The sequence below is a fragment of the Glycine soja genome, chromosome 7 (assembly GCF_004193775.1).
Source record: "Glycine soja cultivar W05 chromosome 7, ASM419377v2, whole genome shotgun sequence".
Classification (NCBI taxonomy): Eukaryota; Viridiplantae; Streptophyta; class Magnoliopsida; order Fabales; family Fabaceae; genus Glycine; species Glycine soja.
In genome coordinates, this window is record NC_041008.1 from 6,955,593 (window position 1) to 7,025,967 (window position 70,375).

Genomic DNA, 70,375 nt, shown 5'->3' on the forward strand with positions numbered 1-70,375 from the left:
TTAAAAAAAAGTAACATTTGTGAAGCTTTGTGCATTATTTTTACTCGTTGATCCTGACCCTGTCCTTCCCTTCATACGTTAGAACATATAAGTCAATGTTTTACTGTACATATTAATGTCTTGAATGGAATCAATAGTGAATTTTTTCCAAAAGACCAGAGAGTGATAACTTTTTTTGTTGACATTCAAAAAGGAGGTTCGTGTTTTCTTGTTTTGGGAGGCACAGCATATTTTGTTGGTACGGAAGAAAATGTAGATGTCTTAATCTTGTTTCAAAGTTGAAGTTACATACTTGCTGAGTATTGCATGCCTTAGATTTCTATTAAGAGATGATCATTGAATCCAATTTTGTAATATTTGTATGAATTTGAGCTTCCGTTTCACAGCAATCATTTAAACTTATTTATTTTCACTGGAATTAGCCCTTAATTATGCTTCAAATCTTGAAAACTGTAAAAGAGAATGTTCCAAACAAGCTATCATTCTTAAATCAGCAATGATGAGATATATATGCTTCAGAACTAGCCAAAATTCAGTGTTAAGTGCTACTATCTCTTGGTGAGTTGTAAATGCAACTTGAGCAATGTATTGAATTGTGTTGATATTAAAACTAGCTCAATGTATTGCTCTTTTCCACCATCTCTAGCTAATGAATTATACAGTTCTAAATAGAACCTAAATTGCAAAAGGCCCCTTAGTTCAGAAAGGAACAAAGTGAAATGTTTGGGGACAAAAGGTTGTGTGCACAATCTTAAGCATCAGCCACAAGAAGAAGCACCTAGTCAAGGTTCCATTCCTGTGGGACATCAACCCCATGGCACATATTGAGTGTCTCCTTTTTCTATTTTTTATGAAATCTTCTAGATATTTATAGCAAAGAAATAAAATATCTTTGTGAAGTTGCACATCTCAGATAATTGTCAGAATAGTGGCTCTTTTTATCTTCAAATGTTATCTTGAATTATTACCCTTGTCATGTAAGGCAATTATTAGTTTCTACATAGCAAAAAAGAAGTCAACCACGTAAGTGATAAGTAAGAGCTTATGAATAACTATGTTCCTTGTAAGTTGTAACCTCAGAAAAAGACTAGGTTCTGAGAACAGTGTCACCAACCTGTTTGGAAAACGCTGGCAAAAATCAGTCATGCACAGGAAAAGAAAAATGAAAGAGACACTACAATACAACTTGCACAATGTACAAATTTTCTTATTATTTTACCTTAATAGTGGAATTCAGAATCTTTCTAGCCCATTCTAGTTCTACTTATATAGTGAATTAACTAGTTTGACACTTAGTTTTATTAGGAAAATTTATGCTCGTTTTAAGCATCTTTTACATTTTCTACATTGAGATTTTTATCAGAAATTAAAAAATAATAATATTTTTTTAATTTATTTTAAACAAAAAATTACATCTTTGTCCTTACTCTTTACTTTTAAAATTCTGCAAAGTCTATAAAATCATTATCAGTTCAATAACTTAGTACATTCCCCCCTCCCTTTTTATCTAGGACTAGTTTATGCTTCGTGGTTCTGTTCTAATTTAAGTTCTTTCTAGGCAGCATGGGCACTAGGAGTGGGGCCCAAGTCATTGGCCAGAAGCAGATGGGTTCAGAGAAACAATGGGCTCTGTGCTTGGATGCCTAACCAGTGATGACTGAGAACAGTTTCAGTTATGTCTGTCTGTTTTGTTTTATGCATGTAAGTTAAAACTACCACCCTTATTTTTATTAACTAAAAAGATGACTTGTTTGTGTCACTAAAAATGGTTTGGTTTGGTTCCAAATTGAACCCACACTTCTAGCACCCCAATACAATGACTTTGCACCTACCTCTCTCCCTATTTAAAACTTCAATACACTTCATTGTGAGTGTATTTTAATCTTCTTTATCTTCATTCATTGGTTCTCTCTAACCAACCCTCTCTTTTCCTAAATCCTAATTAAACACCCCTCAACCAAAAAAAGCATGAAGAAGCTCAATCTAATACTCAGTAAGTGCAAGAACTTGTCAAAGCATCTAGGAAGATCTTCATCATTTAATAGCCTAAGGTCCAAGTTTGCTAAGGAAGACTTATGGGAAGGAAATGGCATGCAAGAAGGTGAACATTGTGAAACTGTATTTGTTGGCAGCACAAGGAAACGGTATGTGATAAGCTCCAAGTATTTGAACCATCCTCTCCTCAAAGCTCTCATCAACAATTCCAAGCAAAAGGGCAGTGATGAAAGTGTTTTGGTGGTCAACTGTGAGGTGGTTCTCTTTGATCATCTACTGTGGATGCTAGAAAATGCAGATCCTAAGTTTGGTTCTGACTCTTTGGAGGAATTGGCTGAACTCTATGTGTTTTAAGAGCTTTCAAAGTGCTAATTGCATGCAGATGCCTAATGTATGAAAATATGTATGTTGGGTTGTGCTTGCATTTTTCAGAATGTTATTGTTAAGAGTCATTTTTGTTTCCTTTATTATACCTTGATCTCTATGGTGCGTTAAACGATTATGTAATTGCATAGCTGGTTTCTGTTCTAACTCATGGTTTTCAAGAGCCATATGCTAAATTAATGCCATGAAATCATTGGTTTAGGTAATTGGCCTTGGTGCATGGCTTTAAGGGTGAGTAACATCATAACACTGAGAATAAGCATAGGACTAGTTTTGTATGATCTATTATAGTTTGGGGGCAGCTAAGAACATTTTGTTCAAGGGCAAAATACAAAGATAAAAAATATTTTTAGAATTAATGTATCAAACTTCATTTAGACTCTTTCGTTAATTATGATTCTATTAAAAAAAATTACATCTTTCTTGAATCTTGGTGGAAACAAATATAGACTCTCAGAATTCAATTCAGCTACTTTTTGTTTGGTGATTCTTTATCATAGAGAGAACATTGGGTTAATAAAATGAAAAGTATCAATACATGACTCAGTTTCAGCATTTGTAGTATTAATAAAAATAAATCTTTTAACAACTCTGATAGTATCTGTCAATGATATTATGACTTTCTACAAATTTTAATATCAATAACAACTAATTTTGAATATCTTGTAATTAAGTATATTATTCTATGAAGTAAAATAAAGTTTTAAATATCTTTAATATTAACTTTAACAAGTAAATTAAAATAAGGATTTGAAATTATTGATGAAAGAAAGAAAACTTCAGAATTAAAAAATAGTTACAAAAAGGCCAAATGACCTTGCAAGTCTCTGTGTGGCAACCCACAAGCTACGTCTTTAAAGAGGCTTATTCCCAAATTGAAAAAAAAAAATGCTTAAGTAATTGCACGAAACATAATATAATGATACAATCGTTTCAAAAATATAACTAGAAAATTGTTTATATAATCATCAATCGGGATATATTTTTTTAATTTAATGCAAAAATTCTCTCAAAATTTGAATACAACGCACAAGTTGCATGACATCTCAGTCTATCAATTTTTCATGGCTTCATTTGATTCATTCATCTGCCGCATTAATTCACTCATTGGCAATGATATGATCTCATCTTCTAAACTTTTTGGATGATTTTCCTTCCTTGAGACCCAAGTACTTGTCTATATCCTCCCCATCGTAATCTTCTTCGCCCCTTCGTTTCTTCTTCCCTCCGGTCTCCTTCATTTTCTACACAAGCAAATGTACAAACACTTACTTTCTAGTGTATAATTATTTAAAGCACATAAACATTGGCTGATGTCAAATCCTTTATCATATTTAATTCCAGGAATATAATCACAGCAATAGTCTTTACATACTCATACAAAACAAGTTGCTTTCTGCCACACAACTGCTTGCTCTTAGAAACTAATACCAGAAAATTCACTATCACATTATTTTATGAGGAATACTAGCAACACTGCCTCTGAAAACTGGAGAGAGAATCATTAAATGATAAGTGCGACTCACAAAAATTGATGATTTTTAACAAATTTCAGTCAATCAAAAAGAGAGTGTTGAAAAGAGAATATCAGAGAGTGTCACTAGCATTCCTCATAAAATAATGTGATAAGTGTCAAAGAGAGTGTCTCTTATTTTATTATAACCAATGAAAACTAAATTCAACTGGGGCAGGCAAATAAAGGGACATCACAACAACTTCCAAGTTCCAACAAAATCCCTCACCTTATTTTTTAAAAAAGAAATAGTAAAAAAATAGTGTAAATTATAACTAGGCTCAATCCGAAATTTTACCATGACAGCTAATCTTTTGGCCTCACTAACACGCTCTTCCAAAAGTAGAACTTCCTCTTCTTGTGCAGGATACTCTGGTAGCTTGTTGCCTGAAATATATTTGTTATTCATTAAGAAACTTTTGTTCCTCAAACTGTCAAAGCAAAGACAGCATATACTACTCACCTATAAGCTTCTCTATTTGAATGTACCACCCCAGCTCATACTGATTTACAAGGGAAATGGCAACCCCAAAGCGCCCTGCACGAGCAGTCCTTCCCACACGATGTATATAATCCTGTAGCTCACAAGATCAGGAATCTAGCGAATATAAAAATGAAAAAAAATCCTAAAATGTTTTTCTATTTCCATGATTCCAGGTCTTGTGCTAATTTAGATGTGTCTTGTGTCCTTAATGTATCACAATGAAAACAAATTCCTACAATATACGAGGCTAACTGTAAACTTTTAGAGTGTGTTTGGATGGAGAAATTTTAAATTCTAAGAATTTCAAATACTTCAATTGAAATTCTTTTATTTTCAAAATTTTGTGTTGGGATAAAAAAAATTAAAATTATGAGGATGAAAAAAAGAAAAAATATGGTTGATGTGCTAGTTATACGTGTTCTTCTATGCTCACATCCGATCGATGTTGTAGAAGTTCAGACGGTGTTTATTGGAGACTGTAAGAAGAAAATTTCAATTTCTCACCTTTTAAAAGAAAATTGAAATTTCAAATTTTTAGTTGTTTAAAATTCTGTTTTAAAATTCTTCATAAAAAACATCCAAACAATGAATTTTAAATTACAGAAATTCAAATTCTCTGTTCTATTAAAATTCTCTATTCAAACACATTCTTAGTTAATTATAAATTAATAACTGTAATAGAGCATGTCAATAGAAGTACAAAAGAAATACATAGGACATCTTACTTTGGAGTTTGTGGGAATGTCATAGTTAATCACCATATCTACAGTTGGAATATCCAGTCCTCTACTAGCTACATCGGTACAAAGGAGAATATTGCATTCCCCAGATTTGAACTTATTCAAGGCTCCAAGTCTCTTTGACTATCAGAAGATTTTTACAATAAAAATTAGTATACTTCATTGGCACACCTGTAAATAATGAAAAGAAGACAAAGACGGTTCCTTCTTCCACCCCACCATCCCCTCCCATAGCAAGGGAAGAAGAAAACATGGGAACAAATTACAATTATAATACAGGATGTGAAGTACAATTACCTGGCTCATATGACCATTAATTGGGATGGCCTTCAGACCAAGATTCCTAAGGATCAAAGCTAGAAGCCGAGTTGCATCACAAGTGCAAGTGAACACCATTGATGTACTTCCAGACATTTCAGTGAGAATGTAAACAAGGTAGCAATCCTATGAGCGAAACGCATAATTAATGAACACAATCATCACAAACATAAAAAATAATGGACATGATTCATGAAAACTAAAATGCATGAATTTATATTAATTTCATTCCAAATAGCCAATATATTCCAAGTGTTCCATACAAATATTGTGCTCTCTAACAATAGTCTTATTTTGTAATTGACTAAATAAAATACTTTTACTTTGCTAAATCAATAGCATGGCAAAGAATTAATTCACAGTTGAAGTTTATCCTACCTAACCATGATTATGTGTCACCAGTCTAGTATGTCGCAAGCAGCTGATACCTTTTAAAGGAAAACGATGGCAATATATGAAACTTGTTCATTAAATTTCTTCTGTAGTATATCTTTGACAACCTCACTAAGACACTTATCAAGTATAACTAATTTTAGGGCAATAAATAAAAATAGACTTTGTTTGAACCAGGCATCAATGCTTGTAAAAAAAAAGGGGGAATATAAGTGGTAAGACATTTCAAGTAACTTTTCCCCTATACAAGTAACTTTTCCATTGGGCCAAGAAGCCATGAGTAGTAAGAAATTCAATGTACAAATGACAGTCATTTCTTTATTTAAAATCCAACATTTTGCGGAACAAGGGAGAAGAAAAACCTTGTGTTTGGCAGGCAAAAAGAGATATTGCTGCTTCAATGTGTCAACAGTGGAATACTTAGATGATGCTTCAATCTAAATTGAATAAAACAGATAGTGATTAACATCAGAACAAAAGAATTAATATATAAATAATAATACTCCCCTCCCTTGAAAGATGCTTAAAGTATATTTCCTTCACTTCTAATTTTAAAATTACACGCCTCTCCCTTAAGAGATGAAATGTACTATGCTTTAGTCCATTACTCCATTTTACAGTAAAAGAACCTCTAAGCAAGGGTGAGCAATTGTAAATGGGCCCCTCAAGGACATTTGTCCTTTTGTGAGACTTCTCGTGTCACCGACAACTAATTTTGAACACCCTAAAACATGAAAAGAAGTTTCCTTACTATCAACTTTGCTTTGGAAGTTGGAACTTAAACAAAATCTTCATTTCATCTTTTACAATTCCAAAATTGATAGTAAGGGTTTAAAACTAGCTATCACTAATACTAAGAATAGACGAGAGAAACTTTGTGCTTAGGAAGCTTGTTTATGTTACAATGAACTGAAGTGAAAGATATTAATTTATCAAGGGAAGGGTGTATAATTTTTCAAAATAGAGGACAGGGCAAGGTAATTTAAGTATCTCTCGTGAATGTGGATTGTAATTTACCCAATAAACATATATGTAACTGTTGAGAATCAAAATAGGATCAATTTCATATTGTCTTCATTATCATATCAGAATTATAGAAACAATATCTCCTATAATTAATTGTAATTAATCTATATAAAGAAGCATCCACTGTGTACGCAGATACACAGTTTTCATTTCAATATCCCTCAGTTCTCTCATTTTACAGTAACTATTACAGTTGTACCTTCACAGGATTCCTTAAACAAACCCTTTGCAGCTTCTGGACCTGCAACAGCGAGAGTGCAACTTGATCTATTAGCAACATAAATTTAAAAATACATGTCAACAATCAAGTATCTGCAGCATATAAGCAGCCCATAGAAATTATTTTGTTCAATTCCATTTGCACCATAACATCCTTATTGAAGCAAATGCATGTTAACAAAATATAATAGATTTGGCTTACAATAAAAAAGGTTAAATGCTTCTCAAAACCTATCAAAACATCATAACCAACAACCAGCATTTATGTTAAATTCCAATAAGCTTCCTCCAATGACCTGCATCAAATAGGGTTTCATAACTCCGAATATGTTAAAAAAAAAAGGTTCACCTGCATATTAAGATATTGGTCAATGCCAAGGGATAAAAAGGCAAGCGTTACAAATAATATACATTTTGAGTGAGCAGTAATTAATAAATTTACACATATACCTTCTTAGTCATTGTAGCAGAAAACAGAAATGTCTTTCGCTCACGAGGAATCATTTGTAAAATCTCATTAAGTGATTCCTCGAAGTCCTCATTCAACAACCTATCTGCCTCATCTAAGACCTGCTCAAAATACAGAGTAATCACATTAGTCCAAGTATATGTGGATGAGAATATAATATGCACAATGTAGACAACGAAATGGATTACTTATTTCTTTTTGTCAAATCCACTAACATGTCCAAGCATCCATAACTGCAAAATAGAATGTATGGCATCCTACATCTAAATGACATGTAAACCAGCAACAGATTTGCTTTAAACACAATTGTGTAATCATACAAGATATACCTAAACTAATGCAGAGACATACATGCTTCAACAATAAATAAACTTGTATCAACATAAAAAACCATATTCAAGTCATCAAAAACAATCCCACAGTTCAGTTACATGCCTGATGGATTCAACATGTAACCCGTGATGGAGCAGTTGAAACAAATGATCACTTCTATTTTGAATGTGGCTACTCCAAGCAAGTTTTACAGCAGGCTACAAACACAGTTTGATTATAATCTGGATTCTACGTCACCAAAAAAAAAAAATCTGGATTCTACATTTCTACTGGTTTTAATATTTGGAAACAGGTATTTGAAAGGACAAAGAGAAGAAAATCTCTGTTATTTTCAAGGTGACCGGCAACAGTTCTTTATTATTGTCTTTATTTCATGAGGAAGGCTAGGTCAGAAGCCTGAAGCTTTCAGGTGATACATATGCAGACATATGAAGGGGATAATTGAAGGATAAATAGGAATAGAGGTACTAAAGTTGAATGCTTTATTTGTTTTGTGGTCTCTTGATTGTTGGTCTAAATAGAGAGTATGCCCTCTTTTTCTTGAACATATTTTGAGATCTGAAATATATAATTTCAAATTTTTTAAAAAGAAGTATTTATAACCATCAAAAAAGCATTCACTATATTTCTTCATCAAATATATGAACATACAAATCTTCTTATGACGCAGAAAGTAACATCAGTAATTCAATATATATGTGTAGAAATCATACCAAGTATTTTAATCTACCAAGAGAAAATCCTTTGGTGTGTTTTAGGTGATCTAAAACTCGTCTGGGAGTCCCAACCTGCAAGAATATGAATTCAACATAAATAGATAAACAAAATACATACAGCAAAATGAGAAGACCTAAAAATAGTGGAAAACTAAAGGCAGCACAATATCAATCTTGTGCAAGCAGATTGTGCATAAGTTCAGCTTTCTCTTGTCAATTGAATAATCGTTGTTTGCATCATTCGAGTGCAATGTTTCAACCCATAAACAGTCTCACTCAGTCACTGAAATGCTTGTTAACACCAAAAGCAATTATTAAATCTATTCTTCCACGTTATAAGAAGCTAGTTAAATTCCAAGACATTCACAAAAAAGAACAAAAACAGTCCATGTAAAGACATAAGGACTCCTACAAGATACAGGTGTTAAGAGGTACACAAACTTCAAACTATATTTTTGAGGGATGAAAATGACCAAAGTTGTAACCAGATTTCATTCAAGCAATTAAATTTGGGGAGGGGGGATTAATATCAAGTTACTGGTCTATTTATCAAGACCAAGCAAATATTGGATCATAAAATATTAACTTAATATGAGGCCAAAAATCAATGGAAGTCATATTATTCAATGAAGTATAAAGCATGACCCGAGAAAGATTTAAAACTATTATGGGTTCCTGTAATTACATTTCTAACTATCCCTAGTGTTGTTTGAGATTTGCCAATGGCAAGGGTGAAATCATATTTATATTTAGACTTTTGGAGCAGATATGGCAGGAAGCAAAACAAAAACAGAAGAACAAAAAGCAAAAAGAAAGACAGATCATTGCCAAGACACGTTGAACCAGAATTTGGAATTCCAAACAAGTTTAATCAATGCTCATCGTAGAATATTGTAGTCCAAGGAAACTCTTCTATATATAGATAGTAAACCTCTACAGGTGAAATATAACAAAATTTTCCTATTCGCCATGATGAGGCTTGTGCTTTAAAGAAGTGAACCAACTATTACATCATAGACTGAAAACCTTGACCACACCTTCGCCATTAAAGACTAAGGAAAACAATTAATGGATGAAGTAAAAAGCTAAAAGATTGGCTTGAACATACTTGGACCCTATAACAGGACGATTCAATTAAAACTTTCCCAAGTAGCAGTATTTTAAGTTTTCAGAACATACAAAACATGGTTTTTTATCAATCATTCCCTTTGCATATACAAGAGTTAAATTGTGGCAAGGACCATAACTATACTCAATAGACAGCAAGTGAATGTTAAAGAAACCAATAATAGGAATTTGTTCCAGCAATATAATCATTAAATCTTTTTATGATAATACTCTAACATCATTGGAATTGGATAGCTTATCAACTACAAAACATTATATATATATCTGTCCAAGTATATTTGTATCCAAGATAGTAATTTAAGAAAATAAGAACAAAATCAATCCTATCTCTATGCAAGAGAAATCATATAATTAACACAATGCTCATAAAAAAATTCTGATCAATAATGAGTTAGATAAGCCACTAATTGATTTAGAAACCAACAACAAATAACAAAAAAAAAAGTGTACATTTCTTTAGTAAAACATTAGTGATATATTTTACAGACACTCAAGATTAAATTTTGGATCTCACTCAACTATTAAGTATTACCTAACACTATTGAAGTACAAGAAACAAATGAAATCAAAGCATGATTACAGCAATGGTAACACTTACAATAATATGAGGTTGCTTTGCTATCTTGATGGATTGTTGTACCATGTCAATTCCTCCAACAAGCTAGTAAAAAAGGAAACGATGTCAATCAAATAGATTGTTTAATATACATGTATTAAATAGAACATTAAAACAGTGCCTAGCCACCATATAAAGCTAAGTATCATGTTGGAAAGAGTCTCAAGGGGAGAAAACAAAACAAAATCAGCTATGCAGGAAGCAATAAAATTAACAGATAATTAATCATTTCAGAAAAATAGATTGAAACTCACCACGGCACATTTCACACCAATTCAGAGCCTAGAGCTTCAAACTGCTCCGCAATTTGAATGGCAAGTTCTCTAAATCAATACAAAGGTCAAAAACAGAAGAAATAAACTTGTTACATAGCAATCAGAACAATTACAATCAATAAAATTCAAATTATATGAAAATCAAACCCATGATTAGGTATCAAAATTATCAAACCTTGTGGGAGACAACACACAATCAAAGAAATGTTTTGGGCGTGGTGCTTCTAAGAGGGCATGCAATATGGGAAGAGCAAAAGCTCCAGTCTTACCATAACCAGTTTGGGCAAGTCCTGTCACATCTTTTCCTGAAAAACGCAACCACAAATAATGGTCAGCAATTTGATAGGGTTTCATCATCATTGATAATAAGCCACCATCTAGAACTAAAATAGGGGAAAATATAGAAGTTCGAATGGGATGCTATGGGAAAATAATTACAATCAACAAAAGCAAATATAAAAGCACTAATATTAATACATATAGTTTCATGTTCAAAATCCAAAAAATCATCAAGGTCATGCAAATCATCATTTTTTCTGCCTGTTCCTATTTTATAATCAGAAAAGTAAACCAAAAAAAATCAGAATTAAAACAGCAAATATCATATTGACTTACAAAACTCAATAAAGAGCTAACCTTCCAATACAATAGGAATTGCTTCTGTCTATATCTTTAATGGACTTTTCCAACCCAATTTTTCGCAAGCTTCCACCAATGACTCGGATAAGCCCAAATCCCTAAATGTTTTTATTCCTTCATTCTCTTCCCCCATTCTTAGTTTCTAACCTCTGAATAAATTTCAACTTAAAAATCTAAATAGCTTATATAAGGTCAAAAATCGTAACCGCAATTGAACAAAATCATAACTGAATAATCATATTATCGAAATGAGTCCTTCCACTTACTACAATGACAACATTAAGATTTTTTATTTATTTTGAAGACAGAAGCAAGCATACCAGGATGACATTTTTATATTGTTTGAAGGTAATATAAGTGAAGAAAAAAAATGTGTTTACTAACACACATTGCGGAATAAAATGATATATTTTGTATTTTAAGAAACCAAACTAAATTGATAAATAGGATGCAGTACGTAAAATCTTTCTATACTTTATCTATTTTTTGTCATTTTAATTAAACTGGTTTATGTGAATTGGTAAAAACAAACACAAAAGTATATATTGAAGGCCATTGTTTGTGTTCTGCTAACTTGATCTTTGGTATCAAATATTTAACTATTCTTCCTTTGAGTGACCCTAACCTGGATATGTTAATTAGCAAAGTCTTATCTTCCTTTGATTGACCCAAACTTATAGGAGATACTAAACCAGTAAGGTCGTTAAACAAACTATACTAGACCAAATTTAAGCTTGTAATGTATAATAGGCAAAAATACCATCCAACTCAACCCAAATTGTACTATAGGTGAAAAAAAGGTACATGAAGCAGGGGATAGCTCTGGTTCCACGGTTTAACTTAAATTCGAGGAAATTCAAAGCACAATTGCTCACTTAAGATTTCAAAGTGTGCCGAACACCCATTAGTGGTTCCAGTGAAACACTTACCAGATCAGTTTTCATTTAAGGGTATATAACCAAAGCAGAAGCAAGATTGAAAAGGTTAGCTTTAGAAAATCATCAAATTTAGAGGTTACCTTCATGAAAAATAACATAGTAGCATTAATTCAAAACCAAAAACTTCGCAGAACGTGATGATTGTAACTGGGGCAAATTAGACATTCATATTTTCTTCTGGTTTGTTCAATTGATTTGAAGAAAAACACATAATATTTTGAAATAACAAGAGAAAGTGATGCAGATAGATAGAAACTCGCCTAGTGTCACCTTCAGCAGGCAATGAACTTCGAATCTGGATGGATTCAACGAGCACCAACATAGAGAAGCCAAAAATTTTGGAATTATGGTTTTACGAGATTTATTTATGATACAAAATCGAAAAGAAAAATAAATAAGAATATTTTGATTTTTTTTACCAACGACGAGTTTTTACTACCGAAGCAAAAAAAAAAGCTTCATTTCATGAATAGTTGATCAATACACCAAGGCGCTTGAAGGCTTGAAATTGAAGAGAAGTTTTTATTATACATCTGACCTTTGCAAGTTTTTAGAATTTGACGATCCTATTGTCATGCATGCACATATACACCATCTCTAATCATAAGGGTTTCATCCAATGTTTAAGCACATTGAGATTCAACCTTCTTCTCCAAAGTTTTCATCATGCTTGCAAATATTGTTGGACTTTCATGGCCTACTGATGTAGAGGTTTTAGTTAAAGACCATTCCATTAGGAGCATGCCTTATGAGGGAATCAAGAAATTCTTCTGACCTGGTGGACTTCCATTTAGGGACTTACTATAGTCTCCAATTCCATCAAACTTTAAAAAAAATGTGAAAATAGGACAACTATCATCTGATATGGGTGAAGCTTCTCTTTCTAAACCTATGGAAACTGGAAAGAATCCCTGGCATCAAGTTATACATGTGAAGGCATCAGCTCAAGTCAATTTCTGCATCTAGGACCCAAGTCTTGTCTCCAACAAGAAGTACAAAACTTTTTGGTTCAAATGCATAGGCCAACCCTCTTCAGCTTCAAGAAACTAGGCAATTTCTTATTCATCAATATCCCTCCTTCATTGTCTAATCCCATTTGCTTTTAATTTTAATTGTTACCTAAGAAAAAAAATTTATACTTATTTTAGCTGTCATTTGTCAAATAGAGTTTAATTGGCCTATATTATCAATGTAAAGTTTCTAGAATATCAACTAATCAAAAATCATTTATAATATAACTTTTAAGATGATTATTATAAAAATCATTACACTAATATTACTTTTTATCAGCAAAAAAAGAATTTCATCGACGAAGAGGATACAGGTACGAGGGGTACCCACCCTTACAAAGACGGATCAAGACACAGACTAAGTCACTGATAACAGATAACTATGCCTACAAGATGTAAAATAAAAGACCAAAACTAAACTATGATCTAATAATATCCTCTAATTCAAAAGCAGACTCCCCTTCTCTATTTTCTATAGTTTTGTAAAGTTTATAAACTATATGCTAACATTACTAATTCCAAAAAATTGCAGCTGCTATAATACGTGTCTGCATAAGCATAATAACCACCATTCCCAATAGGCTCCAACACGGTATTGTCAATTGTGCTTCCTATACTACGAGTTTCAGCACCATTTGGTTTCTGCAGTAACTTTCTTCCGCACATCACAATACAGGAGCAACAAGCTCCAGTATTAGCAGACCCATCACAATACACTTATCATATAAGATGGTAGGTGATAGTAAAAGACCTTTATACTCTATATTATTTATTATAGTCAATAACGTGTAAGCACATGATTGAAATAGCTAGAAAATCGTGATTAATCTTTTTTCCAATGATAACAGTTCTGCAATTGATTCTGGAAAAGAACAATGCTCAATCTCATGACCATTGAACAGCAGCTACACACATACACACAAGACACTAAAACTCTCACTAAATTATACACCATCATTTTTTGTAACATAACTTTACACAAATTTACATGTTTACCATAAAGATGTACTTCTCTTGTTACCAATTCAACCTTTGATCCCTTCTGTTTACCCCTCAAATTCAATATTTACTCACCCAAAAAGAACATCAAAGCACAGTAGTAGCAATCCTCAGCTATGCTTTCTTTGTCGGAAAGCTCAATAGATAGATAGATAGATAGATACATTATACATATATGATACAAAAGTGAACATGTTTTGCAAATTGAAACTAAGCTTAACTATGACTTCTTTTCAAGAAACGGTTCGAGCACAGCTGACTTGGGGTTCTTCATGGGGGGGCCTTTTTCTCTGCGCTCAAGTTCTTCCAACCTGAACGTGATCAACCTGTCCCAGTTCCCTCCTTCAAAGAGAACCCCTGCCTTTCCATCAGTGATTCTTTGCACAATCCCACAGTACATGTAAAACGGGTTATTCGGGTTCTTCACAATGGCAATCATCCCTGGCAGCAACAAAGGCAATTCTGGTGGTTTAGGCTTCTTAGACAGTGCTAGTTTCAGGCTTTTGCTCCCTTGACTTGGTTTTAGAGGAGGAGGGTTTTCCTGAATGAACTTTTTCAAACCCTTCTCACCCCCCGGAAACCCCCCAGTTAACCCCATCAGTTCCTTCTCAAAACCATCTTCTGCAGCAACACTTGCCAAGGACTGTGTTGTTGATGATTCCTCCTCTAACTCTTGCTCTTTGTCACTTGTTGCTGATGCTGGTGCCTTCTCATCAACACCAAGTTCCCTCTTCAGCTCTTGTTTAAGACCTGCTTCTCCATTGCATAGTCCTCTTCCTCCCAAGACTTGCAGCATGTCAAATTTGGCACGTGGTTGTGCTGTTGTTGGCTTGTTATGAATGGTGGAAGCCTTGTTACGAGGGTAGAGATGAGTGAGGGTGTCTTGGCCTAGGAACTGGGAGCGGAGAAGAGAGCCATGCAGGCCATGAAGAACAACAAAAGATGACATCATTAACTAACTGTTCTGTAAAGTGGCCACAGATGGCATTGTGAGAGAAGAGGGAGTGAGTGAGGTTTGGAAAGAATAGATTCATGGTCTAATGCTGACCACAAAGGTGCTTCTTGGATAGCCCTATCTTTTATGTTTTTTTAAAGAATAGTAAGTTAATAACTATCAGAAAGAAAAGCTTCCTCCCATTTAATCCTGACCACAAAGTACATTCATTTGGCCAAACTCCCATAACATTAGTGCCAACTAGGGCTATTCTATAGTTTGAGTGTTTCCCCTTCAATTATATTTTTTTTTTGTGGCATGTATGGTAACCTCTAATTTAGATTTTTTTAAGTCCAAGCACCTGGTTTACCACTTCTTAAGTTAAAAATAAATTAAACCAAACATGTAATCCATCTTAAGAAAATCAAACAGTAATAAAATTTGAGGGTTAATACTGTACTTTTTTGTGTAGTTAGAGTGTGAATTTGCGTTTCGTAGCTGGTTAAACGTCAGACAAAAAATTTCTTTCTTTCACGTTCAGTTGCATTAGAAAGTGGAACAACGAAAATATAAACACATTATTAGCAATTGGAAGGCAATTCCTACAATAATCACTCGAGTATTTTGCCATTCACTGAACATAAAATGTTCAATGTTTCAGTGCGTTAATACACTGACTTGTAGTATAAAATGCATATCTTGGAAATTATTGGGAGAATGACACAAAACCAACTTGTTGGACTTGGAAGAAAGTGATGAATGACAATTGACGTCTGCCTTTGTGACTTCATTAGCTACTTGCCTTTTTCTAATTCCCAGCAGCTCCTACAAATTGGCTTGGTTTGACTTTTTCAAGAATTTATCTATTATACAACAATCTAAATGTAGTAAGAGCTTTTGAGAGCACATTTCAGTCTTAATGGTAGGAAAGAAGACTCAAATGCTAACAAGGAAGCCTTATTTGATATCTTTGTTGTCTCATCATTGCCTAGCCTCGGTTGTGAGTGTCAATCTCACTCCATCTTTAAATGAAACAGGATGAATTCTTAGGGTTTGAACCAATCTAGTGATATCCATAGATATATCAGCTGGGGACTTCACCCCTCGATCAACCTGAAAAATAAGGCAAAAATACATGTCATAAAGCACAATAAGAGGAGATAAATCTTATCAGGCAGCTCAAATGGCCATCAAAAAGTGAACGAAAACTTTGATAGCCTTGATTAATGAGGATACAAAATCTTTAATTTTTTTAAGGAGTATTGTTAGAGGTTAATAATTTTGTATACTAGGATAATGCAGATAAACAAAGAAAGCAAGTTTCTGATTCCGTAGCACAAAATTTTGTGATAAAATGAAGCAGATACATACCGATGAGGCAGACACTGATTTGATTAATGAGGCATCATATCCTCTAAATTCTGCAACAGCCTCAGCCATTTGTAAACGTGACACCCTATCAGCTCCACCAACATTAAGTAACAATTGCATTTGCTTGCCCTCTGTGACAAGAATCAGAAAAGCAGAATTCATTAATGCAAATTTGAGATACCTCATTAGCATATGAAATTATAATTAAAGAACAAGAGGGACTTATTATTTAATGCCAAAATTATACACAAGAAAATGTCATACATGATTGTCAATCAGTTATAGTATAGAGAGAATTTCTGCAAATATTTTATTATTAAATTTTGCAAGCTTAAAAAGGGTGTCACTGAAAATCAGCATCATTAAGAAATTTTTCACAGCATAACATACGTCCAACCAATACATTAGCTTAGGTACTAGAAGTCCTGTACCCGATATCCATTGGCTAGTTAAAGTTAGTATGATAGTTACAAGATCCTTGACATAAATTGGACAACGAAACTCATCATGAAAGAACTCCACTTTTTCTCCTTTAGCAAGGGCACCATCAATCCACTGCAACAATTAGATAGTATGTTAGAAACAGGAACAGAACACACTTAGATGTGGATAAATCTACTGTATTATTCTTCTGAAAATACAGATACCAATATGGTATTAGTATCCGTGGGTAGACTTAATAAACTGAAACACAAAAGATAACACAGGGTATTTGAGAGAGACCCTGTACTCTCAATCACTATTCTTTAACCTCTACTTATTTCTTGCCTTGCTGGCTCACTCTTCTCTCCATCTCTTTCCTTAGAGCCATACAAGTCCATTTCCCCCCACCTAATTCCCTTGATTGCATCTCTGGAAATATGGAACACAAGTCACTCAATTCCCCTTGGTTGCCCCTATATTTAAGTGGGTACTAGAAGAATTAGAAGAACCTAACAAGTGATAGAGGAAATTGTAATCTTTGTAACAAAGTAAAGCAAAGAAAAATGTAAATCATAAATACTGTAAGGTTTTCTCTTTCAAAAAGGGGAATTAAAGGCACTAAAGGAACAACAAACAAAAAACCATGAATGATGGGAAATGACTTTTTTTAATACTGCAGATTGAAAAATGGTGAGAGAGCACTACCATCATCTTTTAAAAAAGAAATATATTATTCTTCTTGCAATAAGAAGCGAAATTCACAAAGCATCCAACTCTAGAGTTTCATCAACCCAAATGCTTGAAGCATTAATTTGCCAATAAATTTTATAATAAAAAGTCCACATATTGCACAAGCACCTGAATAGGAAGAGATTTTGGAACTGGTGAGACTGTTTGTGGCCCATAGATGATACTGCTTCTCAAAATTGCAAAGTTCGGATAATTTTCTGAAATGAACTGCTCTGCTGCCACTTTAGTTTTTCCATAAACATTTACTGGAACAGCAATGTCTTCTTCCTTGTAAAAGGACTTCTCCCCTTCATAAACTGATGAGATGAAACATAAATTAGAATTTTGATAAAAGTCAAAGTGTAAATGGACATGGATATGGATAGTAAACACGACATATTAATCAAGAAAGAAAATTTAACCCCAAACATGATTCATCCCTTTGTATTGCTAAAAATGGATAAGGGATAAACAAAAAAATTCAGAAATTTCAATGCTTATAATGTTAGTTTTTAGTTAAGAATGACAAACGTTAGAAACAGAGAAAGATAAAGCAGGAAAGAAGCGAGTAGAGGCTCAAAAAGGTTATAAAAATATCTTCCTTTTTTCATAATGCCCATTCCTTGACCTTCATCTATCATGGTAAGATTGGATTACCTTGATCTGTGGAGAGATGAATGAGAAGAGTACTTCTCTTTTCAAAGCTTTGCAACCATTTTACTAGAGACGATGGCACATTAATAGCATGTGCAGTAGCAGGATCAATTTCACAAGCACGAGGAACTGAGATGGCAGCACAATTGACAACCACATCAGGCTGCCATTACCAAACAAACAAACAGAATTGTCAATAATGAAACAAATCACAATATTATTTTACACACTATGAAATGCTAACATGTGATCCTTTATCCTCATGTTTTCTATTAATGAATTTCTATTTGGGGAAGGCTAGCTATACCTTTAAGATACATTTAATGGATAAAAGGCTCAAAATCTTGTAAGACATTGGCATCTGTTGAACTTATTAATATTTAAAATAACCATTGCATGAAATGCACTTTCTCTGTCTCACCTAGATCCTTGTGTGCGCACATACATGATCATACTCACACTTGTGCATGGCAAGAAGAATGATTAATGAGTGGCTATCAAGTTGAGAGGAAAGGGAGGCAAAAATCTTTTATATAGAAACAAATTCCACAAGTCCAAAAGCATGCAGGATTCCACAAGTACCAAAGGTGTAAGCCACTCAGTGTCAACCCAGAAAAAGACTGGGTTATCTACATTGGCCTAAAACCAGTTGCATATCCATTTATAATCATCTTAAACAATCATTCATATAAGATGCACAAATACAAAGTTTTAGCAGCTAAATTGGCAACATATCTCACTTGGTATGCCAATGACCCTTTAAACTATCTAAATATTGTTATGAATAAGCAGCAAACAAGTAAGTAGTTCAGTGAGTCAATAGAGAGAAGAAGGGTGCCTCGTATGAAACTCAAACCAAACACTTTCCAATTTGAGGCTCCACAAAGTGTACCTAACAGAACCACCAAATCATGATAGATAGTTCAACCAGCAACATATCAAAAAAGGAGCAAACTTTAATCCCAAAAGGAAGTTCACAAAACGACCCACTAATCGAAATCATTTTTTTTTCCTCACCCAATTGAAAAGGAAGACACATAATCAACACAACCAAATTCAAGTGAGGAAGGTGAGAACAGAACCTGACCAAAAGTGTTGGAAATGGCTTCAAATCCAAAGCCAGTTTTCAAATCCACTTGAAAAGGAAGAGAGAAAGGAATGGCATCCAACAGAGGTTGGGGAGGAGGAGAGGAGTGATGGGTGAAAGCGAGATCGAAAGCAAAAGGAGTTCCATTATTGGCATTGGCATGAACATAGGCTTGTAGCAGATGCTGACCCAAGTAACCTGTGCCTCCCACAACCAAAATCTTCACCTTACTCATCCTTCTTTGTTTCTGTCTCTGGTGTCTTTCCTTGCTTGGAGTTGAGTTGTGATCCCTTCGTGTTAATTTGTATTGCATGGGTGAGCATTTCCGATTTTTATTTTTTTTTCGTTCTCATGAATGACACAATTCAACTCTATAAAAATAAAAATTGAGTATTTATTCGATTCTCACAAAATTGAAACTTTGAGTATTTTTTTCTCAGAAAATTGAAAATTTTTATTTTGGGTTGGATGTAAGTTACAATAAATCTGAATCTATCCCATAATTATTTTTATTAGTCATACGTATAATTCATATAAATATAATATCTTACATCAATTATACATTTAACTAAAAAATTTAATTACTTACATCTAATTACAACAATTTCAATTAAATATTAATTTTTTTTCCAACTTATAATACTTGAATTAAATAAAAAAAATATTTTAAAGACAATATCATTATATAAATTATAATTAGTTGAAATTTCTTTAAATTTGAGATAACAAAAATATTTTTTTATTATATTTAAAATTGAAGGAAATAATTGGTATAAATATAATATTTTTTATATTAGTTATTAATATAATTGATATAAAAAAGTAAGATGTTTCGATTTTGTAAAAAAAAATACTAAAAATTTATCATCGACGAATTTGAAATATCTTTATATTTATAAAAATGGAAAAAAAAAATATTTTAACCTTTTTTTTAGTTAATTTCGACATACCGTATAAATCAGTTAAAATTAAAAATGAGCTTGAGTGGGGCCTAGTTGGAAAACGCAATAACGCATTGTTTAGATAGATCGGTAGATTTGGGGAGCAGCACTTACAGGCAAATTTATGGGAGGAGGGTTGGTTTTAGAAACTATTTACTCAATGGGGTCTCATTTATAAGAAATTATGGGGGGGGGGGGGGGGTTGTTTTCTACGTGGGTGCCGCCATTGACACTGGCGGGAAGCTTGAACCGCTAGTGGCAATGGCGGGATAGGGGCTGACTAGGAGAGAAGGGGAGGGGTGCCGCCAGCAGCAATGGCGGGATGGGAGGGGATAGGAGAGAGAGAGGTGTCCCGCCCTTGGAAATGGCGGGATAGGAGAGAGGGGGTGGTCCCGCCCTTGGAGCTGGCGGGACAGGTGAGAGAGGGTGTTGCAGGCGGTACCGCCACTGGCGGTTGCGGGACAGGGGGAGAGAGGATCCCGCCTTTCGAGCTGGCGGGATAGGCTTGTGTGGGTTACGTGAATGAATGAAGGCTTGGTCTGCACCTTTTTCTGAAAATCCTGCACTTATGTTCACGTGAATGAAGGCTTGGTCTGCACCTTGCAAGCAATAGCTTTCAGGTTTTGAAAAGGCTAGCATATATAGCATCTTAACGTTAAAAAAATTTGAACGTTGGGGGTGGGGTTTAAGTTTTGGGCTATAAAAAAAATGTTGAACTCATTCTTTACGTTTACACAGCTTCCTTAGTTTGCTTTCTCTTTCTTTCTTCTTCTGGAGTTTGAGAGATTATTGTGTTTGTGTTCTTCTGTGCATTCATCTTTCAAGTGTGCTTCAAGTGCCCTTAAATTCCTGGTATGTATTTTCAAAGTAAATATGCTAATATATATTATAAGTTTAAGTTAGTTAGTATTATAAGTTAGTTAGTATGTAAATAGTAGGTTAGTTATTATTAACAAAAGTTCTAAGTTTAAATTAGTTTGTATGAGTAGCTATTGTGTTATTATTTTTTACTTATTAATAACTATTCCAATATTAGGTTAGTTAGTATGAAAATATTATTTGGTTAGTTAGAATTAAAATTTTATTTAGTTATTCTTATTGTATATATTGTTAGATGTTATTTGGTTATTGTGTATAATATTTTAGTATTAGTAGTAATTGTTATTTGGTTAGTTAGAATTAAAATTTTATTTAGTTATTGTTATTGTATATATTGTTAGATGTTATTTGATTATAATTTTATGATTTCTCTATCCAATACAGTGTCTTATTCTCCTCCCTAGTCTGCATAAAAAAAAATTCAATGCATGTGAACCGTAACTATATCAGGCTTGAGTCTCATCATTCAGTATCACTCTCCAAGCTTCAGTCCCATCAAATCTATGCAAGTGGAGTGGTTTAAAATTATTATTATTATATAGAGAATTGTATGTTTGATTTATGGGAAAAAAGTATAAGAAGAGAAAAATAAGGAAGGAAAAGGAATACAAAATATATAAATCCTTTTTTTTTTCAAATTGTATGATAAGAAAGAAATAAAAGATAAGAAAATTAGTATTGTTCTCTTCTTGTTTAGTTGTATAGAAACAAGAATAAAAAATGTGTTCAAAATTATAAAAAAAAATTAAAACTAAAAAGATAAATCAAAATGAGAAAAAAATTGTTTAATTTGTGCATGAAAGAGTATATTTTTTTCTGTTTTCCATCTTCTTTGAACAGAATAATTTTTTAGTTTATTCCCACAAAAATGTTTTCAGTCTTCTAAATAAATAAAAAGGTAAACGATGAAAAAGATACCCTCAACCTTTTTCATGATTTGGCTTTTCCTACTACTTGGACATTTTGGAAAAACAAACATTATTATCTCTCTATTTCTCTTTATACGTGTGTCTATATGCATGTTGTATATAATAATATGATGAAGATGTATTAAATGAAAAATGAGAAAAATTAATTTTAATCATTACATTATAATTATAAAAAGTTGATGCTTAAGATTAAAACTTCAATTTTTAATACATGATTATCAAAGTCAGAGAGTAATATAAGTTTACATTAGTTAAAAAACACTACCTTACGTGTTTGTGTATACGCATGCTGCCATGAAAGCCTTCATTCACGTGAACAAGGTGCAGGCTTTTTTCAGAAACAAAGCTAGCCTATCCCGCCAGCTCGAAAGGCGGGATCCTCTCTCCCCCTGTCCCGCAATCGCCAGTGGCGGTATCGCCTGCAACACCCTTCTCTCACCTGTCCCGCCAGCTCCAAGGGCGGGACCACCCCCTCTCTCCTATCCCGCCATCTCCAAGGGCGGGACACCTCTCTCTCTCCTATCCCCTCCCATCCCGCCATTGCTGCTGGCGGCACCCCTCCCCCTCTCTCCTAGTCAGCCCCTATCCCGCCATTGTCACTGGCGGTTCAAGCTTCCCGCCAGTGTCAATAGCGGCACCCACGTAGAAAACAAACCCCCCCCCTCCCGTAATTTCTTATAAATGAGACCCCATTAAGTAAATAATTTCTAAAACCAACCCTCCTCCGTAAATTTGCCGCACACGTACCAAATATGTACACCTCCTCAAGATCGTGTCGAGATCTAAGGCCAAATATATATTTAAATTTTATTTTATTATAATTATTTTCTTAATTTTTCCTGTCAATTAAAAAATTACTCATCAAAATTTAATATTTATAATATTTTATTTTTAATATATAAAATGACAAATTCATTCAACCTATTTTTTTGACATAAGTAATGTTATATTAAAAAAATCAACAATGATAATAGTTACAACAGCTATTAAAAATATTTTAGAAATAATGCAGGTTTAAAAAAAAATCTTTTGATGTAATGTAATAGTTTTACTAGAGTATAATTTTTTTGGTACGCACTTCTTGCAATATTTTTAATTTTAAAAATAAATTAAGAGTAATATAATAGTTTTTTCAATTTATCCTCGTCTAAAATTTTCAATTTTTCGAATTCAAATAAAAAATTAAATATAATTTCACATTTTAAAATGTGCTCAAATTCACTTCCATATAAATATGTAAAATAATCTAATATAAATACAAAGTAATCCGTACAAATAGAATTTAAGAATGATCTTAACATTAATATTTGCGTCAAAATATTTATATATATATATATATATATATATATATATTATCATTAAATTTAAACTCTATATTAATTTCAATAACATATTTAGGAAGGAAAAAGGTAGGTGTAGAATAGATGTTCTTAACTTCTTTAAAATAAAAATACATTTAAATAATTTATAATAATACTTGCATCATAGTCATTGCAGCTTAAGTCCTCATTCCCAACGCTCCCGTGACATATTTCGACAAATTTCCTTCCTCTTTCGTTTTTTCTTTTGCATTTCTAAGTTTCATTCTTTCAATTTTAATCATGAATCATTTATCCGTGTGTTTCCATAGTGTCTAACTCGAGTTTAGGCTCACTGACTTAGCTAGCGTCACTCAAACTCTCAATGATATTATTGAAAAAAAAAATGCAGTTCCATGTCGGCTTACCTTAATTCTTGGAGTGCCCGTAAGACTTGGATTTTTTTCCAAAAGATATTTCCTCACAAAGCTCTATATATAAAAAAATTTGGTTAGTCTTTTAAGCCTCTCGCATTTTCAAATAACTCTGTACATTACCCGATTTTCTTGCCTTTGTTCTTATCAACACCATGAACCATAAAGCTTATACCATTCTTATGGCTCTGGAGTTGACTTCAATTGGAATTAAGTATGAAGGATCAAGCTCCAATCCCTTCCAACATCTAAGCCTATTACGTTGCTTTTTATCACAACTATGTTTTGTCATGTACTAATCAAACTCTCGAATTAACTCGTTAATTCTCGAGTTAACTTTTGAGTAAATTTTTTTTTAGTAGATTCTAGAAAAATTTTATAAACTCTAAGTAAACTCGGTAGACTCTCGAATTTACCATCGAGTCAACGAGTTAACAAATTAAAAAAATTAGACCAAAATGTAAATCATTTTTTATTGTTTTCTCTTTGTATAGCATTCAACATATCTTCATTTAGTGTGTTATTCTCAAATACAAAATTCCTACATTTAATAATATTAAACATTTATTCTATAATAACATCAAATCCTCGATGAGAATGATCTACCACTATTATAAACTGGGTAAGTTATTATCTAGTAATAATATATTATTACTAGACTTGGTTAATTAAATATTCTGAACTTTATGAATTATTATTTTGCTTTATTATATTATTGAAATGTTTAATTAGTATGTTATTTATAGATATTTTGTTATTATTTTTATATGAAGTAAATTTTTACGAGTCTACTAATTGAGTTACGAGTCAAGTCTATGAAACTCTCATGAGTCTACATAAACTCTTGAATTTAATAACTTTTCATGTACTTGTTGCATCTACAGCTGAAATGAGCTTGCAAATCACTATTTTTGTATTCCACGTGTGTGGAATAGTTGGGTGTCAAACATTGCTATGGATTCTTGTTGCTGGGTTTTCTTGGTGGTACATCATCAACGTCATTGTTTTGCTAGTGGCATCATTCTGCTTCAGCTACAAGGGTGTTGCTGAACTTATCCGTGGCACACGTCAAGTGACGAATTTGGAAACACACGAAGCTCAGGTGTAAGACTTAGACACGACTATGTAGCATGTTCTCGTGGATTGGTTTTATTTTGTGTTTCGGCCTAGATTTTCTTATTTTGTTTTAGTGTGTTGTTCTGTTTTTCAGAGAGGGTAAAATATGATATTGGTCTTTGTATTTTTGGTCAAATTTATAGTTTTAAATTGAACATATTAATTTCTACATTAGGACGAATTAGGTTGTTCAAAATCAGAGGAAAGTAGATTTTTGGGTATAAATCAGACAAAACAATTATATTCAATTTTTAAATTGTGACATAAGATGGAAGATGCATAAATTAGCACAGCATAAATGGAAAAGGTTCACCTTGTGTAATGTAAAGAGAATGAGAGGGAGAGTAAAAAAAAAAAAAAAACAGGCAATTTTTTTAAGACGATTTTGTAAAATCATCCTAAAATGACATTCTCCTAAAATCATCTTGTAAAATCTATTTTAGAATGACAACCATTCTAAAGTGATTCCGGAAAAATCATTTTAAATTGATATTTTTTTAATATGATTTTCATAAAATCCTCATAAAATAGTTGTTTTTATTTAAAAAATATTATTATGTTTTTTTCTAAAATGATTTTTAATCGATCGACATTAAATCAATGTCATAAAAAATCATTTTTGTGCATACATTAATCATAAGATTGACATTTTAATAACTTCACAAATTATTTTATATAATCGTGAACATTGAGTTTAAGTTTTAGTTGTGAAAATATAAGTTTTTTATAATATCAAAATAATTGTGAGTATCAGCTACTAATTATTTCGTTATATTATAATTTTTCTTTCATTATCAAAAAAATGTAATTCTGACTAAGTGAATCCATTATTATTATTATTATTATTAACTTCAAACAAAATAAAATAAAATAGCACTGCTCTTAAAATGTTAACTAATGCATTAAAGACAATATATCAAACATAATGTACTTTAATATATATCCAAAGGGAGGAAAGCAACCTAACAGCACAACACCATTGCTTCACACCAGAAAACACAATAATGGAAATTCTCAAAAAGTACCCCAAAACTGCTTATTTTTCATTATAAGGGTAATTCTGGCCATGGAAGTATGTAAATACTTCTTTCACTTTAAAATTCCCCACTGGATTCTTTCCATCCACCATAGCTCTCTTCAGGTTCAGCATAATCCTGCTCCTCATTTTTCTGCAACCAGAAGTTAATGGTATATTATTTGATTAGAGATAAAAACCAGGCATCAAATTAAACATGAAGAAAAATAATGGGAAATATAGATTCCAGCATTACCTCAACAGTAAAAGTGAGAGCCACCTTAATCTCTCCACAATATTCTTCGTCCTTCACAACCTTGTAAGCAGTTTCTGGAATGCTACCCGCTTCAAACACTGGATCCAGATGAATGCTGCAGAATGTTGATAGAAATGAATGAATATTAGTATGCCAAAAGTGCAAATGCAACCTTACCTTTTGTATCAGAAACAATTACTCAGTACTCATGTAATATATATCACTCATATGAAAATGCAAAATGAAATCTTAAATTGAAAAAAAAATCATAGAAGACCAGTCACAGCCATTAGATAGGAAGAAAATTTGCTACATATAGAAATGCGGAATTTAGACCAGATTACATTAGATAAAACTTAGAACAAGTTTCTTATATCTTTACCCTCTAGTTCTTCCACCAAACGATGCCATGAAAATGTTTTTTTTTTTTTTAAATTCTACAGAAGATATATGGTAAAAGTTATTTAATAGTAGAGAGGTTAAAATACACTTAATTCTCCATCTTTTTTTTTTTGTTTCAATGGTCCCGTAAATTTAAAAAAATCCACTTTGATTCCTTAAAAAAATATTCATGTTAAACTAAGTTGGTCCTTCTATTAATTTACCACATTAACATGATCAATTTGGTGACATGTAACAAATTATAAAAGATATCACATCATATGAATGTTTATCATCTCAGCCAAAATTAGCATCGGTAGCGTAAAAAAAACTGTCAAAAGGACTAATTTAATCTAATAAAAATAATTTAAGAGACTGACAAAGAAGCAGGGGACAAACTTAAAGATATAAGAAACTTGATCTAGGTTTTGTCCTATACTCTCCTCTCTAGAATTCAATCCCATCTCCAATGAAATTTCACTGAAAAAGCAAGCAAAATGTGAAAGTTAAAGAAGAATTCAACTCACGTTGCCACGCCAAGACAATCATCTTGACTAAAGTTGTCTTTATCCATTATCTTTAGATTAAGTTCAGATGCACTGTCAGAGACAGTGAAAAGAAAGCTCTCATTCCATTGTGGCTTGGATCCAGCATCTGGTATTCATAACACAATTCAATTCAAGCCCCCAGAGATAAAAGGGTACATACATAAACAAATACATATATAGTTAAGTTGGTCACAAATGCACCTTCTTGCACAGTGCTCTTTTTCTCCTGTGCCCTGTATGTGAGAATCACATAAGGATCAATGCTGGCTGCGCATTGAGAACAGAATTAAGCCATTAGAGGATAATCTATCTTGATCAATGTGAATTGTTAATATCAATAAACCAAATTAAAGAAAAAGGTCAACTGAATAGATTCTCATGTTTAATTTGAAAACAAGATGGCCAGATAGGCTCAATTAGCATAGCTATATGAACAAAATAGATTTGGCTTCTGTAAAGTAAGTAAGCTCAGTCGTTAATGAGAAAATCAACTATTTGATATTCCAATACATTCATGATTTGTTATGCAAGTGTACATAACATTGACCGTTGATTTTCTGATCAATCACTAAAATTACTTGCTTTACCCTCTAAAGTGATTTGCTAATCAAATTAAAAAAGCCGGATCCAAACAGAACATAACAAGATCAAACCAGCATAAGGTGTACTTTATGTTGTTTAATCTGCAAATAAAAGAGTTAATTGACACAGATTTAAAACAACAAAGATCTATTCTAGATCAAACCATCTTGAAGTGAGAGAATTTTGATGCATCTAAAAGTTTAAAAGAGGGGATCATTGACATACACAGCATCTGATTTTCTCATCAGCTATGCATATAGAGTATAGTGCTTACAGAGAAAATCATTGTCATCGATTCCTTTGGCGCTGATCAGAACAACTTCAAGCGTTCCACGAGGCATCTTTGAAACTGAAGTTTGGACTGACTTCACAAATTCTATATTGACTCAGGAATTATATGCTTCTCTCTGTGCAGTCTTAAAGTTAAAATAAAAGTGGAAAAAACTGTGCCAGAAATGCCTCAAGCAATGAGTTACCAATTGGAGCTGGATTTTGGCTGGATCCAACTTTTTCCTTTTAAACGTTTGAGTCCTCTTACAAGTCTTTTCTTATTACAAAAGGTTGATACTATGCAAACGGTTATCCAAAAAATTATTAACTGGTATGGGACCATCATAATTTTTATGAGAATATAACTATTAATTAGTTAAGTGTAATTTTTTTTATATGAGCACTGAAAATTAAGCTCAATTTTATTGCTACCTGTACAGTATTGTCCTGTATACACAACAGTTTACATTTTGCACAAACTTTACCACCATATCATATCGGTTTACATTTTGCATAAACTTTGCCACCATATCATATTTGATTACAATGTTTTTTTACTTATGTACACATTGATTCTTTCACACCTTATAAATATATTGTGATATATTTGATGTTTGTATATACATCAACCACTAACTTTTATAGAGAAACTAACTTTTTCATTAAAAAATAAAAAACTAACATATCAACTTATGTTTGTTTACAATGACAAGCCACCTTCCTACTGATCAGAATTGGATGGAAGTTTAAAGTTTTAAATGTGGAGTGTGGACTTGACAACAAATAGGTCTACATGCAGGGCATGGAGGAGGTAATGTAGGAAAGTGGATTTAATTAAAATAACAAAAATGAATTATGAACTCTGACAGGTTTTTGGAGCAAACGTATAAAACGCCAACTTTAGTCCTGGTATCATTGCATATTTTACTCAACAAATTTTTGTATAAAAATAATAATAATTACCAATGGAACCCACTCTCTTTTTTTTTTTATTATTATTATTATTGGAGCCGTTACTTACACTAGGAACTATTTCTCGATGTGTCCATTGATTATTTCTGAATAATCAACGTAACAAACGCTCTGAGTACAAATTTCATATTGTAGCAACCTTGGTGAGTTTTTATATCCGTTCTCTCTTTCACTCCCTTCATTCTCTTGTTCCGTATCCTTTTAATCTTCTCTTGTTTGATCTCTTACTCTAATGTTTAGGACATTTTCATCATCCAAACTTCAATAAAGTATATTTACGTTTCTAATTACTTTTTTTTTTCTCTTTTTTTGTCCACTCACAAAACAACAACGTATGGTTAGATCTTATTTGTCTAAGTTAGGACAATAGAACTCCTTTTAGAGTCATCCAGGTTAAATGACCTATATCAATTCTTTGTTTTCTCCACTTTAATTGTTTCATCATTGTACAATTTTTTCTTTATATAATGTATTTTTTTTATAGTTCTAGTGTTTTGCTTAAATTTATTTGGTTGTTTTTTTTTAAATCTAAAAAATACTTTTCAGAACACAAAATAGTTTTTTGGAATGTAGTTTCCAGAATTTAAAAACAATATTTAAGAAAATGTTAAAAATAAAATTATATTTCTTTTAAGAATGTAAAAAACAAAATATTGTAAGTACACTCTAAAACAATGGTTATATATCAACGTTATGAGTATAAAAGGTATATATAATAATAAAAAAATAAAAAAATAAAAAGACAAATGAAAGTGCATTTGGCAAAAAAGGGGAGTGAACATAGGAAAAATCCTATAATATACATATATATATATATATATATATATATATATATATATATATATATATATATATATATATATATATATATATATGAGACTTCATTGTTTGTATAAGGCCTAGTAACAAAAAAGAATTTGAATCAAGGCCCAGTAAATTTTAATAATCACATTTACATTTTTAACCGTCAATTACCAATCATCTGGCTCAAATTCATTTAATAAGATCTCACGTTTGAACTTTTATAGAAAAAATGAAGTCATCGAAAAAGAAGATCAAATTAAAGCTTTTTAATTAGGTTTATCGGTATAAAAATCATTAAATTATCAACAAAGTCAATAATATAATTATATCCACACCATAAGTGTAATTTGTTAACTTATTCATTCTAACAAAATAAGTGGGTATAAATTAACAAATTATATATATAAACTAAATCAATAAAATAATATTGTACTTTTTTGAACTCATATAAGAAAAAGATGCCATTGTATGTCGGATTAAATATAAGAAAATTTAATTAATTTTGTCCTATTTAATATTATCATTCTTAAAATACTTTTTATTTAATTTTAATTTTATTTTAACTGACTTCTTTTTATTTATGATAATAAGTTTTAATTAAAGATATTTTAAAAATAATTTTATTTTTTATTTGAGATTAAGAAATTTAAATGAAATCAACTAACTTTTATAATTAATGTAAAATTAATTATTTTTACTTATATATAAGTTTAAAAATAACATAACCGTAAATTAAATTAGATGGACACAATTGTCAAGGTCCAATGCCTTTGACACTCAATATTGACTACTAAAGTCTTTAACCATTAAGTATTTTTTTCAACCCAATATTCAAATCAATAAATCTCAAATGTGATCTTAAAAAAAGATAATAGAATTTAATGGCTTTAAATTGCTCATTTAATTGGCTTAGTAATGGAATTATTACAATATCAGCTTTCCTTCCAAGATATAACTCTATTTGGCAAAACAAACACTAGAAGGAATTAGCTACCATTTTTTTATCATGAGAAGTTCAAGGTGTAAATTGATTTTCCATCCACCGTAGACTTAGTCAGTGCCTTTCTGTCCCTTTGTTTGGTGAGAAGAAAAGAAAGAAAATGAGAAGATTTAAATAAAAAAAAATACATCTCATATTTTTACCTCTTTATTTAAATTTAAATATTTTTTTATTCTTCCATTTTTAATTTTTTTACACAACCAAACTCATCCTGTAAGATATAAGTGACAAAATTAGGCTAAAGAAACAACAGCAAAAACCATCAAAATCCAAAAGTACTAAGTACGGAAATTTTACAACATGAACAATGAAGAAAAATATTGTTTAACTAACTTTTGCATGTGTCTTCTTAAAGGAAGTCATGCAGAGAAAATAATAAATACAAGTGTTAGGAAATTCCTGGTGCCATGTAGCGATCAGAAAAAAAAAATTTATAGTAACCACCTTAAAAATTATACTATTTAGTATAATTTTTCAATATAGGTTAACGGCATAATATTTTTATACTAATATAGGTTAACGGCATAATATTTTTATACTAATATAGGTTAACGGCATAATATTTTTATACTAATATATTGTTACCTGTAAAATTTGATTAAGTTATAAAAATCAAATTCAATATACTTGGCTTGATATGGATAAAAAAATCTCTTCCAAAAATGATTAGAATATAAGTAAAAGTTTGAGAAACTTGAGTGTACAATCAAAGGACCAAAAACCAACTCGACCAATCAAAATATTTCTCAAAGGGAGTTATTTTGATTGATGATCTTAAAGAAAGGTATGACACCGTGACAAATTGATGGATATAAAAATTTAATTTAATTTTTGAATCTACAAGTGACAAATTAATTTCAAAACTAAAATTTAAATTTTTTAATTTTGAGAGAGAGACCAAAGTAAAGATTTATCTTTAAAAAAAAAAAACATCTTATCCTAAAGAAACAACAACACCACTACGTGGCAAATTTACTGTACAGGGATCCTTTTAGAAACAATTTATGGAAGAGGGTCTCTTTTAAAATAAATTGCAGAGGGAATCTTTTTCTTACGTGGGTGCCGCCATTGATACTGGCGGGAAACCTGAACCGCCAATGACAATGGCGGGATAGGGGTGGCAGGGGGTTCCGCCATTAGTGCTAGCGAGATAGGCTGAGAGTGAGAAAAGCGTACCGCCATTCCTCCTGGTGGGACATGCCTACGTGGGCAGTCCCGTCATTGGAACTGACGGGATAAGCTCATATTGTTTTTTTTACCGTACGTCTACTTAATTATTTTGTCAAATAAAGCATTAGGTGAAGTACAATGGATTTGTAGTTAGAAAGAATCCTTGTATTAACCAAAGAATATTAATTGTATAATTTATATACGTATTAAAAATGTATGCAAAGCAATATGAATTTTATTTATCAACGTGGTTTAGTTTAACAATTATTTTTTTTTGTTAGTTATTTTTTATAATGGTATGTGAAAATTTTCAAATAATACTTAGAATATTGAACATAAAATACTATCAAAATAGTTGCTGGCTAGTTATATATTATGTATATTCATCGATTTTTGAATGAACTTCAGTGCAACAAGTATTCAAATCATTTCAGTAGCTTTCAAATCCAAATCCAATGTGTAGACAAACATAATTGATCTCGTAATAATTATTGCGTTTAAATTAAGTCTAGTTAAAAACAAAAAATGAAGATGAACCAATTAAGTTTGTGATAGCAATTATCACCAAAGTGTGTGCAGTTTCTCGGACAGGTGAAACTAGTGGGAAATTTACCCACAACAATGTCTTGGTTTCAAAATGTTTCTATTCTCTACCTTTGATATGACTAGTTTCCCACACATCTCACATGGCTGTGTAATTAAATGAGGTGTCGTTTTCGAAGGTGAATGGTTGTGTAAAAGTGGTCCCAATTTATATATCTGGGTGCACATAATTATTAAGCTGCAAATTAAGAAACTCATTATTCAATTTCTCCATCTCTAGCTTCCAAATCAAATAATATAATAGATAATACTATCCCGTCAGTTCCAATGACGGGACTGCCATGTAGGTATGTCCAAAAGGAATGGTGGTACGCTTTTCTTACTGGTGGTTCAGACTTCCCATCAGTGTCAATGGCGACACCCACTTAAGAAAAAAGACTCCCTTTATAATTTGTTTTAAAAGAAACCCTTTTTCATAAATTGTTTATAAAAGGACCCCTATACAGTAAATTTCCAAATGATCAAAATTGACGGATAAGAATCGAATGATGATAATTATTGATTTCTTAGCACTTTCACTTAATTCAATCCTAAAAATTAACTCATACTCTTATTTTATAAATTTTATTTTGAGCTTATTTTTAGCCTGAAATTTGAAATTTTTTCTAATTGACAGCACAGCACAACGTTGCACCTCAAAATAGCAATGGCAGCGAAAACTTCCTCTGAAACTGAAAAAGAGTGTTCCTCCTCACAGTCACTGAAAATTTCAAAGGATTTAAACTTTCGACGTGTTTCTGAGACCTTAGATCTGTTCAGAGCGATGGGGACCAATATTATCGCACCGGAAAATAGCAACACGCATGGCTTCTTCGACGGCTTCCTTCGGAGTTTCATAAAGCTCGATCACATCCAACGCGGTCGAATCGCCTGCACCCTTCTCGTCAAAGGCCCCATCTGTGTATTCTATTGCTTAATCCTCTCTTTTTTTTTTTTTCACTAGTTATTTTTCATTATTATCAAGGTTGTTAATATTGACATGTTTGTATACGCTCATCTGAAAATACGAGAAGAAAATAAATAAAAAGTTAATGATTTTTTTATAAATAAATATCAACTTATACATGAGTTAATAATGTTTTTTAGAGAAATTATATATAAAAAAATTAATTTTACATATCAACTTATGAAAAAGTTCGTCAATAAACTTTTTTTTATATATATTAATCATGATTATGGCTGGGGGAGTATGAACGTTCATGAATGGATGAGAACTTGAAAGGGTACAATTTTGATATCAATATTCAAGTTTTTCTGTTGGCAAAAGAATAAAATGGCATGGAGGTTTATGGACTTACATTTTTTCTTTTAACTGAAATTACAGAATGGTTTTGGAACACTTCATGGAGGGGCTATTGGGTCCTTTGTTGTGATTTTGTCTACTGCTTGTGCTAGAACCGTAACTGCTGAGAACAAGGAACTTTTTCTCGGGGAAATTAGCATGTCTTACCTCTCTGGAACTCTAATAAATGTGAGTTTTTTTTATTATTATTCTTTAGATTTGATTCTTTCTATTGTTTTCTATCGCAACACTGCTTTATTAGTAGTTTATTAGATGATAGTTGATAGTTTTAGAAAATTATTTTTAGAAAAAATGTTATATCATTGATTTCTTAAATTATCAATTACAACATATCAATTGTCTATTTATAGCCTCAAGTCACCAACCTCTTAAAGGTGATGAATATTTCTACCCTAACCCCTGATAATTATATTGAAGCCCAAAATTGGTTGAAAATCACAGGACGTTTTGAATAAGAACACCTTGTTTATTTATTTTTCTTATATTTTTTTTTTAAAATTATATCTATCTATCTATCTATAATTCTATCTATATAGATAGATATATATCTATAGTTATAAATTTTTGTTTATTGTCCCCATCAATCAAATTAAAAACTCTTTTCTATAAGAACGACCAATCACAGAAATTAATTATATCCCTTTCAAATTCTTAGATTAAGTACACTTTACGTCTTTCTAAAGTTTTCATGATAGATTAATATCATGATAGTTTTAGATTCTTCTATCTTATAAATACACTTATAATTCTGGATTGTTCTATCATATTCATACACACTATAGTTTTAGGATATTCTATTATTTTCATACATATTATATTTAAAAATATTCTAGAAATTTGTAGCAATTTCAATACAGCAGATGTTAAATAAATAACATGAAGTTCAATCCTTTAGCTGTATGGTTAATTATACATTTCGAAACAGCAGAGCAAAGCTGAGGATGTTAAAGCTGTGAGGATATTGAGATGTTTCGAAACAACAGTATAGTGTTGCCTAATAGCTACCTATGGGTATAGTTCAGTTAGTTAGTTGAGTATGTCTGATATATTATAAACTCTCTGATACCTTGGTTTGATTTTTATAGATAAAAAAATAGTATTGCTTAATATCATTCAACTTCATTGCACAGTCTTAGTATTCCCTCAAAGGATTGCATTGAATCGGTTCAATTAACTATGACCTTATTGATTATGCTACAAAGATAAGGACAATTGTATTTTCATTAATAGTTAACAAATCACACTTTACTCTCAAGTGCACTTTTGCATTTTATAATATCCAAATTCATATATAATTTTTCCCCCACTTGGAAGAGACGTTAAATGATGTCGGTGTTGCCAACTGGGTATTCTAACTCTAATATTAGTTTGGATACAAGTCATAAGCTCTTTTGAGAGTTTCTCTACTGGAAATATACCATTTTCTTGTTCTCATGCCTTCTTCATGCTTGAACTTGAACATCCCTTTAACAAATGCAGGAAGAAGTGCTAGTTAATGCCTCCGTGGTGAAAAGTGGAAGAAAATTGACTGTAGTTGCACTTGAGTTTAAACTGAAGAAAACTGGGAATTTACTTTATACTACTCATGCTACCTTCTATAACATGCCAGTTGCCAGTTTATGAATGTTTAGATCTTTGGTGGAAGTTGATCTTCAGTTCTATTTATTATTGTATTAATGTTTGTCAAAGCAAAATCTTTTATTTTTAATTCATTATTATCCACTGTTAATTCAATCTTTCCTGTTTTCTATACTGTTTTGCTCTGAATGCCAGCTCATGAGTTGGGAAGAAAATCCTTAATTATGTTATGAAATGTTTTGTTGATTAGTTGTTTAATATAAAACCATTAACATACTTTTTATATGTGTGTGCGTGAATCCAATTCACAAGTGCTCCCGATTCTTTATATGGAAAGAATGCAAACAACAAAACTAAATTGTTTAATTCTTTTATGTATTTTATTAAATATTAGGCCTATTATTTAATATTATTTTGTTTCAACGGTAGATTATGATAATGGTACATGTTAGTTGGAATAGAACCAACTCAGATAATATAAATAAGGTTTAAGTTTAAATCTTGTTGGTGGTTGAAAAAAAAACACAATCGAGAGAAAAAATTTCAATAAAAGAGATTTTCAATGATATTAGTTATAGACAGTCAATGAAAATCAACAACATATTATCTCAAAAAGATTATGATATCATCTCACTAATTTTATAGATTTGAATCCTAATTGATTCCATGGTCTCTTTATTCCTTAAATTATGTATTTATTGATAATTTAATCTTTATATTTTTTAAATTACTAATTTAGTTAATAAATATATTAATGTTGCAACAAATTAACCCAATCAAATTCTTAAATAGTTTAGATACCTACTTTATTAGACCAAACAAATATTTTCTAGGTGCAACTTAAAAAATAAAATACGGCATTTAGTAAAAGAGTAATGTTATTCAATTTGAGAGAATATTTTCTAAAGGTTAAATAATTTTTTTAATTTTTATCTTATTTTTATTTAATTTGATTTTTTTTATTTTAAAATTAATTTGGAATGATTCTTATATTTATCTAAAATTAACGTCATTAATTAAATAAAAATATTAACAATTAAAAACTGCCACAAAATCTAATCTTCTTCCTCTTTTTCTCCATCCCAATCTATTCTCCCCCTTTTTGGTTTCTCTCTTCTCTTTCTATTTGCACCCCTCACAGAATCTGGAACCACCCCAAGCCACTGTTTGTGACGTCGGGGACCACATCATAGATCTGTGATGCGCATCACACATCTGCAATCCCAGAAGCCTCTCCTTGCGTAGCAACCAAACCCTCTTTCGCCCTTAAAATCAATTTAGGAAAAAATAAGAGATTAAATAAACATTTTAAAATATCAAACATTAAATTAAACCAAAATAATAAAATAAATAATTAAAAATGTCATTTAGCCTTTCCTAAATTGAGTCTTGAATTAATAATCACCATGCATAATGGGTCTATATACAAACATAATTTTATGTAAGGTTTAATTACTTTTATGATTATATAATTTTTAGTTGGATCTTTTAGGCACACTAAATATACAATTGTAGTCCTTAATTCTCAATTATGTCATGGGAATTTCTTATATATTATAAATGGATAAGTCTCTCAAATTTGTTAACTGGGCATTTTCTTTGTCTTTCGTTATAAAAATATTTTAACTAATTTATATTCTTTAAGAAAAATAATTAATTTAGTTCATCTTATTAAATCAGTTAATTATTTATAATATTATTTTAAAATTAAATTTTTTATCCACTTAATTGATTTTCATTATTTGGAGAAAGAATAACTATATAAGGATATGTTGAAAAAAAAAATTAACGCATCTAATTTTTTTAAAAAAATTATATAAAAGAACGAACAGATTTCTAAAAAATTATAATTAAAAATCGAAGGAATCTATAGTTTAACAAAAAAAATAATCAAAATTTATTCAAATCAAAATAATTTAAAATCATTTCGGCTAAACCAAACATGTAAAAAGAAATTACTTAAAATGAGTGAATAAATTCTTCAAACATCAAACCATAGTCACCGCTAATGTTCTTACCAAACATCACCTAATGTTCTTACCAAACAGCATTTTCCTTACATTATTAAAAAGTTGTATTGAGCCTTAAAAGGAACGTGCGCGCGCACTTGTTTGTAGGCACGAGTGACGAGAGAGGGTGTCTCCGGAAAAAACAAGTGAGGTTCTATGGCTGCTGTGAAAGCAGAGAACGTGTGTGCCTCGCCATCGCTGAAAATCTCCAAGGAAGTGGACCCCAGACATGCTTCTGAGACCTTGCACTTCGTTGACGTTATGGGAGCTGCCACGCCCCTTCCCGGTAACTGCAACGCGCGTGGCTTCTACGACGCCTTCTACCGGAGCTTCATCAAAGTCGATAACATCCAACGTGGACGGATTTCATGCACCGTTGTGGCCAAACCACCCATCTGTGTGAGTCTTCTCCGTCTTTTCAAAAAGTTATTTGTGATTGAATAACACTTTATACTGTTGCTGCATAGTCATTAAACTCTTATTTTAGTTCCTGAATTGTCGTTTTGGTAGATGGGTATCGACAAGGACAAAAATTTGAATCCAGTTCCTTAGCCACTTTTGGCGGAATTCACCAATTAGAATTAGAGTTTCACTTCGATAATTCATAGGTGTTTGCATTAATAAAGATTTGTATTAAAGATCGATAGAGAATAGCAACAAAAAGTCTGTCTTGTCGAATTGATGTTTGGACGAAACTTATATGCAGTTCCATAGTTCTTCAATCAGAATTGGAGTTTCACTTTGATAATCTGCTTAATAAAGGTTTGAGTTAAAGGATTACGATGATTTATGCAGATTACCCAGGTGAAACTCCAATTCTTATTGGAACCTATGGAACTATATCTAAGCGTCACACTTGAAGTTTTGTGCTATTTACAAAGAAATCTCCCAATATTTGTTGGGTGTTGTTAGTTATTGGTACTTTCAATACTCTTATTGGAAGCTGAGAAGATTGGGAAGTGGAGGAATTGGGGAAGGGGGCTCGTGCTTATATTTGAAGTGTTTTGTTTACTCAATATGATACATCAGAATTTTTGATAATTTGCTAGATAGTTATTAGAACTCCCCTGTTATTTGATTCGATTCTCTCTCTGGAAAGAAAGGTTTTGTTCCAGTGGATGTTCTTCTGTTTGTTAGCTCAGGGAAAAAGGGAAGAAGATCCATCCATCTATGCTCTGAATTCAAGGTTTTGTTGATTGGTGGTCAATTCAAATTTCTGATTAATTCCTTGCCAATAGTATGGGATTTTAGTGGCTCTTTGATTTGAGAAAATGTTATCTGTTTTTACTTTTAATTGCAAAAAATGGCACATCAGTTTCACTTTGTTTCTAGAATTCACAAGTTTTCATAAGAAACAGCGTTTTCAAATTTTTCAATAAGGATTTTTTAAAATAGGAAATAAAGTAAAAATATGGTGACATTTTTGTAATTAAAAGTGAAAACAAAAAATATAAACAGAAAACCCCTTCTTTTGTTTATATATTGATCAAGCATAATTTGGGAAGTGTGAAAGATTTTTGGTTCGTTGCAAATTACACAGTCAAGGGCGGTGAGTTTGGTTTGTTAAAGTTTTCTCATTTTCTTTGTTAGCAAATGAATTCACTTTTCTGAGTTCAAGCTAACAATTTGTCTAGTGAAAATAAACAAAAAGGTGTTGTCTTTGTACTAGGATTTTTTCATTTTCTTTATTGGAATTGCAGAATGGCTATGGAACTCTGCATGGAGGTTCTGTTGGATCCTTGGTTGAGATTCTATCTAATGCTTGTGCTAGAACTGTAGTTGCTGAGGACAAGGAACTTTTTCTAGGGGAAATCAGCATTTCTTACCTCTCTGCCACTCCAGCAAATGTGAGTTGTTTATATCCAGTCTTATTCTTACCATTCTTGTCTATTGCAATACAATGCTTTTTCTTCAAATAAGTCGATGCTAGATAAATGGCAGAGTCCGGCCTCTAGGATTCTTGTGCTGCATGAGGAAATGTAGTGCTTTATCTTGAATTGTATTCTGAAACAGCAGATCAAAGCTGAGGACGTTAGCAAGCAACCCGCTTCAACTTTAAGCAATTAGATTGAGATGTTTGGACTCTTAGCATTATAAACAATGTTGCTTAGCATAATTCAACTTCAGTTGCACAGTTTCTTAGCATTCCCTTCGGGGATTGCTTTGGATCAGTGTGATTAGGACCTCATTGATTATACTTCAAAAATAAATATGCCTACTATAGGACTCCAGAATTTTAATAGGATGAATACAACCATCAAGTCTGATTGACGAATCTGAAATTTTCTGGTTCTTGTCTTTCTCAATCTACCTTACAAGTAATGTTCCTACAACTTAGATTATGATCCCCAACAAGAAGTGAAAAGGCGTTTTGAAGGCTAGGACTCCTGGCACATAATGAACATAGTTTCATAGTCATTCAATATGTAATGTGGTGAGTTGCATTGAGATTATTGGTGGATGTCTATTAAATCTCATATTGAGGCTTTCCAGAATCGCACTAGAGTTTGAGATATAATTTTTGGATGAAGATCCTATAAAGTGCACGGTTCAGCTTTAGAGAGTAAACTGAACTATCAATAACCATTAAATGAAAAATGAAATTTAAGTTTTGATTGAAAAGAAAAAGTGCATGGATAACAAACTATGCATTTGTTATTCATTAATCCCTTTGCTGTTTTCATTAGTAGTTACCACCTGCACATTACTTTCGACTACACTTTTAACTTCCAAATCCTTCAATTTTGTCACTGTTGCCAACTTTGCCATCTAACTTTAATGTGTCATTTTCATGCTCATAAGCCATCTTCATGCTTAAATCCTTTGATAAATGGATTTTGCACTTTATGTTCATCCAGGAAGAATTGCTAGCTAATGCCTCTGTGGTGAAGACTGGAAGAAATTTGACTGTGGTTGCAGTTGAGTTTAAACTGAAGAAAACTGGGAATTTGCTCTATATTACTCATGCTACCTTCTATAACATGCCAGTTTCCAGTTTATGAATATTTAGCTTTCTGGTGGACATTGTTCAGCAGTTTATGAATATTTTTAAAAAATAAATAAAGATAGAGGCACAAATTGTCCCTTTTTCAACTAGTATCAATAATAGATTTATAGTTTGTAGTAATCATGTATTTATTGGAAAACAGCAGGAATGTAATGTTATTTTTTTTCTTTTCTTTTTGCACTTTGGTTTTGAGCTTGAATCGCAGGAGGTAGAACTACTTTCACTTGTTGCAAAACGAATGACCAACAATTGCATTGTTTTGGTTTTACAAGTTAATAATGCTGAAGTTTGGTCCCTTCACAAGCACCATAATTATTGAACATAGTAAGCTTTGATTCCAAATATTCCTCATACAAGATAGGGAAAATTCCTATGGTATAAAACTTAATATTATGCTGCAAGTTAAACGTTGTTTCATACATCTGACTTTTGATGTGTTGTGCACGAATGCACAATTTTGAACGGGTTCAAATAAAGAGCGTTCATGGCTGTGTATGTACGACACAGTAGGTTAACCTCGTTGAGAGGTCAAAGAAATAAAAATAGTTGTCATTAATCAGATGTTGACAGACAATGGAGCAACGTGTTTACATTTTCCTTAAGTATCATCTACATGCACACCACAATAAAATCCTTCTGTTCATAAACAGGAGTGATTATAAACCCTATGTCTCATTTGCATTTTCAGAAACTTTCAGACATAGCATGCAAAAGGAAGATTGTATACACTCAGCGTGCCTCAAAAGCAACAACAGCTCTGCACCTCAAAATCATGTACACTTATTCGCAATGCTTGGCCCCTTCCCAATAACAGTTTCCATAATAAAGTGCCATCTTTCCTGTTGACCAGGTGTTGCTCTGAATGTTCATGTCAAGCTGTTTTTGCTAACAAATGATTCCGAATAGTTACATAAACAACAATGTCAGAAGAACAGATTCAAAGTTGAAACGACCAATATGCAAGTAACCGAAAATAGTAAAAAACTAATAATCCATTTTTTGTTTGGGTTTTTCATTCAGAAAGTGAAGCAAAGGCCTATAACTCCAAGCTTACCCCATCCTTGCACCCCAAGTGGCTAGTGGAAATATTTTAAATTGACTTAATTTCACTTTTAGTCCTTCAATTTTCTCAATTTTGTGGATTTCTTCCATTTTGCTTTTACAAATTTAATCCCTGATCCCTCTATTATTTTAAGTGTGCAACTTTAGCCCGTCTATTAACTTGACATCCAATATTTAGCAGAAATATTGATGTCTCACTTTAGTGCACTGTCATGTCATCATTTCTGTTAAACATAGAATGTTAAGATAAAATATGGACCAAAATTGTACAATAAAATAGTGGTGGATCAAATTGGTGGGAAAAAATGGAGGGATGAAATTCGTGAGAAAGAAAAAGTAAAGAAGGAGAACATTTTTGTAGGTGACATTTTAACTGCAATTATGTATGATAAGAATTCAAAATCATATTTGAAAGGAATGAAAAGGACAAGTCATGATGTACATACCAAACCCACAATATTGGTTTAAATACAAATGGCATTGACAAAGGTCTCCGCATCAAAGGGTTGAAGGTCTTCAACACCTTCACCAACACCCACAAATTTTACAGGGATTCCAAGCTCATCAACCACACTGACCTGCCAACATATATTAGTCCTGACCATGATCACCCCAGCTACGGAAAGTACTACCAATAATGAAAACTTTTTCATCCAAAAACTATTAAATATTCATTAAGAGAGAAAAAAAAATGAAGAGAATACCACACAGCCACCTCTAGCAGAACCATCCAGTTTGGTCAAAATTAAAACAGTAACACCCACAACCTGTCTCAAGTTCAAAGGATTCAGAGTCAACAAATTCAATAAGTGTTGACAGCAAGTTAATACAGAACCATGAGGCAACCATAATAATAATACTAATTACTAAATAATGGAATATTAAGGGCAAGAATATCTAAATTATGCAAGGCAATGGATAATAAGACTTTGAGAATGAGAAACTCAGCACCACCATACCTGAAAACTAAACATATTTGTGACCGACCATTCATTTGGCTGCAGTATGCTTGATAACGGAATAAACCTCTAAACATTCATTCCGTCACTGATATTTGTTAAAATTAATGTCTCATGTAAGATGCACGTGACTTATGTAAGAACTAATAAATAATTAATAATTAAGGGTTAAATTGTAATTGAGTTATCCTATTTCTCTCTTCTTCCAACGAAATCAAGGTATACCAGAGAGAAGTTTCTTCTTACAAAGAAAGGTACACATTATCTGTTTAATATATTATTTGTGAGAATCATAGTTTTCAAGATCCTATTGGTTTTTTATAATTGTTAATCAAGAAAATTCCTTAAAATTTTTACAATATTGTCTTTTTAAAATATGAATTATGCTTCGTTTTCTATTTTTTCCCTCTATCCCCATCTCAGGGTCTGTTTTTACTTTCTTTTCTTTCCGGGTTGAGTTGTTCACTACAACTATTGTACCAGTTGCAAGATTTGATCTAGAATTGTTTTACCATCTCTATTTTGCCGAGCGATTCTTGAGATAACTCATGATTCAATGAAGATACCTTGCCCCAATCCAAGGCATGTCTAATTGGACCCTTTACTCTTTTAGAAATGAGAAGAATAAATTTGGATCGTAAAATCTTTTATATATACAATAAATAAGTAATTTTTAATATTTTTTCTTGAATTGACAATAAAAATCAAGAACCCAAATCAATTAGTTTTATTTATTCCCTTTCCCATACTTTACATCCCTAGTGGGTGGTGGCTAATTTTTTTTTATCAACTCATATATATGATATTAGTTGTGTTTGAAGTTTGAAATTGAGTGAATATCTTCCTTTAATACTTATTTAATAAAAACTTAACCGTGAACATTTTCTGATTTATTAAATTTATTGAAATCATTTCAATGAAAAGATAACAAGAAAGACACAATTTATTTTTGAAAACTTAACCAAACAAACTTCTCAACATAATAAGAAAACGTCTAAATAAAATCCACAAGTTTGAACTTAAGACATAAACTCCATAATCTCGCTACTGGCATCTGCAGAAAATATTATTCTAATTTTCAGTTTACTGGACTGGACACCACCACCTCTTGATCCATCAAATTATTACACAAGTTTTGTGAAATCATCATCCTTGATGGCTCCTTGCTGTGTCTAATGATCATTTCACACAATACATTGATGGCTCCTTGCTGTGTCAAATGATCATTTCACAAAACCATAAGACCATGTACCTGTCATTGACGAATAATCATTGATGATCCCAAAAAACACCAACGAAATTCGGGTGAAGTTCAGATTTCAAGCATGTACAATCACAATGTGCAACTGCAATGTAATGCTTGGGAAGGCTGGATGGGTAGCAATGTCTACCAGCGGCGATGAACAAGAAGAGGCTATGAAAGAAGCCAAAGAAATGATGGAGAAAATAGAAGAGATTAAGGGAAAGAATTATTTTGGAGGAGACAATATTGGGTACCTTGACATTGCACTTGGATGGATTGCTTACTTGGTTCCTGTTTGGGAGGAAGTTGGATCAATGCAGATAATAGACCCATTGAAATTTCCAGCCACCATTGCATGGATGACCAATTTTCTCAGCCACCCTGTGATCAAGGACAGCTTGCCCCCAAGAGATAAGATGCTTGTTTACTACCACAGTCGCAGAAAGGAACTTTCTTCAACTTCTCTGGGCTTGTTCAAGGTTTAATTTAGATCAATTCCTTCCTCTATATGTTTCTTATATGGTCCACGTACATGTGATAAGCCCAGATATTGGATTGGCTTGATAGAATACGAATAGGAGGGAATCATACTGGCTAAGTTTGTGTGTTGGGTCGTTTTTTGGCTATTACAAACCACCTCTGCATGTATCACTTACAATCCGACAGTCCCAAGATTATAATATAACTAATAATCAATATTATAAAATAAAAAAGGTATATATTATACAAATAAGTCTGCAAAATTGGTACATTTCAACCCGACATTCGAAATTTGATTGGTGAATCAGACTCTACCATGGCCTCTGGTGTTTCTATCACTCATCCCCGAGCAGCTTTGGTGACCACCATTCGGTCATTCATGGATAAAGATTGGTGCTTATCCTTCCAGCATACTTTGAGGGAAGGAAACTTTGTAGCTGATGGTTTAGCAAAGAAAGGGGTCCATGTTACTGCTTCTTTTGCTTTTTTGTGTTTCTCCTCAGGACTTGTATAATTGGTTATTTGCTGATTCTATAGGTCTATCCAGAACCAGACCTCGTTACCTGTTTTGGTGCTATTTCAAACTACTCATTTTTTATATAAAAAATTAGTATTTTAGTTTGCGAATTTTGTAAAATATATATTTATTTTATATAATTAAAATTCATAATAATTTTTTTGGTATATAAATTTATATCAATTAGAAGTTATAATAGATAAATATCTTTATATACATAAGTTTTATTTTAGAAATTGAAGAATTTGAAAAGGATGATGGGAATAAGAATATGAAAAATATAAGTGAATTATTTTCGCAAGATGATGTAATATTTTAATGTGAAAAAATAGTAGGGTTACAAATGTATTTGGGTTCTGTATAAATAATTAAAAAAATTCAACCAAAATGTACTAAATAACCTATTATCTTTCAACCCCAAAGGGAGGCCCCAGGCAGGACCCCTTCTTGCTTCACGACTCAACGACGCACGCAAGGAACAAGGAACAAGGAACAAGGAACAGGGGGACTCCACGATGCTAATGGAGATAGAACCAAAGCGATGGTAAGAATAGCTACAAACATATACTTTGTTTTCTTCATTGCCTGACTGCTAGCTATAATATATATCGATCTCGTCCATCTTTTTCTTCAAATATTCAGAATGTTCCCATCTGGGACACACTTGTCTAATGTCTAATTTGTGTTAGCTTTGCAAAAGGAGGAGGGCTGGACCAAGATCCGCCATATAAGTAACGAGAGGAACCATAGCGCTGGTAAGGATACCTACAAACATATACTTTCTTTTCTTTTATTTTATTTTCATCTACTATCTTCTTTGTTTTTTTTATTACATCATTTATCATATATATTTATTATTTTTCTTTTCTTTTTATCTCTCTTTCCACAACCTCAATTCTTCTCATAGAATAAATGTTTACAATTTTCCTAGACCTAATATTAATGTTAGGGTGGACGTCCCTTCCTTCCCCCAAATCATATACAAATATTTATTCAGAATATCATCTTAAAATAATATTTATATATATAATTTTAAATAATAATAATAATATCTCAAGACTTTTTTACAAAAATTATTTTTTTAAAATATTATTTGAAAATTGTAACATCCTAAAAATAATCCAATAATTATTTAGATAAAGATATCTAAATATATCTTTTTAGTAAGAGAAAAGATTGATTAAATTATTTTAAAATATTAGATTGTTATTCTTATTTTGAAAAGATGTTAGTATATAATAATATATTACATTAGTTAAAGAGAATTATAATTAAAAATAATAAAAATGATAAAAATAATAGATACAGAAATATTGATTAGATAAATTTTAAAATTGATAGAGAATGAGAAGTACGATGAAAAGAAAAAAAAATAAAAAAGATGAGTAAAATACTTATCTTTTAAACTTTTCATGGTATGATTCTTAAAAAAATGAATTTAGTATTCTGATATATAATTTGAGATAAAAAAATCTAGGTATTATAATAGATTTTGAATATTTCTTATTACAACTAAGTTACACTTTTAGCCCGATTTGGTTGTCATGATAATTGTTAACTTCTTATAAATCAATTGTTAGAAAAAGGATTATGAATTTTTCTTGTGATACATGTAAGGAATTTGATGAAATGAAAATCGCCTAGTACGTGTCAATTCTTTTAAATTTAACACGAAGTCTTTTGCTTTTAAATTCTTATGTTATTCGTGAATAGATATACGTATGGATGCGTTTGGCTTATATTAGTTTATATTTCTAAGTTTATGAATTACATGACATTAATTAAAGAAAGAATGACATTTACATGTATATATAATTGGATTTATTTTATTTAAATTTTAAAAATTGAATCTCTTTCTTTTATTACAGCGCTATAATTTTTGTAACTTTTTAATTAGTATAATTATGATTTTTATAATAATTGATATGTGATCAGTTGTTTTATATATATATATATATATTTTACTAGCAGATAGCAATATAGGCCGTCACGGGAGCACAGTGGATTTGGATGGATCAAATAGCAGCTGCCCCGCCGGTAACTAGCTAAGCAGTGGATTTGGATCTCTCTCCTGCTTCTTTTTCTCTCTTATCATTTTTATTCATTTCCTTTTTTGTTTTCATACACTTCTCTAATGTCTAATTTGTGTTGCAAAAGGAGAAGTCAAACAAAGACGTTTACCCCCTCGTCGTGGCCGCGGTAAGGATACCTACAAACACATCATTTATTTTCTTTTAATTCATTTTCATCTATTTTCTTCCTTATTTTTTGTATTACATCATTTATAATATATATTTATTATTTTTCTTTTCTTTTCATTTCTCTTTCCACAACCTCAATTCTTGGTATAGAATAAATGTTTATAATTTTTCTGATAAACTCTGGGATTTGAAAGAATATCCTATTTCATTCATATTTCGTATAATGTTAATAGTAAACAATAAAATTTATAAATAATTACTTAAAAAATAAAATATATAAATAAACTAATAATAATATAAAATTAATTTTATAAAATTATTATTCTTTTTTTTTTGTCTATTTATTAGTGTTTTATGCTTACAAAATCAACGACAACTATTTTCTCAGTATAGATCCATCTTTAGTCGTCGAGGAAGACACCCACCCTTGAGATTTGAATAAAGAGAATTATTTTCTTTTATTTCATTTTCTTCTCTTTTTTCTTTATTTTTTAATCACATTATTTATCATATATATTTATTGTTTCTTTTTTCTTTTCATTTCTCATTCCACGACCATAATTATTGATATAGAATAAATGTTTACAATTTTTCTAATAAACTGGAGTGGAAAAAATATTTTGTTCTTGGAACGAGATATTAATGTTATTAGGGTGGACTTGCCTCCCCTTCCCCAATTCACATACAAATATTTATTCATAATATCACCCTAAAAAAATATATACATATATCATTTTTAATAATAGTAGGAATATCATTTGATTATATCATAAATTAAAAATTAAATTTTATTTTAACAAAATTTGAAGCGCAATTATACTTTTAAAGTTTTAATAATGATATTTAGATATAATAAAGATTTCTTATGGTAGAATTATTTAATTAAATTTTAAAAATTGAATCTCTTCCTTTCATTATAGGGCTATAATTTTGTAACTTTTTAATTAGTATAATTATGATAATTGATATGTGATCAGTTGTTTTTTTTATATATATACTATCAGTGGTCAATTCAGGCCGTTTGGGGAGTAACGTGCCCCCTGAATTCACAACCATAATTTTGAATGAAATAATGACGGCTCTCGAACTACCAGATATTGGCATACTTGGGATTCATGGATCAATTAATGCGAATAGGGAAAATGTGGTGGAGAAAGTCACCAGGAGAATTGAGAGAGACGAGTTGTTTAATGTGGTTGTGGAGACAAGCGTGACGAAAAAGCCAGATTTGAAAAGAATTCAAGAAGAACTTGGAAAACCATTGGGTCTACAACTCCACAAGAAAACTCCAAAGGAAAGAGCTACCCTTTTGTGTGAGAGGATTAAGAGGGAGGACAAGATCCTTATCATCCTTCGTGATCTTCAACATAAAATCGACTTGGCCGAGATTGGAATACCCTTTGGGAATGACCACAAGGGTTGTAAAATCTTGTTGGTAGCTGAGAATAAAAAGATGTTGTCCCACAAAACATTGAAAACCCAAAAACAAATTTATGTGGATCACGTGGAGCCGAAAATTCGTGATCTAACGAGGAGCCATAAAGTTCAAACTTGTGTAATAATTTGATGGATCAAGAGGTGGTGGTGGAATAACATTTTCTGCAGGGGGCCAGTAGCGAGATTGTGGAGTTTATGTCTTAAGTTCAAACTTGTGGAATAACTTTGTAGATTTTATTTAGACGTTTTCTTATTAGGTTGAGAAGTTTGTTTGGTTAAGTTTTCAAAAACAAATTGTGTCTTTTTTGTTATCCTTTCATTGAAATGATATCAATAAATTTAATAAATCAGAAAATGTTCAGGCGTTAAGTTTTTATTAAATAAGTATTAAAGGAAGATATTCACTCAATTTCAAACTTCAAACTTCAAACATAATTAATATCATATATATGAGTTGATAAAAAAAATTAGCCACCACCCACTAGGGATATAAAGTATGGGAAAGGGAATAAATAAAACTAATTGATTTGGGTTCTTGATTTTTATTGTCAATTCAAGAAAAATATTAAAAATTACTTATTTATTGTATAAATAAAAAGATTTTAGGATCCAAATTTATTCTTCTCATTTCTAATAGAGTAAAGGGTCCAATTAGACATGCCTTGGAATGGGGCAAGGTATTTTCCTTGAATACATTGATGAAACATGGAAGAAGTATCCATTGTTACCTCACAATCCTTATCAAAGAACATTTACTCGATTTTGGGCAACCTCTGTGAAATGATCATCAATTTATTGCTGTTAGAGCTTTTGAGGCGGTAAAAATTTATTTTGAATACTTTTTTTTTGTTTTGAATTTTTTTTCTGCATAATTATTTTTTTGGCCTTTTTTTTACTGTAGCTGGAAGCCAGAAAGCAAATCCTTTCTAATTCAAGACAGGTTGATAAAAAAAAAAAAAATTGTTAAAGAAATCACACTTATACTTGGCTTGCCAAATACAGGTGTTGAAATAGATCTTAAACAGAAAAATGTTGACTCTATTGTCCATCAGTTATGTGATGGAAAAGTTAGTTCCGAAATTTTTTTGTCATCAATGAAAAAATTAAAAAAATGAAGATGTTGAGAACTTTTATCGTTTGTATATTTCTGTTTCCTTTTTAGAATTTTATTTTCCAAAGACTAGGGCACTGCTTGATTTTCCCTTAAAATACCTAGACGATTTTAATGATCTAGGTAATTTTAACTGGGCAAAAGCTGTCCATGACAAACTTGTTGATTCCCTGAGTATTGCATCAAGAAAACTCAAGCACTCCCCTACCAAAATTGATTTGAATGGATGTGTTGCTGTGTTAAATGTATGGACGTGTGAGCATTATTCACGTCCAATAGGCCAGAGACTAAGAAATTCCCCCGGGTGCTGCATTGGTTGGAAAAGACATACTTCACGGACAAGGACTTGAAGTCAAAATTTAATGAATCTCAGTTCGTGGAAACATTGTCCCCCTTTGACCATGAGTTGAAAATTAATGTTGTCTGTGAGGCATTTGCTTCAATGCCGGATTCTGATGGAGAAGGCAACATTGGGGCATTAGAATGGGTAGCTTTTGATTATTTTCAAGATTTTTTTATTATCATTTTTTCATATTTAACTTTGCTGTCCTTGGTTGATTTGCTCAAGTAGTGTGAACTGCAACCTGCTGAAAATTTGGAAGTGGAGCAGCACCAGGAGGAGGTGGTAATGCTGGAGCAGTTGACTTTTGGTGAAAACTGCTTTTTTTTTTTATTCTTGTTATTTTAAATTTTGATTGTTGTCCTTGGAGGAGATAATGCAGCAGCTGGCTGTTGAGCAACACCCTGATGCTACAGATGATTTGGAAGAGGTGCAGTGTTTGTTTTTTTTATTTTTCCTTTTTTCATTCTCCTTTTATTTAATTTATTTTAACCTCATTTTTTTAATCTTATTAAATTGTTGAGCAACAACATCACCCGACCCGTCGAAGCAAGAGACGAATACGTCTCCCTGCATAATATAGGTAATTAATACTATCCCAGTTTTATCAATAGAAAACCGAAGCACAGACCACATAAAAAAGATCAGAATTAATTATACATCATGAATACATGCTATTGCATGAGGTAGAGGATGTGATAACAGATATTAGATCAGAATTAATTATACATCATATGGGTTAGGAAAGTGAAGGATGCAATTACAACCTTTCAGGTTCATATATTACAATCTTAGTAGTAAATTTCTTTTGGATTATGTTTATATTCGAGTACATGCTATTGCTAATTGGTAAACAGAGTTATTTATATGCCTTAGCCTTGGCTGTGAACATCTTCGTTTTCACTTAATGTTTGATTAGCAAAATAGAAACAAATATTCTATGGATAATAATCGTTTTCCAATATTATTACATGTCTTGGTCCTTTTTTAATCTTAAGAACCAATACTTTCTCTGACTCTATGTGATTCTGTTACTTTATGTTTTAGATGAAAGGAATTTTCATCAGGAATATAATTAGTTGTAATTACTTGTCAAATACTATATTCAACTCTCTATAATCTTCATTCATTAGTTAGTTTTTCATCTCAAAAATTAATTAAGAGGTGAAAGTTATCTTTCACTTGTATATTGTAATTTAATTTTATTTTTAACCGTGAGAATTTTTTCCAATACATTCCCTCACGTAACCCTTTGAATGAATTTTGAATGAATTTTGGATATGCTTTAATACCATCTTGTGAATGTGCATTTGAATCTAACTCAACCTCAAAAATTAACAGGTGAGAATTGACCCTCACTTGTATACTTTAACTTGGTTTTATTTTTTGCCGATGTGAAATTTGAATTTTTTTTAATAAATAACAAGAATTCAAGAAAATTAAATAACAATCTCCCCCAAACTCAACAAATACACAATTTAAAAGGCATTAATAAAACTTACATCATTGAATTCTCTTGCTTGTGGCAACATATTCAAACCGGTAGTTCCATCCAGAGCCAGTAGGATCTCCTGCAAGCATAGTCATTAATGTTTTTTTTTTATAAGCACTACCTTCATTTTATGTTTTTTTTTTTTAATAAGCACCCTTATTTTATGTTTTAGATGTATGTGTGTATGAGAGAGAAATGAGAAACAAATTCAGCGAAAGACATTTTTTAATAAGCTGTTTCTTTTCTAATTCCTCGAGGTGCTAGCCCTCCAAGCCAGAGGTTCTATCAGCCTACCTGTTAGCATAGGTATCTAAGCAGCTATTGTGTGTTGGCTTATGGTCTTTCAATTCAAACTTCAAAATGAATCATTAATGTTCTCAAGTTTGAATTGAAAGACCCATCCATTGACTATGGACAAAAATTGACCTTAGTGTAATTCCAGAGCCTATCTTTAATATGATTCCTTATTTTTTTTCATTTACAAGATTTAAATTCAATATCTTATTTTAGACATTAAAGTTTAATTTCATTTGAATCAACATAATATTAATAGAGAAAACAAATTATGTAATTTTATATCATCATTACATAATCTATTATATATAATAAGTTTATTGATTTTTACCTTTATGATTAGTTGATAATGTAAAAGTATTTTTTATTATCAATGATTATTAAACCCATGATAATGTTGTTTAAATAATAAAAAATAAAATGAAAAAACTTTTAATATAAAAAGAATTTATTTAAAAATTTAAAGCTTTACAAATATTAAAATAATGACGTGAAAGATTAAAATAAAAAATTTAGTTAAAATCAAAGAAGAAAACATATGATATGATGATACCAGTTTAGTTTAATTGATTGAACATTATGAATGAATTGTAGAACCTCAAGAATCATAAAATGCACCAATTTTTTAAACTTAAAATAAGTATTTTAAAATAAAAAAATTTATTTTATAAACAAATATGATTTATTTCTCAAAATAAAAAGAAAATTGTTTTTTAAAAATTAAAAATAATTTAAACAAACACACTTAAAAAAAATATAAAGTTATTTATTTTATTAAAATAATTATCTTTTAAAACAAATAAATTTAAATAAACGGACTCAAAGTATCAATATAAAAGCAAGCACAAATATCATAGAATCTGAAATTTATTTAAGCAAAATCTAATTCATTAATTGACTATTGATAGTCCGAGAGCAAAAGCAAGTAATTATCTTTGTTTCTTTGCATTGCATTCATGGGGAAAAAGTACCAATAAGGTACAGTTTTTTTAAAAAAAAAATAGTATTTGAAGTAGATTTTAAATTAATATCCATTTAGGGATAAATTATAACAGAGGTTATCACTCTTAAATTAAAATTCATAACATATGTTATGACTTTTTTTTTCTTTTTTTTCTTTTAAAAAACATAAAAGTTGTAAAATTTTGTATGACTTCAATTTTGTTTAAAATATAACTTTTGAAGTTGTATATTTTTTTTTTGTTTTTATGATTTTAAAGTCGTAAAGTAAATTAATTTTTTTATATTAAACTCATAAATTATTTTACAACTTTAATTTTTTTAAAAATTAATAAATAATTTTTTATTTTAATTATTTAAAGAATTAATGAATGTTTTATTTTTTGTTTTATTTAATATTCTTTATATAAAAATATTAAATAAAACAAAAAAAATAAAACATACATTAATTTTTTAAATAATTAAAAAAAACTATTTGTGATTTTATATGAAAAATAAAATTGAAGTTGTAACCTAATTTATGAATTCAATATAAAAAAATAATTTACTTTATGATTTAAAAAAAAACTTTAAAGTTGTATTAAAAAATAAAAATTTAATGGTATAAAATTTTACTACTTTAATGTTTAAAAAAAAAAGCTATAACATATATTATGATTTTTTATTCAAAAGTCATAACTCCTATTATCATTTACCTACAAATGAATATTAATTAAAAATCTCCCCAAATGATAATTTTTTTAAAAAAAATGCACCATACTTTTGCCGCATTCATGGCCTATTCCATTTGGCAATAATAGTAAACCAGTACCAGCAGACGTTGCCGCTCTTTATTTTATATATTTAATATTACAGATTAATTTATCTATTTTGCAGGCAAATACCTAAATTTTAATTCCATCTCAATTAACTTTTAAAATTTGTCTATTTCATAAATAATCTCTTCTATTAAATTGGATTTAAATGAATAAAAAAAATCCCAGATGTTTATTTATTTGATATCAACTATTTATTAGTTTTATTTTTAAAATGCATAATGGGTCTATATACAAACATAATTTTATGTAAGGTTTAATTGCTTTAATGGGCTATTAAGTATTATAATTATATAATTTTTAGTTGGATCTTTTAGGCACACTAAATATATAATTTTAGTTCTTAATTCTCAATTATGTCATGTGGATTTCTTATATATTATAAATGAATAAGTCTCTCAAATTTGTTAACTTGATATTTTTTTTGTCTTTAGTTATAAAAATATTTTAATTAATTTATATTTTTTAAGAAAAATAGTTCATCTCATTAAATCAGTCAATTATTTATGATATTATTTTAAAATTATATTTTTTTATCCATTTAATTGGTTCTCATTATTTGGGGAAAGGATATCTATGTAAAGATATGTTAGAAAAAAAAATTAATGGCATCTAATTATTATTTTTTTAAATTATATAAAAGAACAAACAAATTTCTTAAAAAAATTATAATTAAAAACTGAAGGAATATAAAATCTATAGTTTAACAAAAAAAAACTTATTCAAATCAAAATAATTCAAAATCATGTTTTAACTCTTATTTAGCTAACCCAAACATGTAAAAAGAAATTACTTAAAATAATGTTGATACCAAGCATCACCTAATCTTCTTACCAAACAGCATTTTCCTTACATTATTAAAAAGTTGTATTGAGCCTTAGAACGAACGTGCGCGCGCACTTGAAGGCAAGTTTGCAGCGTGGTGTGGGCGACGAGTGACGAGAGAAGGTGTGAGGTTTTATGGCCGCTGTGAAAGCAGGGCAAATTTACTATAGGGGGTTACTTTTAAAAACTATTTACCATTCAGGGTTGTTTTCAAACTTTTAACAATGGGGGTCTGTTTCTCCATGGATGTCACAAGTTAGAATGGCGAGATAGTTATTCCGCCATCTGCAATGGCGAGATAGGAGGTGACATGGCTGGGTGCCGCCATTGTTACAAGCGAGACACAGTCCACGTAGGAAACTGGTTTGATGCCGCCATTGTGACGGGCGAGACGTAGTCCACGTAGGAACCACCATTGCTGCTAGCGAGAACCCTACTGACTTGGCATCCCGTGAGCAGGTCTCGCCTGTCCCATTGGCGAGACAAGTTCTGCCCTAGGCTTGCATGCAGTGTTGCAAGGGTGCAGTGTTGCAGGGGGTAGGTTTCAACCCTAGGCTTGCATGCTGCATTTTTGAACGTTGCTTTTTGAACGTTAGGTGTTGTTGAACGTTGAGCATTTTTGCTTATAAAAAAAATCTTCTTCATAACAACTAACTTACATTTGAAACTCACAGTTCCTCCTCCCCGAAATTGCTAAGCTTCTCTCCTCCTGCAGTGCTATCCTTTGCTTTCTTCTTCAATTTTCGTGTGCTCTTTCTCCTCCATAATTACTGGTAAGTAATTTTTAATTTAATACTTATGTATTCTGTTCAATATTATAAAAAGATTAAGTTAGTTAGTATTAATAGGTATTTTAAGATTAGGTTAGTTAGTTTTAATATGTATTCTATTGTTAATTTTTATGTATTAATAGGTATTCGAAGGTTAGGTTAATTAACATGAAAATATTATTTGGTTAGTTAGTATGAAAATATTATTTGATTATTGTATATATTCTGAGATATTACATGTGTTGTATATGTATGATATTTTAGTTAGACATATTAGTTTTAGTTAGGCACATGTAATATTAGTTTTTGTAATATTAGACACAAGTTAATATTAGTTTTAGGTATATATATCTAAAATTTAGGCACACGTAAATTTTGAGCTTTTGTAATATTAAGCTAAATAATTTTGAGTTTTTGTAATAATATTAGGCTAAACAATTTTGAGTTTTAAATAAATGAGTTGATAAGTTATATTATTTGATTTAGTTAATTTTAGTTTGAATTTTTTTTAAATATATATATATATATATGATAGGGTAGTTTACGTTAGTATATGGTAGGTTTTATTTTTAGTTTGTAGGTTAATATTTTTTGTTTTACGAAATTTACGTTATTAAATATATATTATGAGATATTATATGTGTTATATATGTATGATATTTTAGTTAGACATATTAGCTTTAGTTAGGTACACGTAATATTAACTTTTGTAGTAATATTAGGCTAAACAATTTTGAGTTTTAAATAAATGAGTTCATTAGTTATATTATTTGATTTAGTTATTTTTAGTTTGAATTTTTTTAATATATATATATATATATATATATATATATATATATATATATATATATATGATAGGGTAATTTACAAAATTAATACACTTAAATTTGAGCTTCAAATTTTATTCTAACCATAAAATTTATTACTTCAAAATAAAAAATTTGTACATGATAAATAAACAAAACTAAAGAAGGCTTTCTTTAAATAAATACAAAATATGCTTACTATAGAATCAGCAAACTTCAAACGAAAGTCTTTCTTCCTCTCTTCACACTACTTTCTTACTCTCTTCGGTGTCAAATATTGCAAGTGTTGAGTGTCATTGCAAGTGCTCTATTTAAACAAAATTTACACCAAAGCTGAAGCTATCTGCAATGTAAATTTACACGCCATTAAAGTAAAACTGTATGCATGTCACCTCCTACATGCCTAGCCTGAATACCCTAACCTTTAACCTGCAATGCATGTGACCTGCTACATGCTTCTGATTGCCCTAACCAATGCAACAACAATGCCCTAGTCTCCTGCAAAGCAATAACGTGCCCTAGTCTCCTACAAAGCAAGAACGTGCCCTAGCCTAGTAGCCTGAGTCATGGCCAGCTTGGTCTCGCAGGAGCCAATGGCGGGACTGTTCACGTTGGCATGTCCCGCCATTCGTACTGGCGGCATGGGCTCATGGAGGGTATATCGCAAGAGCCAATGACGGGACTGTCCACGTTGGCACATGTCCCGCCATTGGTATTGGCGGCATTAGCTTGCAAGGCTTGTATCGCCATCGTCAATGGCGGCACCCAGCCATGTCACCTCCTATCTCGCCACTGCTGATGGCAGTACAAGCTTCTCGCCAGTTCTTCTGGCGGCATTCATGGCCATAACAGATCCCCTTTGCAAATAGTTTAAAAACAAACTCTCTTTGGTAAATAGTTTTTAAAAGGACCCCCTACAGGTGTGTGCCTCGCCATCGCTGAAAATCTCCAAGGAAGTTAAAAAAAAATCATAGGTGTCTTAAACAAAACGTGTAAGTAAATATCAACAAAAGTCAATAAAATCACAGCACTAGAAGAATCAATCACCAGCCTACTAATTAATCTGATGTCCACAATTGCAGTTGGATGCCTCATACAATAATGACAGTGAAGATTCACATCGACAAGCAATAATGCTACTATACTGTTATGCATTTTAAGATTGTTCTCTAATTAAAAAATCTAACAGGTGGTTTGGCTTGAGAAAAATCATTCTTTTATATCCTGGACAGTGGTGTGTAATGGCCAGCCCCAAAACTGCTATAGCAAGATAGCGGTGTGTAATGTTCAGCAGTTTATGAATATTTTAAAAAAAATAAATAAAGATAGAGGCACAAATTGTCCCGTTTTCAACTAGTATCAATAATAGATTTATAGTTTGTAGTAATCATGTATTTATTGGAAAACAGCAGGAATGTAATGTTACTTTTTTTCTTTTCTTTTTGCACTTTCGTTTTGAGCTTGAATCGCAGGAGGTGGAACTACTTTCACTTGTTGCAAAACGAATGACCAACAATTGCATTGTTTTGGTTTTACAAGTTAATAATGCTGAAGTTTGGTCCCTTCACAAGCACCATATTTATTGAACATAGTAAGCTTTGATTCCAAATATTCCTCATACAAGATAGGGAAAATTCCTATGGTATAAAACTTAATATGCTGCAAGTTAAACATTGTTTCATACATGACTTTTGATGTGTTGTGCACGAATGCACAAATTTGAATGGGTTCAAATGAAGAGCGTTCATGGCTATGTATGTACGACACAGTAGGTTAACCTCGTTGAGAGGTCGAAGAAATAAAAATAGTTGTCATTAATCAGATGTTGACAGACAATGGAGCAATGTATTTACATTTTCCTTAAGTATCATCTATATGCACACCACAATAAAATCCTTCTGTTCATAAACAGGAGTGATTATAAACCCTACGTCTCATTTGCATTGTCAGAAACTTTCAGACACAGCATGCAAAAGGAAGATTGTATACACTCAGCGTTCCTCAAAAGCAACAACAGCTCTGCACCTCAAAATCATGTACACTTATTCGCAATGCTTGGCCCTTCCCAATAACGGTTTCCATAATAAAGTGCCATCTTTCCTGTTGACCAGGTGTTGCTCTGAATGTTCATGTCAAGCTGTTTTTGCTAACAAATGATTCCGAATAGTTACATACTTACATAAACAACAATGTCAGAAGAACAGATTCAAAGTTGAAACGACAAATATGCAAGTAACCCAAAATAGTAACAAACTAATAATCCATTTTTTTGGGGTTTTTCATTCAGAAACTGAATCAAAGGCCTATAACTCCAAGCTTACCCCATCCCTGCACCCCAAGTGGCTATTGGAAATATTTTAAATTGACTTAATTTCACTTTTAGTCCTTCAATTTTCTCAATTTTGCGGATTTCTTCCATTTTGCTTTTACAGATTTAATCCCTCTATTATTTTAAGTGTGCAACTTTAGTCCGTCTGTTAACTTGACATCCAATATTTAGTAGAAATATTGATGTGGCACTTTAGTGCACTGTCATGTCATCATTTCTGTTAAACACAGAATGTTAAGGTAACATATGGACCAAAATTGTACTATAAAATAGTGGTGGATCAAATTGGTGGGAAAAAAATGGAGGGATGAAATTCGTGAAATTGAAAAAGTAAAGAAGGAGAACATTTTGTAGGTGACATTTTAACTGCAATTATGTATGAAAAGAATTCAAAATCATATTTGAAAGGAATGAAAAGGACAAGTCATGATGTACATACCAAACCCACAATATTGGTTTAAATAAAAATGGCATTCACAAAGGACTCCGCATCAAAGGGTTGAAGGTCTTCAACACCTTCACCAACACCCACAAATTTTACAGGGATTCCAAGCTCATCAACCACACTGACCTGCCAACATAAATTAGTCCTGACAATGATCACCCCAGCTACGGAAAGTACTACCAATAATGAAAACTTATTCATCCAAAAACTATTAAATATTCATTAAGAGAGGAAAAAAAAATGAAGAGAATACCACACAGCCACCTCTAGCAGAACCATCCAGTTTGGTCAAAATTAAACCAGTAACACCCACAACCTGTCTCAAGTTCAAAGGATTCAGAGTCAACAAATTCAATAAAAGTTGACAGCAAGTTAATACAGAACCATGAGGCAACCATAATACTAATACTAATTACTAAATAATGGAATATTAAGGGCAAGAATATCTAAATTATGCAAAGCAATGGATAATAAGACTTTGAGAATGAGAAACTCGAAATTCAGCACCACCATACCTGCAAACTAAACATATTTGTGACTGACCATTCATTTGGCTGCAGTATGCTTGATAACGGAATAAACCTCTAAACATTCATTCCCTTACTGATATTGTCTTTTTAAAATATGAATTATGCTTCGTTTTCAATTTTTTCCCTCTATCCCCATCTCAGGGCCTGTTTTTGCTTTCTTTTCTTTCCAGGTTGAGCTGTTCACTGCATCTATTGTACCAGTTGCAAGATTTGATCTAGAATTGTTTTACCATCTCTTCCCATTGTCTATCTCAATTTTAATATTGAAATGTGATCTTTAGTTTCAAAGATCCAATTCCCATCCCAAAGAAGCAAGGGGTGAGGTGCGTGGATAACTATGGTAGGTGACCCTTTGGATTAATTTTGGATATGCTTTGATACCATCTTATGAATGTAGGTTTGGACCTAATTCAACCCCAAAAGCAAGATCAGGAGGTGAGGGTTGTCCCTCACTTGTATACTCTAACTTGGTTTTATTTGCAGCCGATGTGGGACTTGGGTTTTTCCGAATAGATAGCAGGGATTCAAGAAAATTAAATAACAATTTCCCCAAACTCAACAAATACACAATTTAAAAGGCATTAATAGAACTTACATCATTGAATTCTCTTGCTTGTGGCAACATATTCAAACCGGTAGTCCCATCCAGAACCAGTAGGATCTCCTGCAATCATAGTCATTCATGTTTTTTTTATAAGCACTACCTTCATTTTATGTTTTTTTAATAAGCACCCCCATTTTATGTTTTAGATGTATGTGTGGACACATGTATGTACGAGAGAGAAATGGAAAACAAATTCAGCGAAAGACATTTTTCCTTTGCAAACTCCTCCACATACATCATTACTAAACTACAAAGAGAACTAAGGACAAATAAATAAGTACTACCTAACAAATACACAGTAGTTATATTAAAAGATGCTAAAGAATGATGATAATAATAAAAATAATTCATAATTTCATATACAGTAACAGAAGATAGTCTAATCTATTGTACTAAAATTTGCTGCAACAGCGGGAAACAAATGACATAGATGTAGTTCACTTATGGAATAAATTTCTGCCATGCTGCAAAAAATTCATTAGCTCATAGATAGCAAAGAGAAAATAAAATAATTTAAAATAATTTTTCTCAAACATTAAGAATAGGAAGTGACTTGAACAAAAGATAAACGGAAAGCTAACACTGCCCTCTCTTCTGCACATGTGGACTAATTCATCAAAAGACTAAGAATATGCATCCCCAACCATTTCATTTTTTTTAAACCACTAAGAATTGTTCACTGCTTGTTCTAGTCTTCACTAACAATGTTTTTGCCCCAAGCAGATTCTCTCATTTCTATGACTATGAAAGCCCTCACCCACAACACATGAAAACCTACAACCAGGTAAGAAAGAAGTCCCCAAATACAGAGGTGTTAACAGAGAACAAAGGTAGGTGTATTCATATAAAACATTGACACCATCTGGACAAAAACAGACAAAAGCAAAATAGCATTCACATTATAATGATTCATCAACTCCCACCTAGAAGTCTAAAAGCTTAATCCTCCGAAAATTGTCAGAAAATCAAAATGGAAGATAAAAACAATGAAACATTTTTAAGCCATTAAACTGGTGGTGGTTACAAAAACAAGCATAGTATGATCTAGTGCTCAGCAATTCCCAAACATTTACCTGCAGCAAGATGAGTAAGTTGAGAGGAAAAAGAGTAAAAACCTTGAGCTTACATTAGGTGCGCCAGGAATGACCTTAGCAACAGATTTTTTACAGGAAATCAACTCTTCCATTAAGCTGTAATTAGTGTGTAAACCTGAGAACATAACATGAACCCAATGCTAATAATATGTAGGTAGGTAAATAAAAGACAAAACAGCTAGGTAAAATTTCTGTACTTACGCCCAGATGTATCACATAATACAATATCAAAACCTAGCTCTTTTCCCTTTTTTACAGCCTGTGAAAGCACTACAAGTAATACAGCAGGTACAAAATTTAGTATCCACCACAACAAATAATCCAATTATAGATGCTATAAAATTTGAAAGTGATAAATTGCAGATGCATGAGAAAAATTTAATTCCATTTGTACCTGATGATGCTTTTGCTTTCTCTGATTCAGCCACAACAATCTCACACCCAGTCCGTCCGGCCCATATTTCCAACTGATCACTAGCAGCTGCTCTAAATGTATCACCAGCAGCCATCAATATCTGGTAGATTTTTAAAAATGAGAACAGAAGACCAACACAAAATTTATATCCTAAAATGTGAAGCATAAATATGTGACAGAAGGAAATACGATACAACCATAGATATTACAGCTCAAACACAAGAACAACAAAATCCATCAATTCCTTTTAACCTTGAAACAAAAAATTGGTTTTAAAATTCTCTGGCACCCAATACATAAACAATATCTTCTAATTTTAGGAAATGTAGACCAGGTAATTTTAATGTGTTCTCTTCTCTGAATAAAAAGAGGGTAATCCTTGGGGCAATGGTAAAGTTGCTGCCTTGTGGCCAGGGGGTCATGGATTTGAATCTTGGATGATTAGACTATGCTTGCCTTGTGGCCAGGGGCAATGGTTTGGATATTTAGACTTTGCTTGCCTTATAATTTGCTTGACTTATGCTGTGATTGATTAAGATTGTGGATGGTTGAAGCTACCTGCTCTGAATAGTTTCTGGTTTTGTTCTTTTCTCCAATCGTTTTGGCTTTTTGATGTTGCCAAAGGGGGAGAGAATCTAAGGGTAGATTTTATCTAAAAACTAGGCCATAAATTCCAATCTTAAGGGGAGTAAGGATGAGTGCAGGCATTACAAATTGTATATCGTTTATCTTGTTTTCAGATTGTTGTCTTCATCAAAAAGAGGAAGATTGTAGAAGCATATGTTGTATGAAGCTTTTGATGATGCCAAAGATTAAAGCTATTCAAGATTGATCAAAGTCAAGATCAAGTATTCAAGAGAAACGATTAACAATTAGTTCATTGTATGTTAAAAGAATCCCTTAAAAGAGACTACAAAGGTTTCACCTTAGGTTAATTCTTCAAAACATCTTACAAAAGTTTTTAAGTAAAACTCTGTTTTTGAAAATATGATTTTTTCTCTGGTAATCGATTACCAGAAGCAAAAATAAGTTTTAAAAAGTTTTAGAAAACATTTGAATTTGAATTTTGAATGTGTAATCGATTACAAAGAGATTTACTAAAGGCAAAACTGTTTTTAGACAGCTTTCACAAAGTTTTGAATTTAAATTTTAAATCTGTAATCGATTACAACAATTGTGTAATCGATTACCAATCACGAAATTTTGATTTAAATCTGAAGAGTCATAACTCTTCAAAAATTAGCACATATCTGTAATTGAAAGGCCACCAAAGTCACACAAGTTTTTGAAAGGCCACCAAAGTCACACAAGTTTTTGAAAGGCCACCAAAGACCTATAAATAAGTGACTTGGGTTCGAAATTCTTTAGAGTTTTTCAGAACAATAATTGTCCTGTCCTCTCAAAAGAAACCCTTGGCCAAACACTTGCAAAATCCATAAGGATTCTGATAAGATCTTCATCTTGTAACATTCTTCTCTGGAGGAGAGAAATATTCTTCTTGCTCTAAAGCAAATAATTGTTGTTCAAGAGACAGTGGGTATCTTGAGTTGTAAAGATCTCTAAACACAAGGGAAAGGTATCCGTGTGTGATTCAAACATTGTAAAAGGATTTTACAAGTTTGTGAAAATCTCAAGCGGGTTGCTTGAGGAGGACTGGACGTAGGCACAGGGCGTGGCCGAACGAGTATAAAAATTGAGTTTGTATTTCTCTCTTCCCTAAACTTCTTTAATTTAGTGTATTTTATTTTTGCTTTGCTTATTTTTAAAGAAGTTTCTATTGAATTGCTCTTTACTTAATTCATATTAAGTGTGCATATTCTATTTCAAGAGAGAATTAAAATTTGATTAAGGGAAAATTTTTAAACTTAATTAAAAAACATGTGTAGTTTGGGAAAAGATAGGAGAGAGAAGGTGTAGTTTGGGAAAAAAAACCTAAACCGGCAGGTTTAACTGTCTAGATTTCTACACCAATTGAAGCTTCAGCTAAATGGGACTTCCTGTTGACCAACAAACAGCTGGAGATCCAAATCATGAACCAAAGTAACACTCAAATAATATAATCTAACCTTAGCCCCTTCATTCTTCAATCTATAGGCCAGCTTTCCTGCAAATAAAAGCTGATCAAGTTGGCATGGTTTTGGATATCTAAACTGCCAAAAACAATTTCATTGCTTATTGGAAGAGGGAAGAAGGGTTCCACCAAAGTTTAAGAATTTATAATCTATGTATAATACTAATAATAGTTTTGGTGATCTATATTTTTTTTCCTTTTTTCATAATTTTCTGTCCTCAATCAACACAATATAACCTTTGTAGCATTTTAGATTATTCATTAACTCTAAAAAAAATAAATCTCTCCAGGGACATAAAGAAAGACAGAAAAAACTGAATGCTGTCTCAATATTTCATTGCTCAGCAAAGAATGGAATCAACACCTTAAAGTCTTTTTCTTACCCAAAGATGTAGTCTTCCCTCCACCGTTAACACCAACTATCATTATTACAGCTGGCTTCCTGAGGACAACAAAATTTAACTCAATATAAAGCAGAAAAGTGAACTCAATAAAATTTATTGACTCGTAACAAAGTAGAAAATGCTCACACCTGTATCCAAGTTGAAGTTCAGTTTTACTCCCCTTGGAGGTTAATAATTCCAAAACATTCCTCTTCAGTGCTTCCTAAAGCAGTTCAAATTAATGCATAACACATTCCATATCATAAAATTAGAAATTGCCTGTTATATTAAATAACATGATAGAACAAGGGGAGGATGGTTTCAGTAATTAGTTCTATCCATGTTCAGACCCAAAACAACAACCAATAAACAAGCATATCAAACATTCTTAAACTCCAGGATAGAAAGAAATCAAAATTTCAAACTGGCTAAAGAAACAAAAATAGAAAATTATAAGTAAAGCATTTTTGGTACTAAAAGTATGCCCTTCAAATAATTAGAAACATTTAATAAAGGATTATCCTCTAAGATATTAAATGTCCCATAACCAATATTTAGACTCATATGCAAGACCAAAATTTTCATTATTCAACATGTTTGATTCAGCCATTTTTTGAAATTGTAATCACTTTAATTTTTCAAAAACTTTTTACCTCCAAATTAAGCTAATCCATACACACAACTAACAAACTCCTAAGCACGTGCTAAACTACAACAATATAACCTTGAGTCCACATTTTATGCGATTTACCCATTAAAATTCAAAGATTCTCTTCTATTCCGTGTTCAATTGATATTTTATACCTTTATCTCATTCCCTGATTTAAGCTTCCCTGAAAATATATCCTCGCGCAAATTCTCCACTATTTTAATAGTGATTCTTGGACCAAAATCAGACACTAAAAGAGCCTGCAATAAACCAACAAACAAATAAATAATTTAATTAAAATGCAATGATTTGAATAATGTAAAAATGGTTACACTAGTAATTTGTGAAAATTAAACTCGTAAATAAAATAATTTAATTACCATAAACACCTATTTACCATGCATGTTAAGATTCTTGAGTTTTATAATGTTACTTTAAAAATAATATTTACGGTTATTTTTTTTGTATGAGATAAATCCTGCAGGAGAGTTGATTTTGGTTGAGCCGAGCAGTAGTGGCAGAGTGTGTTTGGATAGCTACCAGAATCAATTGTAGCCCACAAAATCACGATGAAAAATGGAAAAAATGGAAGCAACTATTTATTGCTTTGACATTCAACACGGAATTGGATTTGATTCTGGGAAAATTGAATCTAATCCACACCCTATAACACTACTACAAACAACAAAGTTAAGTTTTCTCTCCAAGTGTTCAATGCAACTGACCACGTGCCAGTTAATTCATGATTTGTTTGATCAATTTTTCCATAAATACTCAGAGAGAAAAAATAAGAAGCAAAAATGAAATAAATTTCTCATAAGTTATAATTAGCTTATGCATGAGCTTAAAAATAAGCTCTTGGAGAAGCTAATGAGTTAGTTTGTTTAAAACTAAAAAAGAAAGTGTTTTTTTTTAAATATACTCTTTTTTTAACGAATAAATTTAAATCAACTAACAAATTCTAGAGCTTTTACAAATTAACATGCGTGCCTAAGCTAAAACTAGCTTATGAAAAAACTTTTTTCATTTTCATTTTCATTTTTTCTTCTTTTTTGTTTAGCTTATGAAAAAACTTTTTTCATTTTCATTTTTTTTTCTTTTTTCTTTCTCCTTTTAAGTGGTTACATAAAATTTTATCCAAACATCTTCGGGCCAGTGTTATATATATTTAAGATAATTTGAGTGTACGAAAATTAAATAAAATAAAAAACTCAAGAGTTTAGAAATGAATAAGAGGGAACCTCTTCGAGTTCGTCGAGGACCCGATCGGTGTCGGCGAGGTTCCAATAGAGGAGAAGCTCGTCGATGACGGCGAGGTTGCTGCGGGTCTTGGAGAATCCCGAGAAAAGCTTCTCCACGTCGCTCTTCGCCTTCTCCTTTATCAACCGCCCTAGTTTCGTGAAGAACCCGGTCTGACCGGCCGAGCACCTGAACCGAGTCGAACGGGTTCGGGAATGAGAGGTTCCGGTTCGGGGAGCGACGTTGAAGAGGAAGAATTGGGGATTGGACGAAGAAGGTCGCAAGATGACGGAGAAGCTCGCGAATGAAGCAGAAGTGGTGGCCATTTCTGCCACTGCTGCTAAGTGCCTCCGCAGTTCGATGAAGAAGAAGAAGAAGATAATGTGAGCAAAAGTGACGTCGTTTTGAAACAAATCTTAAAACGCCGTCGTTGTAGTAGCGTGTGGTTTAGTAGGGAACACTTTTTAACAATTAAAAAATACATAATTTGATTTTGTATTTAAAGTATTTAATTATGAGAAAAATAGAATGGAGCAAAATTCAAATTGATGGTGTTGAATTTTGAAAATGGTCCTTCATATTTGCCCCCAAAATAAAATTGTATAATAATATTATTTTTGTTCCTATAAGAAATAATTTCCTAATTCATCGATATTAGTAAAATTGACTTTTGTTTTTTTTATATATATCAAAAAAATATTATTTAAAAGCTTTATGATGAAATGAAGAAAAAAATTATAATTTAATAAGTAAATAAAATAATAAATATATTAATTTTATTAACATCAAATTTTATTGTTGATTTAAAACATATACAAGCCATAAATTTTGTATTGAGAAAGCAAATGCTGATTATATTAGAAATATAATTTTTTAATAATTATTTTACCCTTCTAGTAAAAACTTACAATTTTTTTATGTTTAAAATCAGTGTAAAGGATATGTTAATAGTTTACTAACAAATTCTTAGCATAGATAGAATTATCTTTTGTATAAAGATATATGCAAAAAAAAAGAATATATATATATATATAAACGAAATAATCCTTTAAGTTTTTTTGAAGTCTCTTTTTATTTTATTTACGCAAAAAAGATTAGGATAAGAAAAAAAAAAGGTGACCCCTTTTTCTTTTTGTCTTATATTTATATTTATGAAGAGATAATTTATAACAATTTTAAAAATAACATGCATAATTCTTTCGTAATGATGAGAAAATTATTGATAATTTGAAAAGAGTATTTTATGGAAGAGTATTTTAAAGGATAAGATCAATTTAGAAATATTTTTGTATTGTATATATAATACAATTTTGTGTCTTGTACATGTGTTAAATTTTCAATTTATATTTTTAATGTATTTCTCAATCATTTTTAAATTTTATATATAACCATATTTTAGTATATATGCATATAAATATTTAAAAGATATATTAACATAGTTATATATATATATATATATATATATATATATTATACTATTTTGATTTATATAAATATTTGTTTCTAAAAATATTATCTTATAAATATATTTGCATTTGTATATAGTTTATATTTATATTTAGATATATAGAAAATTTTAAAAATAAATGTCAGTAATAAAAAAATATTATATTTTATAATTATTCAATATTTTAAAACATATTTCCATTAAAGAGAGAGAAAAAATGACTAGTATGAATAAATAATATTATATAAAACATTTATTTCTTCTTTGTGACACTACCCTGTGCACTATTCCTTCAAGCAATGGAAGAGAGTATGAATATTATTACTTTGGAAACCTAACATAAACCCTTCGCTGCCATAACCTTTGTTGGCAAAATTGTGTCTCTCTCTTTTTCTTTTAAGATATTCTTCATTCCTTTAAAATTTTGTTTCTTCAATCATGTAAATTTATGATAATTTTTTCTCTAACCTAAATTTATGTTAGTTTCAACAAATTTGTCCCACAATGCACATTCAGTTACTGTTCCCCCCCTCTCTATCTTAGTCTCATACTTCGTAAATTTGTGCTTTACTTATTTCTATTTTCAACATATTTTAATTGAATTGTACTTATATTTAAATCTCTTAAAAGAAAAATGAAAACTTGACTGATAATCTCTTAAATCAGAACCAAGAAATATAAAAATGCACATCATCTATTTTTATAGCATATATTTAATTAGATTGTCTTGATATTACCTATTCACAACAAATAGACAAAAAAATCCTAATATTTATAATTGCAAGCATAATGTTTATAGCGTGATTGAAGTAATAATATAACATATATGAAACGTATGTAACCAACAGTGGTAAAAGGAAAACATCAAATTTGGATGAAAGTGTATTTTAGATTATAAATTTAACAAAACGGTTAAAGTGTGTAGTACAACACAATAATGCTAAAATTTATAAGCATGGAGTTTTAAAAAATACTTGTATTTGTGAGTGAAACAAGCATCTAACGATAAGACAATACATGTATTCACAACAAATTTAATAAAATTGTCACACTCTGCCAACAAAACCCTCGAAACCAAAACTAAATCCTGATCCTGGTATAAAAATAAAAATCTCGTTTGTATCATTTTAAATTTAATATAATTTATATTTTTTTTAAAAAAAAAAAAAACAAAAGCCTATAAAGGGTGCTTGCAGTCTACGAGGAACATCGAACATCGACATCTTTTAGATGGATGGTATCAAATAAAAAATTATTTACAAAAAAATATAATGAACTTGTACAGTTAATGAAAACAACTAATTTCCTATACATATAATTAGCCTTTTAAGTCTCTAATTCACACCAAAACCTTCCTCATTAAAACAAATATTTTAATGGCCATTAAATTGGTTGATTATAATTTTTCTCCTTATCATCATTGTTCCACTCAAATAAGAGATATCAAGACCTTATGGAGAGATTAAAACTAACCATATATTTTGAGAAGTCAATTGCAATTAGATTTGCTGATGGTTTTTTCAAGACTACGAAACATTTTCCCCCTAATTCTCCATTATTCAGAAGGATGCTTATAAGGTCTTTTTTTTTTCCGAAAAGTGATTTTTTTGTACTTTTGGTCTTTATTTTATTTATTTAAAACAAAAGAACAAAAATGTATCCTTATTCTTTGGAACTATGAATTTTTTTTAAATCTCTTTTTTTTTGCTTCAGTAAAAAAAAAAGATCATATCCCAGCCTATTGTTTTTTCATTGATGTTTATACAAAAAAGTTATAACCTTTTAATTTTCAAAAGAAAAAACAATTGCAAAAGAAAACTATCTTAAGGAAATGATTTTTATTTAATAATTTTAAATATAAAAGTAAATTAAGAACTCAAACTACATGAAGTTTGAAAAAAAAAGCAGTTTTAGACATATTTGCTTTAACAAAATATTTATTTAAATAAACATAAATTAACCCTTAAAATTCTATGAATATTTTACACCTATATCATAATAAAAAAAATATAATTACATGGATACATTTCCTATAATTTTTTTATGCGTAGTTTTTTTATGATTCGATGCGTACGCTTCCTATAATTTTAAAGTTATTTTCTTAACCATCAACTCTATGAAATTAAAGTAAAAAAATTAATTAAAAATGACTCAAATTAATGATTTTTTTAAATCAAGAAGTAAAATATTCAACTTATATAAGTTTCGAGAACTAATTAAAAATACTCCAATATTAATTATAAAACGTTACTTTATTTTCCTGTTTACAAAATTTTATACACCCAATAACAAAAATAAGACAATATTTTGTAATTATTAATCTCTCTCAGATGTATACAATGCCAGATCCACATTGTTTGGTGTGGGAAAATTGTCCCCAAGAATTTTTTTATATATCGAATAACATTTATTTTTTGTTTCCCATAAAAAATTTATTTTGTTCTCATAATTTTTTTTAAATGAATGTAAAAAGATACGAGATTAAAAAAAATAATAAATTAATATTAATTATATCACATTAAATTTAATTTTTTATTGTAATTACAATAAAAAAAATCATACAATATTTTAAAAATATAAAAATATATATTGAATAATTATAATTTGTAAAAATATAGGTATTTTAGATTTTTCTACCTACACATTATATTTATAAAAACTTGTAATATTTTTGTATAAAAACATTATAATTTGTTTTCACACTAGAAAAAATTTCTGGATTGGTCATGTATATGTAGATATAACTTTAACTTATCCTTAAATAAAAAAAATTCCTCAGTAATAAAAAAAAACAACAAAAAAGCCTAATCAGAAAAGATCAGTTCTATTCTATCTGAAAACCAGAAAGAGTTCTTCAAACAATATTTGCGTGGGATTTTATGCTCTCTCAGTCCCTTCCACTGAAGATAAGGTGTGACTTCTCTTCTTCTTGCTGAGTTTCAAAATCTCCATTTTTATCCGCTAATGGGTTCTCTCTCTATCAATTTTAGGAATTTTATTTTTTTGGAAGGCAAATATTTTTTAGGACTTGTTGTTAATGACATATATCATATTTAAGTTGAAACACAGTTTTGTTTTTTGTTTTTGTTTTTGTTTTTTTGAAACTGTGAATGAGTTTTGGAACGGCTTATTGAGTTTGTATTTTGCATCTGCCACTAATTTCCAATACATTGCATACAGATTTTGTATAGTTTATTTGCTATTCTCTATTTATTATGTTGAAAGGTGTTGCAATTCATGTCTGCTGCTCCTGTAGGAACAAGAACAACCCCTTTTGTGAGTTGTTGATTGGATTTATTAGGAGGGAACTGAGAAAGATTGATTTTTTCATTGAGTTGCATAGTCAAATCTATTTGATTGAAATTGTTT

General features: G+C 31.0%; 10 protein-coding genes, 1 long non-coding RNA gene and 1 pseudogene across 15 annotated transcripts in view; 6 read left to right on the plus strand and 6 right to left on the minus strand.

Moving 5' to 3' along the window:
• The first annotated feature begins 1,505 nt into the window (after positions 1–1,505).
• Positions 1,506–2,586, plus strand: LOC114418845 (auxin-responsive protein SAUR76-like). Its single transcript, XM_028384372.1, has one exon. It carries the CDS (start codon positions 1,969–1,971, stop codon positions 2,347–2,349), a length of 381 nt encoding a protein of 126 aa, XP_028240173.1. The 5' UTR covers positions 1,506–1,968; the 3' UTR covers positions 2,350–2,586.
• A 663-nt stretch (positions 2,587–3,249) lies between these two features.
• LOC114419380 lies at positions 3,250–11,381 on the minus strand (annotated as a pseudogene).
• A 2,749-nt stretch (positions 11,382–14,130) lies between these two features.
• Positions 14,131–15,246, minus strand: LOC114418475 (NAD(P)H-quinone oxidoreductase subunit S, chloroplastic). Its single transcript, XM_028383837.1, has one exon. It carries the CDS (start codon positions 15,145–15,147, stop codon positions 14,416–14,418), a length of 732 nt encoding a protein of 243 aa, XP_028239638.1. The 5' UTR covers positions 15,148–15,246; the 3' UTR covers positions 14,131–14,415.
• A 447-nt stretch (positions 15,247–15,693) lies between these two features.
• On the minus strand, positions 15,694–19,722 carry LOC114418477 (methionine adenosyltransferase 2 subunit beta-like). Its single transcript, XM_028383838.1, has 6 exons — positions 19,389–19,722; positions 18,310–18,469; positions 17,782–17,969; positions 16,932–17,055; positions 16,501–16,631; positions 15,694–16,242 (listed from the first exon to the last, which is right to left on the minus strand). The coding sequence occupies exons 1-6, from the start codon at positions 19,704–19,706 to the stop codon at positions 16,111–16,113; spliced, it is 1,053 nt and encodes a 350-aa protein (XP_028239639.1). The 5' UTR covers positions 19,707–19,722; the 3' UTR covers positions 15,694–16,110.
• Positions 19,723–25,867: 6,145 nt separating this feature from the next.
• Positions 25,868–28,358, minus strand: LOC114418478 (C2 domain-containing protein At1g63220-like). The gene is made up of 5 exons (XM_028383839.1): positions 28,047–28,358; positions 27,392–27,457; positions 27,170–27,296; positions 26,262–26,376; positions 25,868–26,159 (listed from the first exon to the last, which is right to left on the minus strand). Exons 1-5 carry the CDS (start codon positions 28,111–28,113, stop codon positions 26,085–26,087), a joined length of 450 nt encoding a protein of 149 aa, XP_028239640.1. The 5' UTR covers positions 28,114–28,358; the 3' UTR covers positions 25,868–26,084.
• Positions 28,359–33,156: 4,798 nt separating this feature from the next.
• LOC114418479 (acyl-coenzyme A thioesterase 13-like) lies at positions 33,157–35,644 on the plus strand. Its single transcript, XM_028383840.1, has 3 exons — positions 33,157–33,492; positions 33,916–34,062; positions 35,374–35,644. Exons 1-3 carry the CDS (start codon positions 33,238–33,240, stop codon positions 35,515–35,517), a joined length of 546 nt encoding a protein of 181 aa, XP_028239641.1. The 5' UTR covers positions 33,157–33,237; the 3' UTR covers positions 35,518–35,644.
• A 1,908-nt stretch (positions 35,645–37,552) lies between these two features.
• On the plus strand, positions 37,553–40,668 carry LOC114418480. Its single transcript, XM_028383843.1, has 3 exons — positions 37,553–37,880; positions 39,182–39,328; positions 40,340–40,668. Exons 1-3 carry the CDS (start codon positions 37,638–37,640, stop codon positions 40,481–40,483), a joined length of 534 nt encoding a protein of 177 aa, XP_028239644.1. The 5' UTR covers positions 37,553–37,637; the 3' UTR covers positions 40,484–40,668.
• Positions 40,669–40,979: 311 nt separating this feature from the next.
• LOC114418481 lies at positions 40,980–42,339 on the minus strand. The gene is made up of 3 exons (XR_003668040.1): positions 42,255–42,339; positions 41,997–42,128; positions 40,980–41,373 (listed from the first exon to the last, which is right to left on the minus strand). It is a non-coding gene; the product is annotated as an uncharacterized LOC114418481 (long non-coding RNA).
• Positions 42,340–43,867: 1,528 nt separating this feature from the next.
• On the plus strand, positions 43,868–44,556 carry LOC114417687 (glutathione transferase GST 23-like). Its single transcript, XM_028382780.1, has one exon. The coding sequence runs from the start codon at positions 43,893–43,895 to the stop codon at positions 44,235–44,237; it is 345 nt and encodes a 114-aa protein (XP_028238581.1). The 5' UTR covers positions 43,868–43,892; the 3' UTR covers positions 44,238–44,556.
• A 725-nt stretch (positions 44,557–45,281) lies between these two features.
• On the plus strand, positions 45,282–48,698 carry LOC114419616 (probable disease resistance protein At5g63020). The gene is made up of 5 exons (XM_028385336.1): positions 45,282–45,293; positions 45,439–45,504; positions 46,721–46,786; positions 46,907–46,948; positions 47,955–48,698. The coding sequence occupies exon 5, from the start codon at positions 48,023–48,025 to the stop codon at positions 48,515–48,517; it is 495 nt and encodes a 164-aa protein (XP_028241137.1). The 5' UTR covers positions 45,282–45,293; positions 45,439–45,504; positions 46,721–46,786; positions 46,907–46,948; positions 47,955–48,022; the 3' UTR covers positions 48,518–48,698.
• An 8,875-nt stretch (positions 48,699–57,573) lies between these two features.
• Positions 57,574–65,979, minus strand: LOC114418482 (cell division protein FtsY homolog, chloroplastic-like). 4 transcript variants are annotated; one of them, XM_028383846.1, is made up of 12 exons: positions 65,562–65,977; positions 64,476–64,580; positions 63,821–63,894; positions 63,672–63,730; positions 63,284–63,321; positions 61,197–61,317; positions 61,004–61,072; positions 60,835–60,917; positions 59,700–59,768; positions 58,828–58,890; positions 58,569–58,700; positions 57,574–57,937 (listed from the first exon to the last, which is right to left on the minus strand). In XM_028383846.1, the coding sequence occupies exons 1-11, from the start codon at positions 65,883–65,885 to the stop codon at positions 58,587–58,589; spliced, it is 1,119 nt and encodes a 372-aa protein (XP_028239647.1). In that variant the 5' UTR covers positions 65,886–65,977; the 3' UTR covers positions 57,574–57,937; positions 58,569–58,586. The 4 variants fall into 4 exon arrangements, 3 of the variants coding, with proteins under 3 accessions (XP_028239647.1, XP_028239645.1, XP_028239646.1); XM_028383844.1 differs by having other exon boundaries at positions 57,574–57,946; positions 65,562–65,976; XM_028383845.1 differs by having other exon boundaries at positions 57,574–58,700.
• Positions 65,980–69,796: 3,817 nt separating this feature from the next.
• The window catches only part of LOC114418483 (RAP domain-containing protein, chloroplastic-like), a 3,522-nt gene continuing 2,943 nt past the window's right edge, over positions 69,797–70,375 (plus strand). Inside the window, exons 1-2 of one of the 2 annotated variants that reach the window (XM_028383847.1) lie at positions 69,797–69,917; positions 70,263–70,375. The exon at positions 70,263–70,375 is cut by the window's right edge and continues 1,832 nt beyond it. The gene's annotated coding sequence lies outside the window, so the exon portion shown is untranslated. Of the gene's footprint in view, positions 69,918–70,253 lie in introns of those variants that run through there. The other variant, XM_028383848.1, reaches the window with a different exon arrangement.

What these genes read in the sequence shown, in the direction of transcription:
- LOC114418478 (XM_028383839.1), bottom strand. Translation starts at nt 28,113, where the DNA reads ATGCCTCGTGGAACGCTTGAAGTTGTTCTGATCAGCGCCAAAGGAATC. An exon ending in GATTGTCTTGGCGTGGCAAC is followed by an intron (nt 26,377 to 27,169) that starts GTGAGTTGAATT and finishes AACATTCTGCAG; the next exon opens with CATTCATCTGGATCCAGTGT. An exon ending in CTCTCACTTTTACTGTTGAG is followed by an intron (nt 26,160 to 26,261) that starts GTAATGCTGGAA and finishes TTCTGGTTGCAG; the next exon opens with AAAAATGAGGAGCAGGATTA.
- LOC114418475 (XM_028383837.1), bottom strand. Translation starts at nt 15,147, where the DNA reads ATGATGTCATCTTTTGTTGTTCTTCATGGCCTGCATGGCTCTCTTCTC.
- LOC114417687 (XM_028382780.1), top strand. Translation starts at nt 43,893, where the DNA reads ATGTCTACCAGCGGCGATGAACAAGAAGAGGCTATGAAAGAAGCCAAA.
- LOC114418482 (XM_028383846.1), bottom strand. Translation starts at nt 65,885, where the DNA reads ATGGCCACCACTTCTGCTTCATTCGCGAGCTTCTCCGTCATCTTGCGA. An exon ending in TCCTCGACGAACTCGAAGAG is followed by an intron (nt 64,581 to 65,561) that starts GTTCCCTCTTAT and finishes GGTTTATTGCAG; the next exon opens with GCTCTTTTAGTGTCTGATTT. An exon ending in CTGCTAGAGGTGGCTGTGTG is followed by an intron (nt 58,701 to 58,827) that starts GTATTCTCTTCA and finishes TTATGTTGGCAG; the next exon opens with GTCAGTGTGGTTGATGAGCT.
- LOC114419616 (XM_028385336.1), top strand. Translation starts at nt 48,023, where the DNA reads ATGACGGCTCTCGAACTACCAGATATTGGCATACTTGGGATTCATGGA.
- LOC114418477 (XM_028383838.1), bottom strand. Translation starts at nt 19,706, where the DNA reads ATGCAATACAAATTAACACGAAGGGATCACAACTCAACTCCAAGCAAG. An exon ending in CAAAATCTCTTCCTATTCAG is followed by an intron (nt 17,056 to 17,781) that starts GTGCTTGTGCAA and finishes TAATTGTTGCAG; the next exon opens with TGGATTGATGGTGCCCTTGC. An exon ending in AATCAGTGTCTGCCTCATCG is followed by an intron (nt 16,243 to 16,500) that starts GTATGTATCTGC and finishes CTTATTTTTCAG; the next exon opens with GTTGATCGAGGGGTGAAGTC.
- LOC114418480 (XM_028383843.1), top strand. Translation starts at nt 37,638, where the DNA reads ATGGCTGCTGTGAAAGCAGAGAACGTGTGTGCCTCGCCATCGCTGAAA. An exon ending in TGGCCAAACCACCCATCTGT is followed by an intron (nt 37,881 to 39,181) that starts GTGAGTCTTCTC and finishes TTGGAATTGCAG; the next exon opens with AATGGCTATGGAACTCTGCA. An exon ending in TCTCTGCCACTCCAGCAAAT is followed by an intron (nt 39,329 to 40,339) that starts GTGAGTTGTTTA and finishes ATGTTCATCCAG; the next exon opens with GAAGAATTGCTAGCTAATGC.
- LOC114418479 (XM_028383840.1), top strand. Translation starts at nt 33,238, where the DNA reads ATGGCAGCGAAAACTTCCTCTGAAACTGAAAAAGAGTGTTCCTCCTCA. An exon ending in TCGTCAAAGGCCCCATCTGT is followed by an intron (nt 33,493 to 33,915) that starts GTATTCTATTGC and finishes CTGAAATTACAG; the next exon opens with AATGGTTTTGGAACACTTCA. An exon ending in TCTCTGGAACTCTAATAAAT is followed by an intron (nt 34,063 to 35,373) that starts GTGAGTTTTTTT and finishes TAACAAATGCAG; the next exon opens with GAAGAAGTGCTAGTTAATGC.
- LOC114418845 (XM_028384372.1), top strand. Translation starts at nt 1,969, where the DNA reads ATGAAGAAGCTCAATCTAATACTCAGTAAGTGCAAGAACTTGTCAAAG.